We start from the raw sequence: 72,089 nt of genomic DNA on the forward strand, positions 1-72,089 counted from the left end.
TTCTAAACGTTTTTCCTGAGGACGTCTCTGGTATGACACCCGAGCGAGAGGTGGAGTTTTTGATTGAGCTTATGCCAGGTACGGTACCGATCTCGAAAGCACCGTACCGATTAGCACCGACAGAGATGGCAGAACTTAAGAAGCAGATTCAGGAACTTCTTGACAAGGAGTTCATTCGCCCGAGTTTTTCACCATGGGGCGCGCCAGTCTTGTTTGTGAAGAAGAAGGATGGCTCGATGAGGCTATGCATTGATTACCGAGAATTGAACAGGGTTACAGTGAAGAACAAATACCCCCTTCCGAGGATTGAAGATTTATTTGATCAGCTTCAGGGAGCTTCAGTATTTTCAAAGATTGATCTGCGTTCTGGTTATCACCAGTTGAGGGTGAAAGATGCCGATGTTCTCAAGACTGCTTTTAGGACTCGTTACGGCCACTATGAGTTCCTTGTGATGCCTTTCGGTTTGACAAATGCGCCAGAGATCTTCATGGATCTCATGAATCGCGTATTCCAGCCGTATATTGATCAGTTCGTGATAGTATTCATAGACGACATTCTCGTCTACTCGAAGAATCAAAGGATCACAGCAGACATCTGACCGCAGTGTTGCAGACCTTACAAAAGCATAAGCTATTCGTGAAGTTCAGAAAATGCGAGTTCTGGTTAGAGAACGTGACGTTCTTAGGCCACATCGTTTCTAGCAATGGTATTGAGGTAGACCCAGCGAAAGTTGCAGCAGTCAGAGATTGGGTTGTGCCGCAGAATGCATCAGAGATCCGTAGTTTCCTTGGGCTAGCAGGATATTACCGGAAGTTTATTCAGGGATTCTCCTCTATCGCAGTTCCACTCACGTCATTGACAAAGAAGAATGTTAAATTTGTGTGGAGCGATGAGTGTCAGAAGAGCTTCGATACTTTGAAGCAAGCTCTTATCTCAGCGCCAGTTTTGGCCATGCCGTCAGGGCCCGGAGACTTTGTTTTGTATACCGGTGCTTCAAAGCTCGGTTTAGGTGCAGTGTTGATGCAGCATGGGAAGGTAATAGCATATGCTTCTCGTCAGTTGAAGACCCATGAGAAGAATTACCCTACCCACAATCTAGAGTTGGCAGCCGTAGTTTTTGCCTTGAAGATTTGGAGGCATTATTTGTACGGAGAGAAGTGCCAGATCTTTACCGACCATAAGAGCCTCACGTACTTCTTTACGCAGAAAGAGCTGAATATGCGTCAGAGGCGTTGGTTGGAGCTAGTGAAAGACTATGACTGTGACATTAGCTACCACCCGTGCAAAGCTAATGTAGTTGCGGATGCACTAAGCAGGAAAGTCGCAGTGATGGCTCATCTAGCGATTTCGAGGCCTCTTCAGTCTGAGCTGCAGAGGTTTGGTCTATAGACTTATCCTCGAGGTAGAGTTCCCCGTCTATCTACTTTGACGATTCAGTCTTCTCTTCTAGACCGTATTCGCAGTGGTCAGTGAGCAGATGAGCAGTTGGCAAAGTGGAAGCAGAGAGATGAGGCCAAGGGCAGTGTCTTGTATACAGTTAGCGACGGTATTGTGAGATACTGAGACAGAATGTGGGTTCCTAGCAGTGATTCTATTCGAGCAGATATTCTATCCGAGGCCCATATGTCGCCGTACTCTATTCATCCTTGGAGTACGAAGATGTACAAAGATCTGCAATTTTTGTATTGGTGGCCCGGAATGAAGAAGGATATCAGACGTTTTGTATCCGAGTGTCTGACTTGTGAGCTAGTGAAAGCGGAGCATCAGAGACCAGCAGGTATGGTCAAGCCTCTTCCTATTCCCGAGTGGAAGTGGGAGAATGTTACCATGGACTTCGTGACCGGTTTGCCAAAGTCAGTCAGAGGATCAAATGCTATCTGGGTGATTGTTGATCGTCTTACCAAATCAGCACACTTGTTGCCCATCAAGACGACTTTCACCATGATTCAGTATGTAGAGTTGTATATCCAAGAGATAGACAGACTTCATGGTATTCCCGTTTCTATAGTGTCTGACCGAGATCCTAGATTCACTTCTGCATTTTGGAAGAGTCTGCATTCAGCAGTGGGTACGAAGTTGTTGTTTAGCACAGCTTTCCACCCTCAGACAGATGGGCAGTCAGATAGAGTTATCCAGATTTTGGAAGATCTTCTCCGTGCTTGTGTCATCGATTTCTCAAGGAGTTGGGAGTTGAATTTGCCACTGGTAGAGTTCACCTATAACAACAGTTTTCAGTCGTCTATAGGTATGGCTCCGTATGAAGCACTGTATGGTCGTAAGTGCAGATCGCCTGTTCATTGAGATGAAGTAGGGGAAAGATCAGAATTGGATCCGAAGATCATTCAGCAGGCTGCCGATGTAGTAGTCAAGATCCGTGATAGGATGAGGACTGCTCAGAGTCGACAGAAGAGCTATGCGGATCAGAGGAGGAGAAATCTAGAGTTTGCCGTTGGCGACCATGTTTTTGTGAAGGTAGCACCTATGAAAGGTGTCATGCGGTTCGGGAAGAAACGAAAGCTCAGTCCGAGATTCATTGGACCATTTGAGATCCTCGACAGGGTTGGGACGTTAGCTTATCGTGGCCGGAGTACACAATATGTTCCACGTCTCTATGCTGAGGAAGTATATGGCGAATCCTTCACATGTCTTGAATTTTGAGCCGTTGCAGCTCACCCCGAACCTGTCTTATGAAGAGAGACCAGTGCAAATCTTAGATAGACAGGAGAAGAAGCTTCGGAACAAGCTGGTTAAGCGAGTGAAAGTCAAATGGCTTAATCATTCAAAGGAGGAAGCTACGTGGGAGTCTGAGCCAGAGATGAGGAGTCGGTATCCTGAGTTATTTGGTGAGTTTTAATTTCGAGGACGAAATTTCTTTTAAGGGGGGAGAGTTGTAGAACCTGTTAAATCAGACTACGTATATGCCATGCATAATTTCTAAAATTTAAATTAAAAATGATTTCTTTATTATTTAAGGCATTTTAAAGTTATTTAGTCTTGATTATTTATTTTAAATCGCAGGAGTATAATTTTATCTTTTCAGTTAAATAAGTGAGGCCGGACTGGAGTTGGAGTATTGAGATAAAAATTTAATAATAAGAAAATATTCCTAGAATTTATTTAAGATAAAGAATAATTTGTTTTAATGAAAAGAATGTTTAGGGATTTAATTAATTAATTAGAGATAAGTATTAAATAAGTTCTTTTATGTCCAATAATTTAATTAAAAGCCTAAATTAAATTATGTGACCAATTGAGATAAGTTAATATAGGCTTAATATATTTAATAAATTATAACTTAACATGTTAGTAATTTACTTTAAGGAATTAGCCATGCATGCAAGATAATGTCTATTCTAAATTTAATTATTGATTCACTAAAATACATAATAAGTGTGTAAAATTTTAAAGATTTAAAATTCAATAATTTAGCAATATTTCACCCTATTTATCTAGCAATTTTCGGACACCTCATAGGAGATTTGATATTTATTTGGCCACTCACCATCTTGATTCATTTTCATAATCTTTTTTTGGAGATAATTCCCTCACCATTTAATCTTCAATAATTAACAATTAAGCAATTTTCTCCCTTGTTTTATCTAGCAAATATCGGCCTTCTCACTCCCTCAATCAAATTATATCAAATCATTTCCTTATCCCTCAACTCTAGGATAGAAAAGATTTGATCTTGCCATTTAATCTCCCATCTATTTTGCAACCTTCCCATTCATTTCCTAGACATTTCCCTCACCATTCCACCTAAAATTTCAGAGCATTTTCAGAGAGAAAATCGTGAGAAGCTAGGGAGAAACAAGAGAGAAAACTAGTAAGAAAAGCAACTCCGTCTCCGCCGATTTTCGAAAATCATGTGCAGATTTTTTCGGCTCTCACTTGTTCTTCACGGTTTTGGAGCGTTTTTGTGATTGCAGGGGCTGGCTCGATTCCAAGCATTCAAGGCTGCATCTAGGCATGTACTAGGATGTGTTAGGGAGGTGCTGGTTCATCGGTTTGAGTCCCCTCGCCACAAGCAAGACGAAATGGACAACAACTCCCATAGTGCAACTTTTTGTGTTTCGATTTCCTGTTGGGTGTCTAAGGGAGAGTTCGGACCTTGGCTGCCCTAGGGGCTGTAGCCATGGTTAGAACCCCTCCTTGACATGTCTAGGACATGACCAAGATGACCTTTCATGACTTGGTTCACGTTCCCATCGGTTTTTAAAACAAAGAAGAACAGTGCCCCATCGGTTTTTCAATTTCTGATTTTTGCTGTGTGAGTTGTCTTTCGGTTTGTGTGGTTAGGTGAGTTGTGGTTGGCTTCTAGCCCTTAGCCATGACTCATACAACACCTTAGCATGTCTAGCATGGACCATGGTTAACCACATAACCATTGGATCCTTCATTTGACAGCAAAATAAGCTACACCCCCCACGGTTCAGCATGTGTTCTCGGGTGGGGCTTCGGGTTTGTCGTAGGTGTTGGCTTGGATTGTGGTTGGCCTAGGGCCCTTAGCCATGGTTCAAATCACACCTTAAGATATTGGTAAGAGGCTCTGGTCTGTGTTTCAAACCCCAATTGCCGATAGTCTCGAAAACGAAACACGAAAGCACAAGATCTGCTGCTGTATATTATTGGACAGCAGGTTTGGCTTCGGTTCAGAGGTGTCGTTTGAGTTCTCAGTTGGCTTTTAGCCCATGGCCTTGGACTGGACAGTACCTTATTGAGTTAGGAAGGTCATGTTTTTAGCCGTTTGTGATTTGGTTAAGTTTAGAGGTCGTACGAGAATTTACGGTGCAATGTGCCAAAGTGACTCTCGAAAGAGCGTTTCATGTTTTGGCCTCCATTCACCAAATTTCAAGTTTTACAATTTTTAGTAGCATTATGTCATCATGTTAGGCGTATTTTGGCCATGACTAAACGATGGTTCGATGTTGGTTCGGGTTGGTACGGAGTCATGGTTAGATACTAAGTTTGTAGGGCGTAATTGTCTCGTTTTTGGTGCGGTTATGATATGTTGGTCGAGTTGAGTTTATTTGCATATTACTCACGTTAGAATTAGATCGCAGCGAGCCTAGAAACGATCCAACTCAATTGATAAAATAAAACAGGATAATAATTATATTACGTGCATAAAAATATAAAAGTTTATTTTTGAGATATATGCGATATGTCTTGTGGCCACCTCACGCTCATGGGATTGCAGCTTATGGGATTATTACTTCACCCGGTGACTTACGACCGGTTCATGTTCATGTATGGGTACGGATATCTAGTCCAAGGGCTGTGATGATCTCTACCGCCCAGTATATTGTGGTTTAGTCTGATCAGACGAGCATGTTATGTTATGCTATGTTATGGGACACTTGCGTAGAACATTATCTCAACAGAAAATTATGATATGCTATTTTATGACAGGGTTCAATTGAGCAAGCATTTTACGTACGATTTTTCAGTTATGCACGTATTTATAATTATTCACGACACGATATTTTTACGTTACGCCAGACTTATGATATATTTTACTTGTTATTCACGATATATGCATGCTGGGTCTTTAGACTAACTAGACTTGATTGTTGTAGGTACTGATGAGGTTGGGACCGGGGGCGGGGACCAGTGAGCGAGCTTGGGTCGGCAGTAGTAGGAACCCGATGACCTCATTTCCAGCACTTACTATTTTTATTCCAAACTCAGTTTTTATTTTGTTGAATTATTTTAAGTTGTTGTTTTGAATACATTATTTACTTCCGTTGCTACTTTAAATATTAAATCTTTTTATCAGTTTATTTTACGAATGAGACATTTTATTTATTTAAAGAGAAAAATTTTAAATAATTCCGCAAATTTTCAAATACGAAATACGGGCCTCTACAACTTCTATTTATCCTGGTGAAACAAAGGGGTTTGTTTCAAGGAATGCCACATTCCTAGATAAGGAGTTTCTATTAGATAGAAAAGGTAGGATGATAGAACTCGATGAGATTCGAGAACCACCCACTACACAAGTAGTAAAATCCACACCCCAACAGCCAATCAAAGAAACACAAGCTCCTAGGAGATCCTAATGGATCCCAAAACCGCCTAATAGGTTGAGACTGCCTCATGAAGAGGGCCAATATGAGCCCATTCCTGGATGTCATCCAAGAAATTTCAAGGAAGCATTGTCTGATGCCGATTCATCTAAATGGCTTGAAGTCATGCAGTTCGAGATAGACTCCATGTATTCGAACCATCACTACAAGAATAAATGCTTATGGTGACATTCATAAACGTCATCATATTCAATATTTAGTGACATTTAAGTTTTAGTGACACCTCCAACAAATGTCGTCTATTCCAATGTCGTCTTAAACTTCCTGACACTTTTTTATGTCATTATAACACGTTAATGACAACTTCATACCAGTTACTAATTATTCATATAATGACAATTTTAAATGTCAAGAAAACTCATGCTTTAAAGACATTTATACATGCCTTGCTATTATAGCAATAATGACAAATTTATATGTCAGGTAACATAATTTATAATGACAACTAAAAGTGTCGTGTATATTATTTATAATGACAACTAAAAGTGTCGTGTATATTATTTATAGTGACAATAAAAAATGTCACTAATGATATGTTATAAGGTTAATTTAAAATGTCTCATTATGTAATCTGTAATGACACTTGCAAATGTCTTCTATACTAGTATATAAGGACATTGAAAATTGTCATTAATAGTTGTTTATAATGACTTTTTGAAATGTCTCCATATGAGCTTTACAATGACATTTTTTATGTACATGATTTAATGTTCTATTGTGACATAAAAAATGTCATATTTTATTAAATTCCATCGATTTTCAATATTTTCATGATATAATATTCAAGGATATAACAAATTAACATAAATACAAATACAAAATTTTAAAATAGAAATTAAATTGCTAATCAATAATTGTCATTAATTTTGCAATCATTAATGTATAAGACTGACAAATTTGTTATCTCGAAAAACATCTATATCACAACAAATGTACCACATGTATTTAGTTTAAGAACTAACAAACAATTAAGTCTTCTAAAGCAATACATAAGCAAACTTGTGACGCATCTTCATTATTCAACCATCTCATCTTAATAAAAATCCAATATTCTTGTCACCTACAATAAAAATTCATATATTTGTATGATTGAAATAAAATTAAAGAAACACAAAATAAAGAGATTAAAACTTAATTCCAACTAGTGAATATCATACCAAATGATAAACTGAAAAATTATTATTTATCCAAATGCACCTAGTAGAAATCTTCCTAACATGACGGACATAATAATAAATACTAGTTAACTGAAAAGTTGAATATCATACCAAATGACAAGGACAAGCTATCATTCCTCCAAGTGTATCCCCAACTTTTTGTAAAAGATCATATGGCCTAATCAAACTCTCTTCCCGTTCTAGGACAACTAGAACTTGTATTTCACACCAATTTGGTCCCAACGTCTGTCTTCCTACTTCGGTATTTGGATCCATGCTACGAACCACTCCTTTTGCCACAATTTTCGTCGAATCAAATAGACTTTTTATTGAGACAGAACATCCAATCTATGTAAAAGTGCAAAAGAGAAAGTTTTAATAAAAACAATTATAAAGTACAATCATCAACAACCATTATGATAATGAGTATGTCCAGCTAGCCAGAAAAAAAAAGCATAAAAAAACATCATTCAAATTAGTTAACTCATGACAGCAAATATACATGTAATATATATTCTCAACCAAAATATACTATCTAAATCAATAAATGGCTAACTCGAGATAATTATAAGCTCACACAAAACATAGCTTACAAAAAAGCAATGCAGTATTAAGAAAGAAGACTTGGAAGGGATCTTAGCAATAAATAAAGAAACTTGTCATCATCATACGAGATCAATGAACTAGTGGTGTTGGAATTTATTAGTCTTCTTCATATATACTATATACATATATATCCATTATCTGTAATCGAATTAATTCCTTCTTATTAAAGTAGTACTATTGACACAGATTTGTACTCTACTATGTACTGTGAGGACAATAAACAAGATGATATTGCAAGATGATATTGGAACCACCTTTTCTGATGATTTTCCCCATCTTCAAGATTTATATGGTGAATTTGATGAAGATGACACTAAAGTCTACTTGATTTTCCCCATCTTCAAGATTTATATGGTGAATTTGATGAAGATAACACTAAAGTCTACTTGTCTTCGTCACTTACAATGGAAGAAAATGAATGGAGTCCTTGCTTTTCCTTGCAATCTAGCAAGAATTCAGAAACATGTTTACTAGTGGATGAAATAAATCTGGACAAAGAATCCAGTCTTCTTCACCTATTATGGAGAGGCTGTTGAAAAAGGCGAGAGTGAGTTAGCAAATAAGTTTCTAAAGATGGCCAAGGACTTACTAGCTAATTTTGCAGGAATTGTAATTATTGGTGATGGAGAAATGGAGGATATGAACACTTGTTCTAGTTTCAGTTCATTTTTTGACAAATTTGTGAGACACCACAATGCTCTCTATGAAGCTTTAGAGAGTAGTTTCTCGGTTGATCTTGCAGAAGCAAGAACAACCATTGAAAGTCTTTTTCAATAGGCCAACTAGATGATCTAACGTATATTCTTAAACCAAAAAGCCAATACTGAATCAATAAAGTACTAACTCAATATAATAATAAAGTAATAAAACTAGAAAAAAGACTTTACCCTTGGAGATAATGGACTACTAGAGGATGTTGTGTGTTGTATATTGTTGTAATTTGAACCAAGGTTTTGGTTTGGTTGATTGCAAATCTTTGATTCTAACATTGCAATGTGTTGGCCTTGTTTTCTAATTTGCTCATCCATTTTTTCTAACTTTGTCTTTTGCTCCATCACTATTCGATTGCATGTACTAAGGCTTGGAACTTCTCCTCATAAATCAGATGGGTTAACACCATCACCAAGCATACGCACTCGGCCTGATCTATCTGGTCCAATGATTTGAGCAAATACGTCATTTTGACCAATTTGATCATCCTCATCTTCAGGAAGTTGATTTTCTAGTTCTTTCATTGCAGCCTTCACCAAAAAATCAAAATCCATAATTTATTCATAATGATTATGAAAACAAATATCTTTGAAAGTAATCTAGTTGAAGTTTATAAAACAACTTACCAATTTTTCTGCCACAATGTTGCCTGAGGGACTTCCATTAGCATGAGTGAAACAGGCATGAAATAATTCAACTCTTGATGGAGGTCGCCCTTTTTCTTTTTTCTAATATGTAATTGGTTAAAAGTTTGTAGATTCTAATGCATGTAGAATTATAAGATTAATAAGATAAATTACCAATTTTTATTGAACTTGAGCGAAAGATCTTCTTCCAATTGTCTGATTCATTATCTTTTGGTTCCGAGCAATCTTATTTTTTTCACTTCTCTCCTGATACATTAAATTCAACTTGGTACACAAGACAAATGTCTACATGAACATTTTTCTAAACATATAAAATATTGTATACCTTTGATTTTTCAGAGTTCCACTGAGCAACTAGTTTCACATATTGTTCTACAAAAGCTCTTTTATCTCTTTCTTCAAGAAGAACTTGCATTGGCAACTCAGGATCATAATACTTCTTTTTTAGTTCTGCCTTCCAGTTTCTCCATTTTGTTGCTATTGAACGTAGCGTCCAACTTTCTGTTCCAGGAGGAAGGTCGTACTTTTCCTACAAAGGCATTTAGACAATTTACCATCATAGTAAAAAATTATTTAATAATAAAATTATTCAATAACATTTTAATTACCTTTATAACACCTAGCATTGTTTTCTTACTATCCAGGGGCATTTTATGCCAATCTTCCACGTCAATCGGACAAAATTTACCATTTCTTGCCAAAGTACCCAAAAAATCAGTAAATTTATTTCTTCTTGATCCAATAGGACGTCCCATATCATCACATCGAATCTTAATACGTGGCAGCGTGCTAGGTCTACCCCAAATTTCTTTCATAAATGTAGGGCCTCTAGTTTTCTTCTCAGCGTTAAGAGATTCACTTTCGCTATCTACATCTAGATGCAAAAAAGAGAAATAAATGATTGAATAAATAAAGTGAAATGAGTTATTACATTTTTCGTATAGGTTACCTTGATCAGATTCTTCGTCCATAAAATCATTTTCAACATGTGGGTTATTGTTGAATGTGATCCTAGAAGTCAAACCTGTATGTTTTTTATATGGATAAATAAAGGATGAAGTAAGTATTATAACAAGTTATATCTAAATGTAATCATCGGAACTAAAAAACTATAATTTCATGTCTTTCTATATCTTAATTTTTAGGATGTTACCTTGTAATTCAATGTCATTTTGATTTGAAGCTTCATCTATTTGGTTTCTTGATGCACCTTGAATGCTTTGACAATATGCACAAGCATTATTTCAACAAAATATATGCAAATTGAGTTTATAATTATAAATAATATGCTACCTCTTTCTTTTGAATTTCGTGTTGTGTGATTGTCAATCAAAATCAGTGGTTGAGTATTTGTCTCATCTTGAAGTTGAAAATGAGTTTTTCCAACATTTTTATTTTTAAGAGTCATTCCTATCAAAAGCAAGTTATATAAGATAAATAAAGCATTAATAAGCATTATACCGAATTATATCAAAATTTAATCTTTTGAAATAAAAAATTCTTAAGTTTCATATATTTTTATATATCATACCTTGTACATCATTGTGTTGCTGCTTTGAAACTTTATCCTTTTTGGTTATTTAGCATATCTTGTATGTTTTGACATTCTGCACAAGCATTGACTCCACCAAAATATAAGCAAGTCAAGTTTTAATTATTAGCAACAAAGTTCTAACTTTTTTCGCTAGCTACCATGTTATTACCAATTTCTCTTGCAAGAATGACTTGAACAAAGTATACAACATTCATACAAATGCAAAAGGTCAAATAAGAGTTATACACAAGCAACAAACAGATTGTTTTTGTGTAAAATGCGATGATACCTCTTTTTTTTGAATTTCGAGTTACATGATTGGCAGATATAATACGTGGTTGTGTATCTTCCTCATCTCGAAGTTGAAAATGAGATTTTCCAAAAAATTTACTCTTACGAGTCATTCCTATCAAAAGAAAAGGTTAAAAATTACGAATGCTTTTATAATAAATAAAACATGAAGTAAGCATTATACATATCCAAACTTAATCGTTTCAAATAAAATGCTATAAGTTTCATATCTTTTTTATATTTAATACCTTGTAAATCATTGTGTTGGTGCTTTGAAACTCCATCCATTTGGTTATTCAACATACCTTGTATGTTTTGAATTTCTACACAAGTTTTGATACCACCAAAATATAAGTAAGTTGAGTTTTTAATTATAAAAAAAAATGCTAACCTTTTCCGCTATCATTCATGCTACCGAGTTCTCTTGCAAGACCAACTTGAACAAAGTACATAAAATTCAGACATAATCAAAAGGTCCAATAAGAGTAATACAAAATCAGCAAACATATCCTTGATGTATAAACTTACATGCTACCTTTTTTTGAACTTCGAGCTGCGTGATTGGCAATCATAATTCGAGATTGTGTATTTGCCTTATCTTGATATTGAAAATGAGGTTTTCCAACAGTTTTACCCTCACTAGCCATTCCTATCAAGAGCAAGAACCACAACTTGAAGATAAAAAAAGTTAGTTATATCCTTTGATATGATAAATAAAAGATCCATAGTGAAAAATAAAATTAAAATATATAATGTTATTATTATTCTAGTATCCGGCAAATCCACTCTACTAGTTTCACTTTATATCATATTAACTAAACATAAAAAATTATATATGCAAGAAAAATCTCATCATTATCTCAATCTCATCATGCATCAACGTCAATTTCAACTCCTGCAACATCATCCCGAACCCAAACGACTTCTTCATGTTCATTCTCGTCTTCAGGATTACAAATACAACTTTGAAGATATGTATCAACATCTGCCATAGGTTGCATTTTATACTTTGCTCGTGCATCGGTGGTGATAATTACATGCCAATTACAATCAACTGGATCTTCCACATAAAAAACTTGCATGGCTTGGGATGCTAATATATAAGGCTCGTTTTGACGCTTCACATTTGTAAAATTGGCCAACATAAAACCATCTTCATCCAGTTTTAGTCGTTTGCCTTTGGAGACCCAATCACATTCAAATAAAACAACTCTTCGACCTCCCTCATAATCTAACTCAATCACATTTTGCAAAATCCCATAATAATCAAGTTCACTTGATACTGGATTTTGATCTCTTATACTCGAATAACTTGAAGGGGTAGCCCGAACAATTACACCACAATTCTGAGTTTTTCTTTTGCGTTCCACTTCTTTTGTATGAAACCTAAATCCATTGGAAATGAATTTTTCATATCGTATCCCTATGAAATTTGGGCCTCTGGCAAGTGATTTCAAATTATTTGATACTGGATCATCTTGTGAAGGATTTGTATTTTCAATCTATCACTCAAGAAAAAATTGATAAATTATGTATAAAAATCATAATATTTAACCTTAATGACAATTACAAAAGAAACTTACATGTTTGGCAAACCAAGAGGCAAAAGACTCACTATGCATACGTTCAATTTGGTGTGGTGGAAGACCGGAATGTGTAAGATTCAAAATCTGACGGTGTTCACTGCAAATTAACAAAGATGATTTGATAAACATCGATGATTATATATTTAAACACAATGAAATATATAATCACATACTCTATATAAGATTGTACGTGATGACAGTTGAATAACACATATTGATGTGCCTTCTTTAATGTCTCATCATCAAACTTAGTTGCAATGGGCTTTCCAAGTGCATAACCAGAGGCCGTAAACACGTCCAATGCGAATGTTGAGCCGATAGTTGTCTCATCATTTCTTTTTGATTGATTGAATTTTGTCTCTACATAATCAGCTAAATAAAAAGAACAGAATGTCAAACATTCCTCAGCCAAATACCCCTCAGCAATGGATCCTTCTGGCCTACTTCTATTTCGAACATATGACTTCAATGTCCCCAAATACCTTGTACCAAAAACATAAATTTTGTATTATTTAGTGAAAATAATAATTTAAATAAAACAATATCAATAATATTTGTTTTTACCTTTCAATTGGATACATCCAACGATAGTAAACTGGTCCAGCAAGTTGTACTTCAGTAGCCAAATGTACAGTCAAATGAATCATTATGTCAAAAAATGAAGGAGGAAAAATCTTCTCCAACTGACAATGGATCACCGCAATATCTTTCCTTAGACGAACCACATCAGTAGGAGAAATTACTTTACAACATAGCTCTCTGAAATACCTACTCAATCTAATCAAAGGAGTCCGAACTGATTTAGACAAAGTTCTACGTAGTGCCACCGGCAACAATTGCTGCATCAAAATATGGTTGTCATGGCTTTTTAGACCAATTAATTTTGCCGGTTTCATTTGAACACACCGTGAAATGTTAGAAGCATAGCCATCTGGAACTTTAACTTTTTTCAAAACCTTGCAAAATGTGCCCTTCTCATTTTTGCCCATTGAATAACATGCTGGAGGCAGATAAACTCTAATTGGTCCTTTCTCAATAGGATGAAGTGCTGATCTTATTCCAATTTCTTGCAAATCAAGACGTGATTTAATATTATCTTTTGTTTTTCCTTCCATATTCACCAGTGTCCCACAAATTGATTCGCACACATTCTTCTCAATATGCATAAAATCAAGATTGTGGCGTACCACATTATCTTTCCAATATGGTAAATCGAAGAAAATACTCAACTTTTCCCAATTGAATGGTAGTTCTGGATTATCATCAACTGTTTTTCCAAATTTCAAATTAAAATTTTTCAACTCGTTGATCACTGTGTCTCCCGAAAGTATGGGTGATGGTCTTCCATACTCTTCTGTGCCATCAAAATTTTGAGCATCTTTGCGAAACTCATGATCACCGTTCAAAAATTTGCGGTGACCCATATAACAATATTTTCTGCCATTTTTTAACCAGCGTGAATGTGTAAATTTGTGGCACACTGGGCATGCAAATTTACCTTTGGTGCTCCATCCAGATAGGGTTGCATATCCAGGAAAATCACTTATAGTCTATAATAATGCGGCATTCAATTGAAAATTCTGCTTGGTTGATGCATCATATGTCTGCACTCCTACCTCCCACAAATCCTTCAAATCTGGAACAAGGGGCTGCAAGTAGATGTCGATGTTATTTTCAGGAGCAGATGGACCAGGTATTAGCAATGATAATATAAAGTATGGTTGTTTCATACACATCCATGGTGGAAGATTATAAGGCACTAAAATGAATGGCCACGTACTATGCGCCACACTCATATTTTTGAATGGATTAAATCCATCTGAAGCTAATCCTAGCCTTATGTTTCGGGGATCCTTTGCGAATTCAGGGTGGTTATGTTTAAACGTTTGCCAAGCTGGGGAATCAGCTGGGTGTCGCATGTAACCGTATTTCGTGCGAGATTCAGAATGCCATCTCATATGGACTGCTGTTTTGCAGGACATGAACAAACGTTGTAACCTAGGCTTTATTGGAAAATACCATAAAACCTTGTGTGCAACTTTCCTCTTGTCACCAATAGGATCATTTTCAGATGTTTCCCATCTAGGCTCGTTGCATGTTTTGCATCGAACTCTTTCTTCGTCCAACCGCCAGTATAAAGTGCAATCATTAGGACAAGCATCGATCTTTTCATAACCAAGTCCTAATTGCTTCATCAATTTCTCTGCTTCATAGTATGACTTTGGTAAATCTTTCATGGCATTTGGAAATGCTTCTCTCAACAAATCCAAAAGCATATTGAAGATTTTATTGGTAATTTTTCCAAGACATTTTAAGTGAAGCAAGCGAATGATGAATGAAAGTTTTGAGAATTTCTTGCATCCGGGATATAACTCTTTTTGTGAATCATCAATTAGTTTATAGAATTTCTCGGCCTCTCCGATTGAAATCTCTTTATCCTTTTCAAATCCTGTTGTATTGATTGTATCACCATCGTTTTGTTGGACCCCAAAAGCATCGTGAACTAATCCCTCCATATCATCTACATCATCATGAGATGAAACAGAACTAGATATTGAAGATGCACTACATGCTATCTCTCCATGAGCCACCCAGTGAGTATAACCTTTGATAAATCCATCAACCGTCAAATGATCACAAGCATCCTCTCTTGAAACACATATGCCAATCTTACATTTTGCACAAAGACACGCAATCATTCCATTTATGTTTGCATTAGAAAATGCAAAATCTAAGAAACTCTCAAGTCCTTTCATGTATTCCTTGGTTTGTCTCGGCAAAAACATCCAACTTTTATCCATCACAATTCTGGTAAAAAGATATACTTAAACTAGTTCAGCAAACAAATATATTATTTGTGTATGTGTGGAGTAAAATATCGAACAAGATATATACAATTAGTGTTTCAAAACATAACAATAATTTAATAACCAAAAAAATATGTGAACAAAAGAAAACTAGAGTGAAACCCAAAAATCCCTTATAGATAGCTATATTTTTTTATAAATTAATTTCATATATTTTTATTATTTTCAATCATTTTAAAGAAAATAAGTTAGCTTTGAGATCACCACTTGTTATAAATTAATTTCATATATTAATAATTGATATATTTTGAAATCATGTTAATCGAACATATGAAATTTGTCATCAACGTCAATAACTAGATCGACTGTTTATTGCTTAATAAATTATAGTTGATAATGAACGACAAAATTCAAATATTTATAACTATATTGTCATCTAAATGTACTTCTTTCCAGCCAATATAACACATGGACAACTATTTATATATTTTTTAATTCAATATGCTTAGTAATCCAGCTAAGTTACATATTGGTCACACCTGGAAGCTTAAGAAAATGAATTGTTTCTTATTTAATTTGTGTACCCAAAAAGAATAAAAAAGCATATGCCACATTCGAGAGCCTCTATTTATAAAGCAAGAAACAATAGTCAATATGCAAAAACAAGCCAAAACAAATAAATACTTCTCCCAAACGGACATTTATTATTTGATTTCAATTAAAAAAACATATTATAAACTTCTAAAAAAATATATATTATTATTTTATAAAAAACGAATATAATTAAGTAAAAATACCATTCACCTCAAACAAACCCTTTGTTATATATTGTCATCAATCATGGATAATATACTCCTATTGGCTAAAAATAAAAAATCTCATGAAATCAAAGAAGTCAGATAATGGTCATTATGTTTTAATAAAATCTAAAAGAGAAGGAAAGCTGACATATAGTGTTCATTCCAGATGTGGAAAAACAATTAAGCTTCAAGTATTTTTTTCTTACATATGGAGTGCGAATGTTTGAGAAAAAGGAAACATTAATCAAAGTTAAGAAGTATATATTAAAAGGGTTTACATCAGTTCAAAGAATCTGATCAACTTTTGCCTTTCAGTATTCAATTTTTTGTTCTTGGAATATCCATCTATATATATATGTACATATGTGTGTGTGTGTGTGCGTGTGTGTGTGTGACAGATCAATTGTCGACTGATGGAGTATAGGATGTATTGTCCATGTTTAAATCTTATATAATCATATTTAGAGCTTATTCTCACAACTGTGCACGTGTGTGCCAATTCCTAGACATCTCCATACTTATAAAATAAACTCTAAAAAATCTCAAAATCTCTGAAATATGAAATCTTGGAAATAAGATTATGAAGCTCATACCTCTTTGAATCTCGTGAAATGTTAGATTATGAAGCCCATACCTCAATGGCTTTAATGAAGCTGGCTTTTCTCTATTTATGAGTGTTGGTCAGATTACATGTAATAGCACTGTTACCCTGGAATCTTATCATATACACTCGATTCTGATTTAGGACACCTCAACAGATGAGTGTTGCCTAAAATCTGCCCCTCAGTTACTTAATGTTCAATGATTTCCCATAGTAAATGTGTTCCAGGTGATAGAGGTTCTTTATTATAAATACTCCAATACTTCAAAGAGTGGCAAGTGAACAGGAGAAGTTTCCTCTTTCCTTAGTTTCAAAGTAATGGTATTGTTATACGCTTACATTTTTCTACTACTGTACGTGCGTAGAATCGCGAGACTGGGTTTTCACAAAGTCTTACTTGTATCTGCATTATGGTTGTTAATTGCTTCCTAAACACATAGCATGTGGATTGTGGATGTACCTTGTTGTCACAACTCAGATCCAAACTATTTGCATCTTGGAAAGTACAGATATTGGTTACTTAACAACCAACCTTTCAACTCAGTTAGCAGAAATAGATCGGCTATAATATGATTAGACATTGGTTTTTCCGAGCATATCCTATGTTAGGTGATATGGTTAGAAGGTTCAATAGAAAAGCACATACGCAAAGTGCAACAACAATTTGAGAGTTAAGGGGTTAGGAGGCATAATGCTCTGTAAGGATTGATTTCCAAATAACTGAGTTAGGCCCAATTTATCAACATGATCATACATAACCTGCGCATTTGTTTATGGGTTTTAGTGCTGGTCAAAACACGTTGCGAGCTCCTTCATATAAACTCAGGACAAAATGCCAAGCTCAGCTAAAAAACAAAGAAGAACACAGAACAATATTTATGTTATGAATCAACTTTGTAATCACAAAAATTGCTGACTCAAATCGAACACTCCTCTATTCTCAATAAATCAATCAAGCAAATCAAATGAATCGAACACTCTTATAAAATCGAACACCTCTTCTAAAATCGAACACTCTTATAAAATCGAACTCCTCTTATAAAATCAAATGAATCGAAATCCTCTTCTATATGACTCGAACACTCTTAACAAAAAACTGTGACCAAAATCTCTTACAAAACAAGGGATTCGGAACTTACCGGAGATGAGCGGCTGGACAAATCTGAAAATGAGAAGCGGCTAGACAAATCTCAAACCGTGACACTAGAAAAAAGAAATAAGAAGGAAGGATTAGCGGCTGAACGAGGGAAAAGAAGGGCGCGAGAGATTTGGGAGAAAGAGCGGTGAGAGAGATTTGGCACAATGTATAAATTAATCCATCGTTCTTTCCTTTTTTTTCCTTTTAATTAAATTTTTTTTTTAGTTTTTTAGTGAGAGTGAGAGTGAGAGTGTGAGATTAAAAAATTGGAAATGAGTGGGAAAAATAAGAACTTTTAGTGGCATTCATTAAAAACGTCATTATAACATATCTAATTTAATATTTTTTTAATTAAAAATTTTATGTGTAACCAATGTCATGATATGTATGTAATAACGACATTATTTTAAAAATGTCACTAAGAAAATGTCAGTATAGCCATTTTTTCTTGTAGTGCATGTATGGTCCTTAATAGATCCACTTGTGAGAATTGTTCTCATAGGATGCAAATGGATTTACAAAAAGAAACTTGGAGCGAATAGGAAGGTGGTGACCTTCAAAGCTAGATTGGTAGCAAAAGGATATACTCAAAGGCAAGGTGTTGACTATGAGAAAACCTTTCTCCAGTCGCAATGTTCAAGTCTATTAGGATACTGCTAGCCATAACAGCATGGTATGACTATGAAATATGGCAGATGGATGTGAAGACATATTTCCTTAATGGGGATATTAAGGAAGAGATTTACATGTCTCAACCTAAAGGATTCGCATCAGCAGAAAATGTGCATAAGGTATGCAAACTTCAGAGATCCATTTATGGACTCAAAAAGGCATCGAGGAGCTGGAACCTCAGATTTGACAACACTATCAAAGAGTTTGATTTTTCCAAAAATCCTGAGGGACCTAGTGTATACAAAAAGGTTAGTGGGAGTGCAGTGACATTCCTAGTGCTTTATGTTGATGACATACTACTCATTGAGAATGATGTAGGGATGTTGCAGTCAACTAAAGTAAGGTTAGCTAGTAAGTTCTCCATGAAGGATATGGGTGTAGCATCATATGTATTAGGAATACAGATCTATAGGGATAGATCAAAGAGGATGCTAGGGCTCACCCAATCCACATATATCGATACCATACTGAGGAGATTCTCTATGGAGGACTCCATGAGAGGATATCTCTCTATGTCTCATGGTGTGAATCTATCCAAGTCTATGTGCCCTAAGACTGATGAAGAGATAGAAACCATGAGCTGCATTCCAAATACGTCTGCCATAGGCAGTATTATATATGGTATGATATCTACTCGACCTGATATTGCATATGCACTGAGTGTTGCAAGCCGATATAAGTCGAATCCCGATCTACTGCATTGGAAAGCAGTAAAGGACATTCTCAAGTACTTGAGAAGAACTAAGAATTTGTTCTTGGTATACGGGAGCGGGGAACTAAAATTGGAAGGCTACACTGATTCTAGCTTCCAATCAAACGTGGATTATTCGAAATCGACATCTGGATTTGTATTCAAGCTCAATGTTGGTGCTGTCTCTTGGAAGAGTTCCAAGCAAGATACCACAGTGTATTCAAACACTGAGGCCGAATACATAGCTGCGTCGACTACAGCAAAGGAAGGTGTTTGGATGAGGAATTACATCCAAGAGTTGGTTGTCATTCCTCAAACAGTTGATCCAGTCCCGATCTACTGTGACAACTCCGGTGTCGTAGCGCAAGCGAAGGAACCGAGGTCTCATCAGCGATCCAAACATATACTGAGGAAGTTCCACATAATCCGGGAGATTGTGGGAAGATGAGACGTTTCGGTAGAGAGAGTCGCCTCCGCAGATAACGTTGTTGATCCACTGACGAAGTCCCTGCCAGGACCATTGTTTGAGAAGCATCGCAAGCAATGGGCCTAAGATCTATAGCTAGTTGGCTACAGGGCAAGTGGGAGATTTTAAGAGTAGGTGCCCAGCAAGCCAACTTGTGGCTCGGGCTTTATTGACTCTAATGTAAAACAATCTTTATTTTAATAATATTTTACTATTTCATTCGATTATGGCATTATACTTTATCTGTATACCCATGCAAGATGCATAGATAAAGTCCTTGAACATACAATAGGTACCATGAGGTCTGCGTCGCAACGTAAGATCATGAAACTTATGAGGAAGTGTACCGTATATTCTAAACAGGTTCCTAGTCGAATCAGCCGCCTAAAACAAGGATAAAGGTTGCTCGAGCTTGAGACTAGCATCTGTGGTGTAAACGCCATGTTTCATTGGCAAGGGCATGGAGATGTCCATTCACACAGATGGGTGATCATATGATGATGCACTGAACAACCCTCACTCGAACTGTCCAAGTGGTTCTCACTTATCGAGTGGAATAGTCCATAGTTATTGTTGTACACCATTAGTCCTTTGACCCGGGACAATGTAGGGGCTATACATACTAGCATGCACTTTGATCCGTTTACCGACTCCATCGAGGGTCATTAGGTGGCGAGGTTGGGTGTAGTTTCGAAATACGTAGGAGCAAATGCATTGTAGTCGGGGATTCAATGTTCGCCTACGGGTGAAGATATCCTATGTGATCTGATGAGTTAATAGTGCAAGGAGTCTCTGGCCAGAGCAAGAAATGTGCTTTAGGGAAAGGTGTTTTCCTAGTTGCACATATCATGCCACTATTAGTACTCAAAGATAAATCGCATCGTTATCGAATTCATATGCAACTCTCGATATACCAATGGTTGCAGATACGATCGAGATATATGTATTGACGGGACCATACTGTACGCTAACCATAACTAAAGGTTCTTGCAGGCTTTATCTGTGATACCTAGGGCATCATGGGGCGATGCTACTAGACGCTCTTACCATTATCCGATGGGTGCAATCAGAAATGAGTTCTGACATTCTTGATCAAAGAGTTGATGAAAAGAATGGGGTTAACTAGGGTAAACCCGAATAAGAATAAATGTTATTCTGATTCACATGGAGATGTGAACTCACGGCTAGCTATATCCCTGAACCATTGAGGGTCACACAAGTATCGGATTCGGTGTTCCTGTTGAGATAGTCAAATTTCAAGGAGTAGTAATTTGGCGATTATTGTTTGATGGAGATCAAACAGGAAGCTTATAAAGGAGTTTATGAGTTGATCTCATAGGATGGAAGAAGTGGAAGTTATCATGATTGCTAAATAAGGAAGGAGAGTGGAACTGCCAGTTTTGTGAAGGAGTTCACTAAAACTGGCAGCTGCCAAATATGGTAAGTTCTAAATTTGGTAAATGAAAATTTTGATCTTCGAATTTTCAATTTTCATTATATGAACAAGATTTGTATTATTGGTACATAGACCCTCTCGGATCGTCGATGGAGGTTATAGTGAGTTCGGAATCGTTTATTTAGTAAACTGAGAATTTACTAATTAAATGATTGTGCTAGTAGTGGTGACTACTAACAATGCACAAAATCCCATAAATATACTAGAGGAGTCTAGAATTAAATTAACTAATGAATTAGTTTATAAATTAAATAATAGTTATTTAATTTATACATATACAAGTATATATTTTATATAGTGATATAAAATATGTGTATATGATATTATTATAACATGTATTATTAAAGGTTAATAAATACATTATATATTAAATATATGGGAGTTTAAATATAATGAAATCATTAGAGTCCTTGTGGGAGAGGGCTCCTAATTAGATTAGGAGTCTCACTCTATAAATACACCACTAGGACTCATGATTACAACCCTAACTTTTGCACACAAAAAAAACTCTCTCCATTCCTCAGAGAATCCCACGGCCATCATCAAAATATGGGAAGGAAATTTTGTCCAAATAAGCAAATTAGATTTGCTTAATTATTGATTAAGAATAAATAATTATTGGGCTAATTATTGATTGAGAATCAATAAGAAAAATTCACAAAAAACCTCCCACCTTTTGGAAGCAAACTCACGGCCATCTTGAGAATTTTTTTTGAAAAATAATTCGGCCACTTTCTTCCATGTCGCACCGTCTCTGAATTTTGGAAATTTGGAGGCTACAGTCTCAACGCACAAATCGTTTGTGATTTCTAGTGCAATCCAAGCGATGAACAAAGTTTCTGATCGTGGACCTAATTAGGCGATCAAATTTGAAGAGCTGTTCGTAGAGATTTACAAAAGGGCTATATCCGCCTATACATCGGAATAGTTTGGAGTCCAGCGTTAAGAACGCAAAGGTATAATCCTAAACGCCCTATGAATGTTTCTAAATACACGACGTCCAAGAACAAAATTTTTAAACTTCCGCTGCGTCTTGGGTGCGAGAATACGATGTTCCAACAGCTTTCTTGCCTAGCCACCTAATCCACGAGCCAGCCCTTTAACAAACCCCTCATGCACCCTCTCAGGACCCTAAGGACTTAACCTAGCCCAGCCCCTGAGCCCTAGACTGAGCCCCTGGACACCTGCACTTACCCACGCTCAAGCTGCGTGATTCTCGGGTGGGAGTCCTAGCATGGCTAGGACTCCTTCCCCAGCCCTTACCCTGAGTCCTAGCTTGGCTAAGACTCTCCCTCTGACTCATAACCGACACTGGCCGAGCCCTGGCCCAGGCCAAGACCAAGCCATCCCCTTAAACAAGAAAGCCGAACCCAAACTCCATGACAGCAACTATCGATCCAACTTGATTTTGTTGTGGTTTCCGTGAGTATGGTGTGACCCTAGGACTCTAGAGCGTGCATAAACTTTACTTGAACAATACCTAACATCATGGCAGCCCCTTAACGTGAATAGCACAAGTTTTTGGATCAAAATTCATGGATTAGATACATGTATGTGCAATAATCCGAAAATAAACAAAGCAACTTCATGATTTTCATGCCCACAATTTTTAAAACGATATTATGATGTGATAGATGAGAAAAGGAGATGTATGGCGTGTCTTTGCGTTTTAAACGCATGAATAATCGTTGACGATGAAGAACGGGCAAGAACCTTGGCTTTGAAACCCCTTGAACCTCACGAAAATCCTTCCCCAATTGTGATGTGTGTGTGTGTGTGCCATAACTTGAGAGTTTGATATTGTATGGAGTGTGTGGCCGTGAGAATGAATATGAGTTGGGGAGGGTTTTCATAATTTATATACTAATTAATCCCTTAAACAAGCTTAGGCCCATTAAGAATGCAATTAGGCCCATTAGTGCTTGGTTAGGATTTAATTAAAACATTAAAATAGTTTTTGTTAAAGTAAGTTGTGAATTCATTAGCCGGGTTGCCAAAAAGTTTGTAATTTTTTTGAAAAACCAACACCGATAAAAATTACGTCCCGGCGTATAATTTTACCTCAAAACCCCTTATTTTAAAAAATAATAAAAAGCATCACCTATATTTAAATAATTAAAAACAATGATTTAATAAAAACATTTTCTATTTTTCAGCCCTCGGTCTCCCTTCCTCGATCGCAATTCGAATATCCTTTAAAAATACATTTTAATGCAACCATGTAGAAAAATATATTTTAAAAATGAAAATATACACCAAATAATTAATTTATACAATTAAAACATTTAATTAAAACACACAAAGAATTTAATAATTGCATGCATGTGGTTCGCGTGGACCTCTAAATTTTCAGAGCGTTACACTAGTGGTGCCGAGGACTTAGTAGGCGGAGTTAGATGTGCGCATGCGAACCCGAGGACCTTGTATTTTTCCGCAAATATATGATTTTATGGGAAACCGTTTAAGAAACTTTTAAAATGTTTGACGTTGTTATTGTGTTGAGGGTTTTGACAGATTTTAGTATGCTTGTTGTTTTATTCTCTAAATGGCAATTGTTTAGATGAGTTGTTCTTTTCATAATTTTAACTGCAGTTAATTTATTTGACAGTGAGATGATTTTATAGAATACATGATTCAAATTTTTTGGAATTTGTAGGCATGGTTTCGACTATTGCATTTAAAAAAAGATTTTTCAGTGGAATTTTAAAATTAGCAGACGTTACAATTACCAACTGAACCAGTTGCTGAAATCGATCCAACTTATGCTGAATACAGATGGAAGAAATCACACACACCAGAATTGGTGATAGATAATTCATCTAATCCGGTAAGAACTCGGAATCAAATTATTAATCTATTTATTCATTTGGCTTTTGTTTCCCAACTAGAACCAAATAAAACTGATGAAACTCTTGCTGAACCTAAATGGATATATTCTATGAAAGAACAGCTAAATCAGTTTACCCATAACAATGTCTGGAACTTAGTCCAAGACCAATCTCTAAAACCATTATAGGTACAAAGTGGTTCTACAGGAACAAACTGAACGAAGAAGGTTCAGTTGTGTGCAACAAAGCGAGGCTTGTAGCACAAGGATATAGGCAAGAAAAGGGATAGAATATGACGAGACATATGCACCAGTTGCACGACTAGAAGCAATCAGAATATTCATTGCTTATGCCTCATTAAAAAACTTTAAGGTATACCAAATTGATGTCAAGAATGCATTTCTAAATGGTCAGTTGCAGGAAGAAGTATATGTTGAACAACCACCAGGTTTTATGAATCACTCTCTTCCTGATCATTTTTATCATTTGAACAAAGATCTATATGGTCTTAAACACACTCCAAGAGCTTGGTATGAAACACTTTCAAAATTTCTAACTGATCATGATTTTACTGTTGGATCAGTTGATAAGACTCTATTCAAATTTTCAAAGAGTGATCATATTTTACTTGTGCAAATATATGTTGATGATATTATTTTTGGGTCAATTAACCCCAAATTATGTGAGAAATTTTCCAAGTTAATGTAGGAAAATTTTTAGATGAGTATGATGGGTGAACTGCACGTTCTTTCTCGGTCTGCAAGTGAAGCAACTGGAAACTAGTACTTTTATCAGTCAGACCAAATACACGAAGGAACTGCTTAAGAAATTTGGCATGGAGACATGTTCTGCTGCAAGTACTCTCATTAGTTAATCGATTAAATTAGATAAAGATGAAGGGAGAATATCAGTTGAGACAGCAATCTACAGAGGTTTAATAGGTTCTTTGTTATACTTAACTGCTAGTTGTCCTGATATTGTATTTTTTGTTTGCATGTGTGCTAGATTTCAAGCAAATACTAAGAAATCGCATTTTTCAGCTGCAAAACGCATATTGAAATATCTTAAAAGCACACAAAATGTGAGATTATAGTATGCTAAGGACTCATCTTTTAATTTAGTTGGCTATTCAGATATAGATTATGCAGAATGTAAGCTTGATCGTAAAAGAACCAGTGGATCATGTAAGTCCCTAGGAGACAAACTGATTTCATGGTTCAGAAAGAAGCAAGCATTCATAGAAACTTCCACAACTGAAGCAGAATATCTAGCTGCTGGAAGCCGTTGAGTTCAACTGCTCTGAATTCAGCAACAACTGAAAGATTATGGAGTAATTGAAGAAGAATCACCAATCTTTTGTGACAATACAAGCACAATTGTGATTACCTATAATCCAGTTCTTCACTCCAGAACCAAACACATTGACGTCAGACATCATTTCATCAGAGATCATGCTCTAAAGAAGGCAATCAGGCTGGAGTATATTTCAATTGAACAACAGGCAGCTGACATCTTCACCAAGCCATTACTCGGGACTAAGTTTTTTTACTTCGTAATATTTTTGGTTTAATTGATTTGTCTTATTATTAGTTGCATTGTTATGTCAGCTTGAGGTGTCAGTTAATAGTTGTTTAACTGTCACTAATTATCTTTTAAGTTAGTATCAGTTAGTATGCAGAAAGGAAATAGCAATGAATCGGAATAGCACTTTTATTGATAATATTTTTCTATTATTACACGATTAAGTTCTCTTTCAACGACTTCTAGCCAAAGGGACATCCAACTAGACATCTCATTGCAAGCAATTCTGTCATAGCCTTCTAATGTAGCAATTCTTTCCAGCAACATCTGCTCCTTCATAACCATCAAGTAGTAAAGACCTTCAGCAGTTACAAGGTCAAAAGTGTGAATGACATCGAGACGCTTCTTATATTTGATCTCAGTTGCCTTTTGTTTTTCAGTAGCAACTAATCTATCTTGCTGGATGGTCCATGTGGATATGACTCTTTCAAAGACATAATCTTCAATGTCTCTTTTCCAACTCTCCATGCGTGGTAGTCTTGCTGCAGGATTAGGTTTTTTGGAACTGCTTGGTCTATCCATCTGTGCTTAATTGTTATTATTTGAATCTAATGAAGTTGATCTTATTTATAAACAGACTCTAACTGAAGAAACAAAAGAAGACGAAGAGACATCAGTCAACAGAATTCAATTAATTTATCCAGATTGAGATTCTCTTACTCTCTCTTACTTACACGCATTTATTTAGGGGGAACATAGATTAGTTAACTGATAAGGCATTCGTCAGTTGGTCTTCAACTGAATTGATTCAGTTCTCAACTGATCACTAAGTTATTGACCTAACTTATCTTATCATATAAGTTAACTGATTAATCGATATGTATTCCACATTAAATGATGAGACTGTTAAAATTATGCATTTAATTATGTTTTTCATTGAATAGTAACCAATCACGTGGCCCCATGTAATACAAATGTTCTTCATTCATGATTGCACACGATGTACACATGTTTTTTTAATCAATTCATTTTGGACTAACACGTGTCCAAAAATTCGAACAGTCACCAACATAAGAAATGGACCCGATTCATTTCAATTTCTTTACAAGCATTTTACTCTCAGAGCAAATCAAATACATAGAGCTTTTCTTCCTCACATATATTCAAACATTCATCAATGGAAAACCAAGTTCCTGCATACATTCTTAATGCAATGGCTATTGACTTTGACTCAATCCTATCTATCAAGGATGAAGCTGTCAAGGATGTCTTTCTCAAGCTTGAAGCGGCTGGACTGAAGAAATTTATGGGATTATAAACTCAAAAAATTTATCCCAAAGAGATTCAGGATCTTTATGCAAATAGCTTCATCTCTGCTGACGGCAAAATCACAACAACTGTCAACAGTCAGTTGCTGATCATTGAAGAAGACTCCTTCAACAATCTCTTCCAAATGTCTTCTAATGGCTTAACTCACTTCTCTGAAGTGAAGACTTCTAATGTTGAGGAGATGCAGAAGCTGTTATCTACTGATGGACGGAAAATCAAAGTTCCTGATCCAAAGAAAGAACTGAAGCTAGAGATTCAATTACCGACTGATATTGTGGCCAAGGGTTTACTTGCCAAGGCAGGCTCGTTTGCTACCCTAACCCTTGAAAAGTTTCAAGTAATGACTGCTATCATGGCTGGACGGATAATGAAGTGGTCAACTATCATTTTCAATATCTTCAAGAACATGATTCAGTCCTCCAAACAGTCCAAAGGTTTTGCTGTGCCACTCATCTACCTTTTGAAGAACAAAGGTTTGGTGGGTGACTCTTCTGAGAAGTCATCCAAATTAAAATTCTTCACTACCAAGAGTGTTCAGCCCCCAAAGACAAAACTGGACATCTCCCTTGAGTGGTTTTTTAAAATAAAGAAGGAGATTGGGACACAGACAGCTCCCAAAACTTTAAAGAAGACAAAAGACTTGGCTAAGTCAAAGAAAACAATCAAAAATAAATTGATTGTAGATGAAACTGAATCGGAGAAAACCCCTTCTTCAAAAAATTTTGAAAAGCCAAGAACTCAGAAAACCAAACCAGGAGCTGTTTTGAAAACTATCCCAGCTGAAAGATTGAGGCAAACTAGAGCTGAACATCCTATCAGTGACATACCAATCTGAAAGGGGATCGGTTACGGTGACCGGAAGCGCAACGGAAGTTAAAAATTTTGATTTTTCATGAAGAAATTTTCGGCCACCTCATGATATTGTGTAGCAAATACAATAAAATACCAAAAATCATACATAGGGTGTTTTAGAATTTACCTATCAATCTCAAGAGATTGATGAATGGCACCAACCAAGTTGTAAACAACTTGGCTCTTCAAGGATGACAAGTCTACAAGCTCTCCTTCCTTCAAAGATTAGGCCCACCACTTGCTAGGTAAATCCCTCTTAATTTGCACTAGAGAATTAAGAGGATTTTTCAAAGAGAAGTAAGTGTTTTCAACAATTGAAGAACACAAAAAAATGAGAGAAAAAGTTGAAAAATTTTCGGCCAAGTAGTATGTTGAATGAGGGATGATGAGTTGTCTTGGTAGTGCAAAAATTTGATCCAAAAAAGTTGCATGCCATGCAATATTTTAATCAAAAGTATTCACACCCCTTCACCTCCCAAGCATGCAAAACCTAGTGGGCTTGTAACATTTACAAAGCCCATGGACTATTTAAATTTGTCTCAAACATATTTGAGCCCATTTATAATTTACTTGATTTTACTCAAGCCTACTAGTTAAATAATTATTTCCAATTGGGCTCTACAAGGCCCAATGGTGTTTAATTAATTTAATTATTTGGACTCTACTAGGCCCACTAGTGTTAAATTAATTCAACACTTGAATTAATTTAATTTAGTCCATAATAATGTTTATGAAAATCACAATTTTCAAGTATATTATTCACTTGGCCTATTTTTAATTTAGGAACACATTCATAAATTAAAAATTACATTTCTCTCATCGAAGTCATACATCTATTTTTCTCTACGCTTATAAACTCATTTATAAGCCGTTCAACACATTGAACTATTTTTACTTCTCAACGGGATCTAGAAAGCTAGTACTTGTGTGGCCCTCAATGGTTCATTGATACAACTAACCGTGGGTTCACATCTCCATGTGATTCGGACTAAACATGTCCTTATATGAGCATACCCCAATTGCTCCATTCTTACTTATCAACTCCTTGATAACAAGAACGTCAGAACTTAAGTCTGATAGTACCCAACCAATCATGTTAAACGCCTAGCAGCATCGCTTACATGATTCCCTAGGTATCAAATGATAGTGCCTGCAAGAACCATTCAATTATGGTTAGCGTACAGTACGGTCCCTTCAACTCATATATCCCGACCGATTCGACAACCATTGGTTTATCGAGAGTTGTCAATGAATCGATACTATGTGTCATGTCGTAGTTGCATCGATGGTGTAATCTATGAAACCCTTTTCATAATTACCACCATACTCTGATCAGAGATTTCAAACTACATATACATGAAAAACACATAGGATATCCATACCCGTAGGTAAGCGGTGAATCCCCGACTACAATGCATCGACTCCTATATGTTTCGACAGAACACCCAACCTTGCCACCTGATGACCCCATGAGAGTCAGTAAACAAGTCAAAGTGTAATTCTAGCACATAGAGTCTCAATGTTGTCCCGGGTCATAAGGACTAATGGTGCACAACCATAAACTAGGACTTTTCCACTCGATAAGTGAGAACCACTTAGAAAGTCCTTAATGGAGGGTTGTTCAGTGCACTCTACCAGGAGCACCTATCTGCATGCTCGGACATCACAATGTCCCCTACCAATGAAACATGGTACTCACATCGCAGATACTAGTCTCGAACTCGAGCGGCCTATATCCTTCTTAGTGGCGGCTGAATCGACTAGGAACTGTTTAGAATATACAGTATTACAAATATGAGTTTCATGATACTCATCATATGAGCATCTCATATTCTTTCTACTATTTGTATATTCAAGGGCTTTATCTATGCAACTAGCATGGGTATACAGATAAAGAAGTGTCAAAAAAATAAATTCAAATATTATTAAAATAAAGACTGTTTATACATAGAGTTTAATCATGAACCCTCGGCCAACACTTGGCTCGACGGGCACCTACTCTAACACAATCAGGGCAGTTCCAGTTGCATCATCAACTGAAAGTCAGTTACCGCCTCCAACTACTCCATCAAATAATATTATCACTGAATCTGGTGATAAACAAAAATAAGCTGGAGTGAAAGCACCAGTAATCACTATCACCGGCCCAACTACACTACCTTTTTCCAAACCCAAGGGAGTGGTGATACGTGAAAAGGTGGATGCAACAATGTCAGGACTGAGTATTTCTCATGTCCTTACTGACCCAAAAGGTAAGGGCAAGATGATAGAAGAGCCCCGACCAACCAACCCAATTCAGACTCATATCGACTTAATATGGGAAGAGGTAAATGAGTTTTCTGAATCGAAGTTGAAAACTTATAATGAATGGGTCAGATTTCTGACCGAAGTGTTTGCCAAGCGATTACAAAAGACATCAATTTTGAATAAATTCATCGCATTGGAAACTATAGTCCTAAGGGTAGTCAAAGCTACACTATTGCTCAAGCATTGGAGATGAGGACGTACTTATTTGATCTGATGCCTGCCAAGAAGCTAGCGGAAGTCATCGCTCAGCTACGCAAGAACTATGATCCTACCAGTCCAACTGCCTTCAATGAAAAAACTGTTTATGACCAGTTGGACACGGATCTATTATCAATGCAAATGAAGATTAAAGATTGGGAAATGGGTCAACAGTTAGCTATTCCAACAAATTATCAAAGTTCATCCTCGGAGAGGAGGCTGAACCATCAATTCAACAGCCAGAGCCATCCCAGGAAGCAGTTGCTGAACTAACTGAGCAAGTAATTGTTCCTTCTTCAAAAGACGCTCAACAGTCATCTTCTACTCTTCAATCTCCTCGCGTAGGTCTTCAACTCTACGCCGATTGCTGAGTTATCACTGGCAAATATCGATGAAGTAATACAATCAGTTGCCGCTGATATCCAGCTGAATGTTTTAACTAGAGAATCAGTTGAAGACCCGAGAAAATCTAAACAATCAGCCTCAGAGTCTATTTTACAAGAAATTTAAGAACTAGTTCAGTCACCTGCCACGACTGAACAAGTAGTTCAAGCTGAAACTGAAGTGGCTCAGTTGCACTCGGAACCAACTGAAGAAGTGCCAACTGAAGAGCCGACTAAAGTATCAGCTGATAAACCAACTGAAGAGCCTACCAGTTCAACTGTTGTTCAGACTTCCACTCCTCCTCCAGAACTTCAACAGGAGGTAGTTGCAAAAATTGTTCCAGAAATGGTTGCCGTTGTGACTGAATCAACTGATAAGGCCTTGGTAATCTTTAGTGAATAGGACAAGGAGCAAGAACCAGAATTCTCTGAAGATATATCTCCTCAGATACCAATGGCTACTAATTCCATGATAGAGACATTCAGTACAACCTTCTCCGTTTGATTTCATCTATTTCTGATATCAACTCAACCCAACTGCTACACACATTGAAGATTGATTCTATGAAGGAGAATACAATGAAGAAACTACATTAGGTTACAAAGGATATCACTTCCTTATTTCTCCAACTAGATCAATTAAAGAAAGACCAAGTGACGGTTCAAGCACATTTCCAGACTCAAGACATGTTCAAAAATCGCATTGAATTTTTGGAAACAGTAGTGACAAAGAGAATGGATCTAATGCAAGAACAAATAATGAATGCAATATCCAATGTCACCTCGGAAGTCCGTGCATTATCCAGCAGGGTTGGTGAGTTGGACAAAAGGGGGAAGAGGTAGAAGAACAACAGAAGCTATCTAAAAAGAGACCTAGTCAACCGACTGACCAAGGACCAGCTGATAAAAGAACAAATCAGCTCAGTTAGAAGAAAATCTTTATATTCAGTTGAGAAATTTGGCAGATTTTTAGTCAGTAGAAGATTCTTTTATTCTTTCATTCGTTGTACGAATCTGTACATTGAAAGAGTTGTCAATAAAAGATTATTTTATCTACGAAGAGTTCAGTTTGATCAATTCATATATTCTAAGTTTTGTCAAAGACCTAAAAGGGAAAAATTGTTGGAAACTTAATTTCGGAGTTTGACAAATTGAGTGTGTGACAAGAAGACTAAAAATAACTTAACTAAAAATTTGTAAACTATTAGTTGCCCGAACTGAAGATAAGTGCGTATATAATCAAAGGCAACTGAACTAAGCTAACTGAACTATGTAGTCAACTGGATGATCAGTTTAAACTGATCAATTACACTACAGTCATTTGAAAGCAATCAGTTAATCCTCTAGGCTATGTCAACTAATAAATCAATTTTGACACTTCGTCAGTTAAGGAACGTAGCTTTCAACTGACAATTGTACAAGAGCAGACTGAAACGTATAGTGTGAACTCCGTATTTCAGAAAATCTACAGTGTACAATTGTCAGAAGAATGTTGACGTGGCTATACAACGGATATAAAGATTCAAAATGCATTCACTGCTATCGTTGAAAGAAAAGCCTATAAATGGCCAAGATCAGCTGAAGAAAAATAAATCAAGCTACGAAAGTGTTCAAGTTATCAAGCAGAACTCTGTGCATATTCTTTCAAGTTTAAAAGCTCTCAAAAGCTCATGCTTAGTATACACATTCATAGCTTTCAGATTATACTTTGAGCTTAAAAGAACAAACACTCATTGTTGTATTATTCGATCTTGTAGAAATCAGTTGTGCTAATAAGTTACATATCAGTTGAGTACTGATAAATTGTATTGAAACTAAAAGTTTCAGTTTTGGCAATGTTAAGTCCAAACTGAAGAGATTTTCTACAAATCTTTTTATAGATCAAAGTCTTTTAGTAAATATCCTATCTTCGAGATAGAAGGGATGACATAGGAGTGCTTGAAATCTCCGAACATCCACAAATCTTGAGTCCCTTAATTTCAATTTTATTCTATCTGTCATTCAGTTTATTTCCGCACTTTCATTAGATAACTGATTGACATCGACAACAAGATTCTTGAATTCAGTTTATCACTAAACGGACTCATTATTCGAAAAGGTTGTGAAAATTGTCAAGTGTTTATTCAACCCTCCCTTTCTAAACACTTATTCAGTCTCAACCGATCCTAATAGCATTATTTCACTAACACATTAAATTTTTCAAGCCCAATATTTATTCATCCTACAGTACCCTTGATTATCAATCCTTACAAAATTATAACCGATATCTCAAGATTCTAAATATCACTTCAAGCCTAAATCATCGAAAGTTCCTATGACTTAAACTATTCAATTCTCACTTATTGTTAAACAAGTCCCCAAATTTCTTAATCATTGCAAGATGAATTCCTAATTTCCTCGAAAATTATCCCATTTGCCCTAAATTTCGAAAATTCCACAATTACCCATGAAATTCCCAACTCCATTTTATATGTATTCTGTAACATAAAGTTCACTCATCTTAAGCTTATTAGTCCATGATCAATTCTCAGAACCAATCTTACATTTCCATCAATATCTAAAATCCTAAATTACATATTTTCATACTTCTAAAGATCGTCGTAGTCTTCGAATCATTATTTCTTATATGAAATCCTCAAAATTTATCTCAACTAGTAACCACGAATCATCAATATTTTCTTAGAAAATCTACATGCCCCAAAAGAATTCCTAATTTTTGAGAGTAACTTATGATCCATAAGTAGAACATCAGTACTACTAACCAAAAAAATAGTCAAATAATTTTCAACATCTCCTAATGCCCAATAATCGAATTCCTAGACATGTCCAATTCCAAACGTAACCAACATGCAATCCAATCTAGTTTTTAAAACATATAATCTTCAAATCGTAAAAACAGCTAGACATGTTACTAAAATCGCTGAAAACATGTATCGCGTAAACATGCAGGTGATAGCATTATATCATTTAAAACATTTAAAATCATACAAGCTTACAAACTTGAGGCTTGAAGACTGAGCTGCAGAAGCTGGTTGTGGTACAACCCTACACAGGAACCTTACTCTGATACCAACTAAAATATCTACTACTTAAAGATGATACTAATTTTTTTTTACAAGATCATTTTCGAAAATTCATAAATTATGCATGCATGCAAGACTGCTGAAAATTTCAAATTTAAAAAATAATAGTAATCATCTACCGGATGAAAATGCTGCAATTTTAAAAAAAATAAGCACGAGTAAAAATCCTTGCAACCAATAACATAATAAAATGAATGAGTAAAAAATATTCTTCTCCACTCTTATCTCATAAACGTGATGTGCAGAAGATATAAGGCCCTCGTGTTCACGTGCGCACATCCAACTCCGCCTACTCAGTCTTCTGCACATCCAATCTCTTGATCAATTTGTTCACTTGCATAATTCACACCTAGTGAGTCTAAAGACTCAATACACATGTAAAATTAATAGCAAATACATATACATAACATGTAACGGTGAAAAATACAATACTAAAAATACATCTCATGAACTTGAAAAGAAACATTGAATCTAAACATTTCAATTCATGGCATAGCGTGTCAAAACATCTCATCATATCATCATATATTTATACATTTACTTTAAACAAATTCAGTTCGTTAATTGTGACTTTCGTATCAGCTCTATTTGATGGATCCATCTACATATAACCATAGTACCCGGCGGCGGGGAGATCAGCGACAGTATTTTCCATTCACTGAGCCTTGGCCTTAAAGCTCATCATATTCATATATCGTCAGTCACAACAAACTCTCATCCTTCAAAAACATCATTATTTTCATCACTCATAAAAACATGCATATACGTAATTTTTCTTAAACCAAGAATGCCACGTATTTTTCATATTTACCAAAAAAGGTCATATACGTTATACATAAACATTTAAAACATGATAAATTTTTTATCAAAGCAATGCAAGGACTAAAAACTCGACATGAGTGTCAAATGACCATTTTGCCCCTGGAAACCCTAAATGACCATTTACCCCTGGACCTCAAAATTTCGACCCGAATCCCACCAAACTCATTAAAATACCTAAAAACATATTAATACATATTTCTTAGACGTAAAATCGAGCCCGTTTCAAAACTCATACAATTTGTTTTAAAATTTGGACCGGGATTTCGGTTTTAACCCGAATCAACCTGAAACTTAACCAAATTTCTCCCAACTCAAACCATGACTCAAACATACCTGATCAGCCTCTAAAATACTTATTTTAGACCACTTATGACCCTCAAACAATAATCGAAATTTGCTGAAATTTTTCTGCATGCATACACCGAAGCTCTAGTTGCACCCACGACCCTGTATTCGATCCTAGACCAAAAACCATAGTGTCCAGCCCTTAACCAACCCTCCTAAGACCATGATCAAGCCGAGGACTCACTTCTGGACCAACCAAACCCACGCATACTGCCCATGCAATTAGTCACACGCGAGTTACCTGAAAACAAGCAACACCTGCTCCTTCTCATTTCATGTGCCTCGACCCCCACTTAACCCGAGACCAGCCATGTAAGGACCTCCCCTAGGCCTCGGTTTGGACCCTCCTGGACCGCACCATGACTTGGTTTAGTCCCCCTTGGCCGTGCCTCCCCTTTTCTTGCACTAGAGCAACCAAAACCCTAGCCGCTCAAGTTGAAACGATCGGCCCTCTCTACTTTCATGGACAACTCGAGACTCCAGCCCCTAGACAACTTCAATCCCTTCGTGTACCGCCCTTACAATCCTTAACCTAGCAGCCCCTTGCACAAGGACATGAAAAATGTGAGTTGTACACAAGATATATGCATGTTCATGTCAAAACCTTTGCAAAAATGATGCTATATGATAGACCAACAAAATTTCATGCAAAAACATATACAACAACATATAAATGGTGTAAATGATGAAAAAAAGAGATACATGGCATGCCTTTGCGTTTATACGCTCAAAAACCTTACCCGCATAGAACGTTCACTGGAGAGGCGGGGGAGGAGTTTTCTTTGAAAAACCGTAAAGAACTCGAGATGGCTGCTGCATATTTTTTCAAAAAAAAAGCTGTTGTTGCTGCTGCTGCTGCTGGAAATAGAGGGGGCAACCACCAAGTTTTAGAATAGGTGTTTAGTTTATTAGGTTTAAGCCATAAAATAATAAACTAATGTGCTCTTAATTAAAAATTAAAGGGATTAAAATGGTTTTAAGCCCATTAAGCAATAAAATAAACCCGTTAAGCCCAATAACACTGCCAAAAAATATTTCGTTTAGGTACGTATTTGAAAATATTGTCCGAGCCCTCAAAAGGTCCCTGACTCGCTAAAATTTGCGTACCGGTTTAAAATATGATCGGATGAATAAAATACCCAATCAAGACCCAACTTCAAAAATCATTTAATAAAACATTTTTCCTTAATTATCTCTGGTCTACGTTTCTCGTTCGAGCGCGAAATACAACTTAAAAGCCACTTTAACAAACCAAGAATTAAAACACATATTCATGCAATAAACATGCATTTAATGCATTAAAATAATTTAATAAAATACATACATAAGAAATTCGATAACTTGCATGCATGTGGTTCACGTGGACCTTCAAATTTTCGATAACTTGCATACATGAAATTACCAAACTTTGCAATTTGGTCCCTGAATTTTTAAAAATTCCAGATTTCAGCTTAGAACTTTCGGTCGTCTCAAATTCAGTCCTTGGACTTCTTAAAATTACAGATTAGCCCTGAAATTCTCGACCTTGAGCAATTTAACCCCCACCCTTAAACTTTAGTTTTTTTTTGCATTTTAACCACTCAAATTCTCGATTTATGCCATGCAATCCTCATGAGTAGCAGCCTGTCTATCGGTACTAGGTGCGCGTTTAGGAGACATTATCTTAACGTATTCCAAAATCTAAAGTAACCAACATTTAATTAAATCTAAGCGTCTAACCATTTAGCTTATAGGAACCATTTTTCGATCAATTTGAACATAAATTCCAATTAACTTCAAAATGTATTTAAACATGTAACTTAAGCATATAAATCATGTAAGCATGCAGGTGTCATCATTAAAATCATTTCAAGCATTTAAACTTACAGACTTGAGGCTTGACAATTGAGCTTTTTAGACAGGAAGTGGCACAACCCTTTATAAGAACATTGCTCTGATACCAATTGAAACATCTCTAACTCGTTTTTCTTTAAAATGTACTAGAATTTTTTTTCTTTTAAAAACCAAAAGGCCGAACCATACTTATAAATATATATATACTTGACACCATTAAAATAAACTCAACATTTATTTTACTCAAAAATCCCAAAAGTGCAGTGAAAATCATAAAATTGCAAACATAACATCAAATCTAAAGTTATCGTTTTTCAAAAGTAGCATAAACGTAAAAATACTATCAAAAACCTATCTTACTTCAAAAAGTCATGAAAATCTTTAAAGTGATGTAAAATCATCATAGTGCGGAAACCTAGCAATGCATAGGTCCTTGGGTTAGTGCACCATCCGCCCAGCCAGTTCAGTCATTCAACCCTCATGTCTCAACATCAAAATCCTCACATGCATCATTCACATCTAATGAGTCTATTGACTCAGCAAACCTTAACCATAATAACAAGCAATACGTAAATATCCAAATGAAACATGAAAATACTTTTAATAAAAATAGCTTTTCATGAATATGCATAAACTTAAACATTTTCTTTCAGCATATACTTTTTCTTTCATCATAAATTTTATTTCATCACATACATATACTATTCTCCTTAGATGAATTCATATAATTAATTGTAACTTCCATATCAGATGTTGCTCGACTGATCAATCTTACGTATTACCATGGTACCAGGTGGTGGGAACATCAGCTACACTCTCACCCGTCAAATGAGCCTTGGCCTTACATGTCATCATGTCATTTCGTATTAGTCTTCGTGTTCGTATTAGTCACAATCAAATCACCTCCTTCAACACATTTTATCGTATCGGTCACTTATAAAAATTCACGCGTACAACATTTTCTTGAAACCAAACATGCAACTTATTATTTAACATTTTATAATTTTCATCAGAAAATTCCATAACCTTTCAAAATATACATTTTAACATTCGTTACTGCATTCAAGACATTGCCAGGGCTCCTAAAATTTTAAGTGTAAAATGACCGTTTTGCCCCTGAAACCTGAACTTTCCAATTTTGCCCTTGGACCATAAAACGACGACCATAATTCATCCAGACTTACCATAACACCTTAAAATACACCCATAAAAATTAATTAGACGTAAACTTAAGCCCTTTGACTAATTTCGTAATTCGTTTTAAAACTTGAACTGAATTCTTGGTTTTATCCCAAATGAACCAAACTCTACCAAACTTTAACCATAGCTTAATCACATCTAACCGTACCCTATGAAACCCAAATCAAGCCATTTATAACCCTCGTAAAAGCTTAGAAAGCTGCTCGAAATTTCTGGCCTATTCGAACGAAATCCTAGCTTCAACCAACCATGTGAGACCTTCGACTCTAGCCCATAACCACGAGATTCGACCCTACTTGACCCTACTCGGGACCCTAACCAAGCCCCTTAGGACCCATTTTGACCAGCCTCTACAGCCCATGCACGTGAACGTGCACCGCCCGCTCAAGACCCTCACGTGCATGGCTAGATTGAGTCCTAGTCGTGCGCCTCCCCACCTTGACAATGTTTACTTTTTCTTTGGCGGCATGACGTAACTTGGATAACACCCACACTCGATAGCAATCATCTCCACAACAACGCCTCACACAACAGCAACGTTCCAACAATGTAGCTACCACAAAGTCAAAATAATCTATCGATCACTAGTTCCTCTACAAAATGCAATATACTAACACCCAAATCCAACAATCACCAAGAGACAACCTCACTGAATCAATTTATCAAACACCTTGTGGGTAGAAATCAAGAAACTCAATCCCATCAAATAAAGCATGAAATTCGAGATTCACAACACCTAAAACAGTCACCTTGTTATAGAGGACCGAAATTTGCTGCAATTCGCCCAAGATCGAGTCGTTGGAGAGCCTTCATTGAAAGCCTTAAGTCAAAGAAAGTTTGACATGTGAGATATAAAGATGAACTAGGTTGGAAAATGAGTTTTGTTGAGTAATATAGTGTTTCACAGGGTAGATATGTGGAGTAGGAACGATTTTGTTGTTGGTGTAGGAGGGGGAAGCCACGCCTCTTTGTCTTAGGGTAGAATGAGTTTTTCGGGTCCCCTATTTTTATTCTTATAACCCGACTTAGCGCCGCGGCGTGGAATACGTAGCGCCTACGCGCTTGATGTTTTGCAAATATAGCGCTGTGGCGCTAATAAAGGGGCGCCTAGGCGCTAGTTCTTGCGAATTTAAGAGAAATTGAGCTCATTTCCACACTTTTCTTCAACCTTTACATGCATAATAAAACATGTATCAATGTCTCATCTTCGCATGCATAATACAATAACATGAAAACGAAAAAGCAATTATACTACTTAAAATGAAGAAAATAACTAAAGCATTAAAAGATACTGACATGATCGATTAGGGGGATCATCGTTGAGCTACAATAGCTCGGTTCTTGAAATATTGAACACCGATGAATTAAATAGAGAGTGGTTTTCAAACCAAGTAGAAAGCACTCAAAATAATCCTTCGTAGAAACCGATTAAACAATTTATAAAATATTTAAAATATATGCAAGTTGAATGAGTAAAAATATTTTGGTTGAAAATTTTATCAAATACTTGGTATACAATATTTTGGTAGTTGAAGAACTCATAAAATGCTTCAACAATGCATCTTTAAAAAAATTGGAAATGATAAGTAAATGCAATAAATAAATATACACAAATTTGTTTATGGATGTTCGGAGATTAACAACTCCTATGTCACCCCTTCTTCCCCTTGGAAAGGATCCACTAGAAGACTTTGATTTATACAACACCTTGTAAAAATCAATTTCAACTTAGGCACTTATCTCTTGCCTAATTAAAACTCCTAGCACACTCTCGATTTTAGGTCGCAACCTCACAATCCGCATAATGTTTGATGTCTCCTATGACAAGACTACAAACACAATTTTTAATATTTTTGTGTGAAGACCCACTCAACTAATCTTTGAAGTTCAACTCTCTTGTATATGTGTGAGTGATTGTGTGTGAGGAAATTTATCCTTTACAGTGTATATCTCAAACGTATCCTTACACAAGGGCTTGTGCTCTCAAATATCAGATTTCATCATGCTAGATGCCCATGCTTTGAATCCCTTTCAAAATCTCTTGTTTGATCTTCAAGATGTATTTATAGGCCCCAAAAATAATATATAAGTTAGATACAAGAATATGACCATAAGTTTCTGTAATGTTTCTGAAATTGCAATGGTTAAATTCGCCTTCCTGGACATTTTTTCGAGCTTAAACTAGTCAGCTGGTCAACTCTGGTCAACTGGTTCAGTTTCAGCTGGTCCGATTCAGTTCTGATCTGGGTCAGTTCAACTGATCTGATTCACTTCACCTGGTTTGGCTCAGTTCAGCTGGTTCAGTTCAGTTTCAGCTGGTCTGGTTCAGTTTCAGCTTGTGTGCTAAAATCAGCCTAGCTGATTTCAGTTTGTGCAGAACCAGTAGCTTCATCGTCATTTATTAGCATCTTAAGCATCGATTCAAACTTTGACTTCTGAATATAATTTTTAGATCATCATCTTATATTTCAAACACATACTAAATCTCTTCATTCTAATAACCGATCTGAAAGATATGATCAAAATACTGTAACTGCTCATACTCAACTAATTGCTTCAGCGATCAGTTAGATTTTGATAACATCCAATTTTGCCCAACTAATGTGAAATACGACGTGTTCCAAATTGAGTTTTCTGATCAGTCAAGTTGGCGGATTGTCATTATAAACCATCCAGCCGAGAGATATCATCAAAACACCGAAGTTCGCCAGAAGTTTATTTTGGCTAAATTCAGTTTAAGTTTCTTTCTTGTATTTGCAACTTCACGCATGAGTAAATATGTTAGAAATACAATAACAAGTTTTTTTAACATCAAAATCAAGATTGCAAACATTAAATATTCCTACAGATACTAATAGGGTTGCCTCCCAACAAGCGCTTGGTTTAACGTCGTCAGCCCGACTGTCACCAGTTTGTCTCATTTTGGTTCGCCTAATGAAATTGTAAGGTATAGAAATTCAAGCGACGTAACCTAACTGCATGTAAATCTAGGGTATTATTAAAAAATGCTTAATTAAATATTTTTAATGCATTTAATGCATATTTATGACATGATTTTATGATAATATGTCATGGTTTATTCGATTGCATGAGATAAACCTTTTTAGCAGTATTCGATGCTCGAACGAGGAAAGGAGACCTGAGACAGTTTAAGGAAAATGTTTTTATTGAAAAATATTTTCAATTATTTAACATATGATGTCTGTGATAGGTGATTTTCAAAAGGGGCTCTTTATTGTATTTTTACACGTCGAGCCATATTTTAAACAGGTAGTCGATTTTTAGCAAAACAGATGACTTTTTTCGAGGGTTTGGGTAATATTTTTGAAAATATACCAAAACGAAATATTTTACATGTGTGTTATTGGCCCTAATGGGCTTGTTTTAGTTAATTTTTGGGCCTAGTCAACTACACTTTATTATTTCGAAACCTAGGCCCAATATTCATCCACTTTTCTTATCAAAACTCACACCCAAACCTTAACCTCCCTTCCACTCCTCTCGGCCGCACCTCACCCAAGAAATCACGACAACCTTTGATAGTTTTTACTAGGATCTTTCAAAGAAATGTTATCCCATCCCTCCGATGTTCGTCCCTCGTACTGTTTACGTCATTTTTTGAGTGTATACATGCAAAGGCACACCCTCGACCTTTATTTTTGCATCTTTCACATCATAGTATACATTTTAATTGATCTTGTATGCCACGAATTGGATCTACTAATATGAAACGATTTACACGAGCTTTTCATGAAAATAATTGTTTTATGTACATGTATCTAACGGTTTTTGTGTACTCTTGTAAGGGGGCTTCCTGGATCGATATGTGAGGGTCATTTACATTAGGTTTATCATGGATTTAGGTGGAATTATCATATCTGGATCATGTTCTTGTAGGTGGCTGATCGGATCCCTTAATTTGGCTCGGTTTTGGCTCGATAGGGTTATAGGGAGGGAGCATTGGTGTAGGGGTCATTCCAAGCCTTGGATCAGATCCTGGTGGGTTTGAGACATGGCCCATAGTGGCCCATGCACAGCTGGTTGTGGTTGAGGGTCCGGCCGAGGGAGCTAGAATGATAGGGGGAGTCACGGTTTGGTTTGTTCGAGTGAACCATGCACGTCCACGTGCATGGGCTGGGGACCATTGCTAGGTCAGTCCAGGAGGGTCTAGTGGTGGGCTAAGAAGGTCTGGTTTGGGTCTGGTCCGAGCTGGTTCGAGGTAGGGTCGAGTTATAGGCTTGAACATGTAGTTAGGGTTTCGGTTGCCCTGAGCAGAAAATTCCAACAACTTCCAGGTGCATTTTGAGGGTTTTAAAAGTTTTGGTCTAGGTGGTTTAAGTTTTGGTATGGCGTTATTAAGTCGTGGTTTAAGTTTGGGAAAGTTTGGTTCCGTTTCGATTTGATTCGGGTTAAAATCGGGACTCCGATCCATGTTTTAAAACGAATTATAGAAATTATTTCATGGGCTCGAGTTTATGTCTAAGAAATGATTAGAAGTATGTTTTAAGGTGTTTTAATAAGTTTGGATGGCTTGGGGTCGAAATATTAAGGTCTAGGGGTAAAATGGTCAATTAGGGTCCCATGGGAAAAATGGTCATTTTGCAGCTGAATCTAATTAGCGGTTCTGTCAGTGCCCTGATAACTGAAAATACATGTTTAAAATGTTTATTTCATTTGAATATAGAATTTTTACGAAAATGCTGAAAATATGTTGCATACTTGGTTTCCAGACAATATACGTATATTCATGAATTTTATAAGTGATTAATATGATGACATGTTTGAAGGAGGTGACTTGGTTGTGACTAATACGAACACAAACACGAAATATGAAATGACAAGACTCAGTTGACGCTGAGAGTGTCGCTGATGTCCTCATCGCTTGGTACCATGTTTATACATAGATGGATCCTTCGACCAACAGCTGATACGAAAGTCACAACTACCGATTTGAATTCAAAAAAAAAACGAATGCATTTACGATGACATGATTTGAATATGTTTATGTCTATGTTATGGTTATGTTTAAGTTGATGCTTATTAATATCATAAAATTTATTTAATTACATTATTTTTCACTGTTGCATGATATGGTTATGTATATGTACTTCGTTATAATGGTTCAAATGTATTGAGTCTTTAGACTCACTAGTTGTGATTGATGCAGGTGATCATGTTGATGAGGAGACTGGAGGTACTGAGGACTGAGTGAACTGAGCTGCTGGTGCACTAGAAGTCCGAGGACCTTGAATTTCTTCCTCATATTATGATTTTCTATGAGGACCATGGTTAAAAAAGTATTTAAAAACGTTCGTAATTTTATTTCATTGAGGATTAGTAGGTTTTCAGTAATTTGTTGATGGTTGATTTTAAACTGTAAAAGGTTTCTGTTAGTCACATTTTCTAGATTTGAACTGCCGTAATTTCTCCACGGGAGTTGGTTTTATTTCAATGCATGTTACGAGTTGTATGTATATAAGTTTGTTTGTATTTTCAGCCAAGGCTTGTTATATTTTTTAAAAAAACAGTAGTATTTTAGAAATAGACGTTTCAGAAATGTTGTCAACATTGCTCACTTCGATCCAATAGTAATGCTTAAACTGATATCCATTCACCTTAAAGGTTCTTCCATCACTGCACTTAAGCTCGATGGCTCCATGAGGATACACTGTCTCCACCAAAATGGCCTCGAGCAATGTGATTTCACCTTACCATGGAACAACTTGAGAAAATAATTGAATAATAATACTTGTTGTCTCGGTTTGAGTTTCCTTCCTACGATGAGTTTGTCGTGCCACTTTTTGGTTTGTTCCTTATAGATCTTTGCATTTTCATATTCTTCATTGCGAAACTCCTCCATCTCAGTCAGCTGAAACTTTCTCATATCTCCCGAAGCTTGCAAATCAAAGTATAATTTTTTCACCGCAAAAAATGCTCGGTGCTCTAACTCTAGTGGCAAGTGACATGCTTTCTCAAAATCAGCCTATAGGGAGATATCAAAATAGTTGTTTTGATTGCAGTCTGATAAGCCCACAATGCATCATCCAACTTAATATTCCAATCCTTCCGGTTACTGTTGACTGTCTTCTCCAAGATTTTTTTGATCTCATGGTTGGATATTTCCGCTTGTTTGTTCGATTGTGGATGGTATGCTAATGCCAATTTATGCTTCACACTGTATTTAGCCAAAAGTGAGTTGAAAATTTTATTGAAAAAGTACGTACCTTCATCATTTATAATGGCTCTCGGTGTTCCAAACTTGGTGAAGATATTCTTATGCACAAACTTAGCTACAACACGAGCATCATTAGTACTGGTGGCAATTGCTTCCACCCATTTTTAAACATAATCAACAGCTAATAAAATAAAATAATGTCCAAAGTAAAGGGAAAACGGTCTCATGAAGTCAATTCCCCAAACATCAAAGAGTTCTACTTCCAAAATATTTGTTAGTGGTAATTCGTGACGTCTAGAAATGTTCCCTACTCTTCACATGATTTCACTAAGGTGTAACTGTCTTTGAATAAACTTGACCAATAAAAACCAGATTGCAATACCTTAACAGATGTTCTTAACGCTCCGAAGTGACCTCCATAGGATGAAGAATGACTATGGTTCAGAATTTCATGTGCTTCGATACCATCCACACATCGTCGGATCACTTGATCAGCACATCGCTTATACACAAATGGCCATCCCACACGAAAAACTTGATATCATGGAAAAAAAACTTTCCTGATAATGATTTAAATCTGGAGGAAGTGTACCACAAGACAAAAAATTAGCGATATCAGCAAACCAAAGTAGTACAGAATTTACCTCGAAGAGCTGTTCGTCTAGAAATGCTTCTTTTATGGCTCCCTCATCTTTCTTATCTTCAAGTTCAAGTCTTGACAATTGGTCTGCCAGTTGATTCTCATTCCCCTTCTTATCTTTGACTTCGAAGTCAAATTCTTGCAGTAGCAAAATCCACTTTCTCATACTTGGTTTTTCATCCTTCTTGGCAAATAGGTAGCGAATGGCTGAATGATCAATGAAAACAACTACCTTGGCGTCGATCAGATAGGGCCTGAACTTGTCAAATGCAAATACTACTGCAAGCATCTCTTTTTCAATAGTAGTATAGTTCTGTTATGTGGCATCCATGGTGCGACTTGTGTAGTAGAATGCCCTAAACATCTTTTCTCTTCTTTGGCCCAGAACAACTCCAATTGCATAGTCACTTGCATCACACATTAACTCAAAGGGCTCCTTCTAGTCTGGCATTATCATAATTGGTGTTGTCATCAATGCTTTTTTGATCTTCTCGAATGCCTATAGACAGTCATTATCAAAGATAAATGTAGACTCTTTTTCAAGCAAATTACATAACGGTTTAGTTATTTTAGAAATATTTTTAATAAATTTACGATAAAACCCCGCATGTCCTAGGAAACTCCTTATTCCTTTGATGTTCTTTGGTGGAAGATTTTCAATTGCGAACATTTTGGCTCTGTCTACCTTTAATCCCCTAGAAGACACTTTATATCCAAGAACAATACCCTCTTGGACCATAAAATGACATTTCTCCCAAGTAAGAACTAAGTTCTTTTCTTGACATTTCTACAAAACAAGAGAAAGGTTATGTAAACAATGATCGAATGAAGAGTCAAATACCGAGAAGTCATCCCTGAAGACTTCCATGATTTCCTCCACCATGTCTGCAAATATGGACATCATGCACCTCTGAAAGTAGCAGGCGCATTGCATAGCCCACAAGGCATCTTCCTAAAAGAAATTGTGCCATAGAGACACGTGAATGTAGTCTTTTCCTGGTCTTCTGGTGCATGTCTGCTACAAAACAAAACTACACTACTACTGAAAAAAAAATGCTTGCAGTAGTATTTGTATTTGAGAATTTGAGGCCCTATCTGATCGGTAGAAAGATAGTTTTTTTCACTGACTATGCAGCCATTCGCTATCTATTTGCCAATAAGGATGCAAAACCATGCTTGATAAGGTGAATTTTGCTACTACAAGAATTTGACTTTGAGGTCAAACATAAGAAGGGAGTGAGATCAAGTGGGAGACCACTTGTCGAGGCTTGAACTTGAAGATAAGAAAGACGAGGAAGCCATAAAAGAAGCATTTCCAGATGAACAGCTCTTCGAGGTAAATTTTGTACTCCTTTGGTTTGCTGATATCACTAATTTTATGTCTTGCGTTACTTTTCCTCCAGATTTAAACCATCATCAGAAAAAGAAGTTTTTCCATGATATCAAGTTTTTCCTGTGGGATGAAAATTTGTGTATAAGCGATGTGTTGATCAAGTGATTAGACAATGTGTGGATGGTGTCAAGCTCAAGAAATTATGACCGTATTCATTCTTTACCTATGGGGGTCACTTCGGAGGGTCAAGAACAGTTGTTGTAGCGTATTTTTCCGCTCGCAAGCGCACGATTGTCAAGTTTTAATAAATGAGAGTACAGTATTGTTCTCACGATGAGTGTTTAAATAAAAGTATATCAGTGCTTGTAATTAAAATAGTAGCGACTTTATCTAGAATGATAAATAACAGGTTTGGTTTACTTAAAACGAATTAACTGAAAATAGCTAATAATATAATCACCGAATTGAGCAAATATCAATGAGAGAAAATATCTAGATGAGTGATTTCACTTAGTTTCCACGATAACTATTTCGGATTGAATTTATGTTCATGAATTCCAGTCATTTAATGGCCAAGAACACTTAATTGTTTTATTTCCCCTTTCCCAAGTGACGAATAATTGTATCATTGAAACTTCGATTCAAACATTCCTAATAAAAATATAAGTTTAAATGATATATGCAATTATTGATCTTACTTAGGCTTTGCTAAAGTTATACGCCTTCAGAACTATATAAACATTCAACGATGTGTCTCTAATGATCTATAGTCCTAGTATTTCTCCCGAGTTGTAGAATTAATCAGATAACAATCAATTTATAGCCAGTAAATTGAAATCAATAAGAACTAGAAAGCACAATTACACAAAGGGAATTAAATCATATAAACAATTGAGTCAAAATTATCGTGTCAACAAAGCTATAGCATCCTCTAGAATGGAAAAGTTAGTTCGTAATGAAATCTAAACAAAAACAACGCATGTTTGAAAGTTTAGACTTCTCAACACAAGAAACAAAAAAGGCGAAAGATTAGATAGCAAATCAAAAATGGCGTCTCTGTCCCCAGATTTGTTGTTCTTCGTTGTTGCAATCAATCCTTGCGCTCCAATTTGTCTCAAACGTGTGCTCTACGTCTTCTCTCATGTATTTCCTCCCAAAAAAGGCTCTCCTCCATGAACCATATTATTCTTTTTATACTTCATCAGAGCCCATGAGTTGATAACCCAATTCTGATTCTCGCAGTCATTAGCATCGAGGTGTTGTTTGGGCAGCACCTAGGCGCCCGTTGGTTCGAGTATAAGCGCCGTGGCGCTAATCCCTCGGAATTCAGGCGCCGCAGCGCCTGTTCTTCAGTCCTTAGGCACTTGTTCTGGTCCTTGAAGAGTTAGCGTTGCGGCTCTTGTTCACCAACATTTCAACATCCAAAAATGCCCCTAATCACCATCAATCATCCAGTAGTCGTTTATATCTTGCATGACACGAAAACAACAAATACCAAGCGTAATTCTGACCGAAGCTAATATAATTCAAATGGATTCTCATATAAAAGGAGTGCAATTCTTGCACTTATCAAACCCCCCAAACTTGAACTTTTGCTAATCCCTAGCAAAATAAAAATAAGAACTCAATCAAAAAGTAATGTTAACGACTATAAGTCATGGATATGCAAGAAGTGACCTTAGTCTCCAACTTATCAATTTTCACGTGATTCACAATTACTCAAGAGTCACGTGCGTGTGTGATATGCTCAATGTTCGTTCATCCAATCGAATGCTCAAATAGATTCACAACACCCACTCGCCTTATAAACTCAAGAAATCTTCAGCTCATTTCAACCCATACTTCATTAAAATGCAAATCCACTTAGACAGAATCACAAAGGAATTTATTGGTGATTATTTGGCGCATAAGATATTCAATACAAGTATGCGAAAAATGATGTCACACAATGAGATGATTAAATGCAAATGATTAAAGTCCATACTTTCTAACCATGTTTCTCAAGTATCCATAAGGTTGACTTGAACAAATTTTCTCCACTGGTATATTGGATGATTGTGACAAGGTTAATAGGTCTCGTAGGCTTATAACGTTAAGCTATGACTCAAGGCTACAATGAAGGGAATGAAAGTAAAAATTTGTGAGAAATATTTGAATTGCATCATATTCACTCTCATTTCATTCACCATCCACTTATTGTTTTCTCATCATTAACATCCTCATTTTCCCAATTTTTTCTCTCTTCACCACTTTTGATTCATTCTTTTCATTGTTTTTCTTCCTTTTGTTTCTTTTTCAACTCCTTTATATACATTTGTTTTTATTTTTCTTTACAAGGAGTGGTTAAATCATTTCAACATCAATGAACTTATTTCTCTAAAAGTTAGGTTGGATAGTAAGTGTATAAGTTTCATTTGGTAGTTGTGGGATATAAAACAGATACAAGTGGGGGCTAATTGTATGTCATTGACACACTCCACTTGATTTTTAGTATACTCAAAATGGGACACTAGAGATATTTTATTTTCATTTTGTAGGCTCGAAAGGTTCAAACGGTTCCAAAGATTGCCTAGATTATTCCTATGTCACATATTATCCGTATTTCGCCTCGAAAAATATTCAAGAAAGTTCTAGATTACCCTCAATCCATTAGTCATCTCATACAAATCAATCACCTGCACTATTCAACCAAAATGATATCTGAGGTAGGTACACAAAAAATTTCAAGCATCTCACACAACTTGAGACTCAATGGGCTAACAATCGATAAAAAAAATGTTGAAAACAAGCCCAAAGATAGTGAAAAATATTTTCCTAGATCATCTCCGTGTTTATAAAATTGTCAGTCAATGTCTTACGAGAATCACTAAAAATCAAGATCTCCATTATCTATTTAGCATCACAAGTATGTAAATTGTCTCTAAGCATCGATAGCATCAACAAACATGACAGTGCGAAAACAAATTGTGACTCCCAAGTTATCATGAACATGTGTATGCCTCAGAACCACAACTTCATTCTCATCATCGGCCACCCAATGACTTATCCATGACTCTTTTCTAACGACTCTTGCATGCAATAATTAAAATGACAACTATTTTTATAACAACACGACTCGACTAGACTCCCTACGAAATTAAAACACTTTAACTATTGTGCAGGAAATAACTAATCATGCAGTCATAAAAAATAATAATAACTCAAACCAGCGAAGCAACGTTCACAACCCCCCAAACTTAAGTATGTGTATTGTCCTCAATGTACACTAATAAACCAAGAAAAACATGGGATCACGTACCTCGTACAGCTAGCATCAGGACTCACTATCCTCGCCTGACATCTCAACCTCCTCATCCTCATCATACACGTCATCATCCTCAATGGGTCGATGTGAAAACATGGGCGGGGGCGGGAATGGCTTGTCGGAGGCACTGGTCGCAGGGAAGCGCCGTGCAAGCACACAAGTAAAATCGTGCATGTAATCCATGTGCCCGCGAGTGATTCGCCACTATCTCCTCATCATACGCTCTAATTCATTGAGACGCTCGTGTGAGGTCTATACCCTCCCTGTACCTGCCTGTCGTATGTGTGGTGCCCGTGGGCGGGTTGTGGTTGTGCTCCACTCCCTGAAGCCTCGTCTAGTAACTTTTCTCCTTCTCTTATCCCTCGAGAGCTCCCAAACCAGTAAGATATCTCCTTTTTTGTGCAACACCAGCTCACTATCGTCCCATGTAACCCCCTCTAGGTGGCAGAGATCCGTGATGGTCGAAGAACGTGGCATGCCAACTGTGGAGGTGCCCAAATCAGCGTGCAAGATCGAACTCACGATCACCCGGCCTGCATCCACTGTCTCTCCGATGATGATACAGTAAACCAACGCTATCTTATTCTTCGTCACATCCGAAACATGCCCCGATGGCATCAACCTCAAGGCTACAAAATGATACCAGTTATATGCTTCCCTTATCATGGATATCGTCGGGAATGTGATCGGGGCTCGTTGTTTATTGAGCTTCCAAACGTTGCCCGACTCACGAAGTGTAGTAACGGTCGTCTCGTAGGGGTAGGTCTCTCTCATAAACATCGTGTACTCGTCGGTGTCATCGTCAGACATCGAGTACAACAAGTTGATCGTCTTACTATCGAAGGCAACCTTTCACCTCCTGATCATCACAGCATCTGCAGGCGGCTTCAGAAACTCATCCCAATTCAAATGCCGAGCAAGAACCAATGTGTCACAACCCGAGATGCTCTGATCCATCTCTCTTTCCCGCTACATATTTTTTCTTGCAATTTTGTATAATTCTCTGCGGCAATAGCATCTCAAAACCGTCGTCTATAAAAACCAGCAGCAGAAGACTCACAATCCCCAGATTGACCATGCTTACTCTTCTTCTTTGGCGGCATGACTCACTCGAATAACAACCTCGCACGATAACAATTGTCCCTACAACAACGTCTCGCAACAACGATGTACCAACAATATAGTCACAACAATAAAAAAGTAACATGCAATATTCCAATCCAACAATCCTCAAGAACAAACTCACTTAGAAAATTTATCGAGCAACTTATGTGCACAAACTCGAGAACTTTATTCCTTCAAATTTGAACATGAAATTCGAGATTCACAACACCAAACACGATTACCTTGTTATAGGACCGAAATTGGCTGGCAAACCGATCGTTTTGAAAACTATCGTTGAAATTCTTAAGCCCAAGGAAGCCTTGCAATTGAGATATGGAGATGAATTTGTCTTGAGAGTGATTTGTGTTGTGTATTGTGTTGGTTCAAATTAGGAATTTGTGGAGGAGGGGTGATTTTCGTTGGTGGAGAGGAAGAGAATGTCACGGCGCTACTGTTAGGTTTGAGGGGGAATGAAATTTTGAAAGGTGTTTTTTTATAGCACGAACTAGCGCCGCGGCGCAAACTCTTTGGCACTTGAGCGCCGCGGCACTCGTTGGTTAGCGCCTAGGCACTGAGTCTTTAAGTACTTGTTTCTGCGGCGCTCGATAAATGACGCTGCGGTGCTTGTTCTTTTGGAATATTGGCGTTGCAGTGCTGATTTATGGGCGCCCCTAGACGCTAATCCTTTGCATGAACGGGCGCTGCAGTGTTTAATAATTGGCGCCTAGGCACTAGTACTTCCAAAATTTTGTTCACTTAAGATCCTTTCCTTGCTTTTTCAACCCTTACCTATATAATAAAGCACGTATCAATGTCTAATTTTCACATGCATAATTTAATAAAATAAAAATGCTAAAGAAATTATACTACTGAAAATAAAGAAAATAACAAAAGCATTAAAATATACTGATTGGGTTGCCTCCCAATAAGCGATTGGTTTAACGTCTTCAGCCTGACTGCCTCTAGCATGTTCAAGGTGGGTCATGTAATCTCTTGGATGCCTTGATTGCAACCCTTTGATCTTCAACCTTGATGGTCAACCTTCCTTGATTCACGTCAATGACGGCTCCAGCAGTAGCCAATAATGGTCGTCCTATAATGACACGAACATTCTGACTGTGCTCCATATCAAGCACCACGAAATCTGCTGGAAGCCTCGGTTTATCGATCTGAATTTCAATATCTTCTACAAAACCCAATGGTACCTTGACCGATTTATTTGCCAGCTTCAAGATTAGTTCCGTGTGCTTCATCCTGCTCAGTACAAGTTTCTCGTAGAGAGAACTTGGCATTATATTTACGCTCGATACTGAATCACAATTAGCTTTTCCCACTATTTGGTCCCCTATTGCGTATAGTACAACGAATTCTCCGGAGTCTTGCAGCTTCTGTGGAAGAATTATTTGTATCCTCTCATCACCTCATTCGGTAAATGTCACTTCCTCCTGATCTGCAGACTAAATGTTAGTGTGTAGGTTCTTGAGATCTTCAAGAATTTTTTTCTTTTGAAATTCAGCATTCAATTGTATAAATCTCTAGGGGTGGGGAAGTATAAAAAGATCAATGCACTGATCTAAATCATAACTCTTATCTTTCTTACCTCAGATTCCTTTGCTTGGTGTTGGCTTATCTTCCCGGATGGATGTGGGATCAACCTTTTCCTCTTCTCCTTCAACCATTCCAATCTCTCCATGTTGTATGAAAATGGCGTTCACTTCTCTCAGATTTGGGTCTGCAGTCTTTGGTACTGGGCCTGACGGTTGAGACATGAGTTGCCTCGTTATCTGCCCAACTTGTGACTCCACGATTTTCAAGGAAGCACCAATATTTGTCAGGTGTGTCTCTAGGTTGTCAAGCCTAGAATCAGTCCTATCTATCCTCCTACCAGATTCAGCAACAAATGTACCAACTAAATCCTCAAATGATGGCTTCCCTTCCCCATTTGATGTATTGGACACCGTTGGAGGATTCAACACATTCTTATTATTTGCATATGAAAACTTTCATGGTTTCTTAAACAAGGATGATAAGTATTAGGGAGAGGGTTACCTCAATATCCTCCATAGCCATCAAAATTCTTGTTGTTGATGTATTGAGCTTCTTCATGAAGATGTGATTCTTCAACAACAATCGGTGCACCTTCACCCTCTGTTGTGCTCACCCTATTCATAGCTGCATCTGCATAGTCAATGCTGAAAATTGGGCAGTGAGTGATGTAATAGGATCCACAGTATAAACTCCAGCTGTCCTCTTTACTTCCGACCTCTCAGACAACCATTGGTAGCTATTAATAGTCATCTGTTAAAGCAAATCATACGCTTGACCAAGCGATTTGGCAAAGATCGTGCCACCAGCCGCAGCATCCAGAGTTCATCGTGTTTGCACATTTTGACCATTTTAGAATAATTCAATTTGTACCCAGTCTTCAAAACCATTATTCTGGCACCTCCTCAACAACTCCTTACACCTTTCCCACGCTCCATACAACTGCTCAAAGTCAGTCTACGGAAAAGTGCTGATCTCAATCTTCAACTATGCAAACTTCGCAGGGGGAAAATACTTAGCAAGGAACTTCGTTGCCAACTCCTGCCATGTCGTTATACTCCCCAAGGGAAGCGACTGGAGCCATCCTCTTGTCTGAACCCTAAGAGAAAATGGAAACAAACGCAATCTAATAATATCATCAGGTACATTATTAATCTTTACTGTGTCTATGAACTTGAGGATCTGAAGTGGCGGTTCCCACAAATTGATTCTGTTGAACCATATTTATCATTGCAGGCTTCAGCTCAAAATTGTTTGCATTTGTAGTCCCCCCGAGCAATGCCAGAATAATGTGCGTTGATTACCGGTCTGAAATGATCTCTGATGGGTATAGTTTTTGGTGGGTTACGTCTGGCGTCCTCTCTATTTTCGACCATGGCTTGGATCTCTTCTCTTCTCGCTTTTCTAAGTCTCCGTATGGTTCTTTCGATCTCAGGATCAAAGGTAAGCGAGTGAGGACTTTGCGATCTTTGCATGCACTGTCTAAAAAAAATGAACAAACTAGTGATTATAAAATTAAAAAAAACAAATCTAAATTAAAATCTAGACTAATTGGTAACAATAACGATATAAATTTAAACTTGACACTCCCCGGCAATGGTGCCAAAAATTTGTTGCGTATTTTTCCGATCGCAAGCGCACGGTTGTCAAGTTTTAATATATGAGAGTAAAGTATCGTTCCCACAAAGAGTTTATAAATAAAAGTATATCAGTGCATGTAATTAAAATAATCGCAAATTTATCTAGAATGATCAATAACATGTTTGTTTACTTAAACGAATTAACTAAAAATAGATAATAATCTAATCACTGAATCGAGAAAAATCAATTAGAGAAAATATCTAGAGGAGTGATTTCACTTAGTTTTCACGATAACTATTTTCGGTTGCATTTATATTCATGAATTTCAGTCATTTAATGGTCAAGAACACTTAATTGTTTTATTCCTCATTTCTCATGTGACGAATAAATTGTATCATTCAAACTTCGATTCAAACATTTAATAAAATTTAAGATTAAATGATATATGCAAACGATGATCTTACCTAGGCCTCGCTAAAGTTATACGCCTTTCGAACGATATAAACATTCAAAGATGTGTCTCTAATGATCTATAATCCTAGTCCCTCTCCCGAATTATAGAATTAATCAGATAACAATCAACTTATGGCCAGTAAATTGAAAGCAATAAGAACTAGAAAACACAATTAAACCAAAAAGAATTCTATCATATAAACTAGTGAGACAAAATTATCGTGTCAACAAAGCTACATCGTCCTCTAGAATGGAAAATTTAGTTCATAAAAAAATCTAAACAAAAACAACGCATGTTTTAAAGTTTAGACATCTCAACTCAGGAAATACAAAAGGTGAAAGATTAGAAGCAAATCAGAAGTGACGTCTATGTCCCAAGATTCGTCATTCTTCATCGTTGCGATCAATCCTTGCGCTTCAATTCGTCTCCAACGTGTGCCCTGTGTCTTCTCTCACGTCTTTCCTCCCAAAAACGCTCTCTTTCCTGAACCATATTCTTCTTTTTATACTTTCGTCCGAGCCCATGAGTTAAAAGCCCAATTCTGATTCTTGCAGTCATTAGCGCCGCGGAGCTGCTTGGGCAACGCCTAGGCGCCATTGGTTCGAGATGAAGCACTGTAGTGATGATGGTGTAGCACCTAGGCGCTGATCTCTCCGCATTCAGGAGGCTCGGCGCCTGATCTTCAGCGGTTAGGGGCTTGTTCTAGTCTTTGAAGACTTATCGAGGTGCCGCTTGAACCTTGGCACTGTGGCTCTTGTTCACCAACATTTCAACATCCAAAAATGCCTCTAATCACCATCAATCATCCAATAGTCATCTCCTTCATGACATTAAAACAACAAATACCAAGCGTAATTCTGTCGAAACTAATATAATTCAAATTGACTCTCATATAAAAGGAGTGCAATTCTTGCACTTATCAGCTGCTAATGTATTGCAATCGGGTTTTTCTTGGCCAATTTATTTAAAGAGAGCTACACCTTAGTTAAATCATGTGATAGATGTCAAACAGTAGGGAAAATTTCTAGACTTCACGAATTGCCACTAACAAATATTTTGGAAGTGGAACTCTTTGATGTTTGGGGAATTGACTTCATGGGACTGTTTCTTCCTTCTTTTGGCCAATCTTATATTTTATTAGCTGTTTATTATGTCTCAAATTGGGTGGAAGCAATTGCCACCAGTACTAATGATGCTCGTGTTGTAGCTATGTTTGTGCATAAGAATATCTTCACCAGGTTTGGAACACCGAGAGCCATTATAAGTGATGAAGGTACGTAAGTTTGCTATAAAATTTTCAACTCACTTTTGGCTAAATACAGAATGAAGCATAAAGTGGCATTAGCATATCATCCACAATCGAACAAACAAGCGGAAATATCCAACCAAGAGATCAAACAAATCTTGGAAAATACAGTCAACACTAACCGGAAATATTGGTCTATTAGTGTGATGATGCATTGTGGGCTTATCAGACTTCATTAAAAACACCTATTTGGATATCTCCCTATAGGCTGATTTTGAGAAAGCGTGTCACTTGCCATTAGAGTTAGAGCACCGAGCATTTTTGGTGGTGAAAAAATTATACTTTGATTTGCAAGCTTCAGGAGATATGAGAAAGTTGCAGCTGACTGAGATGGAGGAGTTTTGCAATGAAGCATATGAAAATGCAAAGATCTATAAGGAACAAACCAAAAAGTGGCATGACAAACTCATCATACGAAGGAAACTCAAACCGAGACAACAATTATTATTATTCAATTATTGTCTCAAGTTTTTTCATGGTAAGCTGAAATCACATTGCTCGAGGCCATTTTGGTGGAGACAGTGTATTCTCATGGAGCCATCGAGCTTAAGTGCAATTATGGAAGAACCTTTAAGGTGAATGGACAGCGGGTTAAGCATTACAATGAGACTGAATTGAGGAATGTTGAAACATTTCATTAAGCGAACCAAACTGAGACGAACTGGTGATAGTCGGACTGACGACGTTAAACCAAGTGCATGTTGGGAGGCAACCCAATTAATATATTTTAATGCTTTAGTTATTTTTCCATTTTAAGTAGTATAATTGCTTTTGCATTTTTATGTTATTTTGTTATGCATGTGAAGATGAGATATTGATACGTTTTTTATTATGTAGATAAAGGTTGAAAATAGGTGTTGAAATGAGCTCAATTGCTCGTAAATTCAGAAGAACTAGCGCCTAGGTGCTACATATTCCGCGCGGCGGCCTACATAGGGTTATAAGAAAAAAATTGGGGACCGAAAAACTCATTCTACCATAACACAAAGAGGCGCCGCCTCCTACACCATCAACAAAGTTTTTCCTCCTACACATATATACCTTGTGAAACACTATATACTCAACACAACTCGTTCTCGAGCCTAGTTCATCTTTATATCTCACATGTCAAGCTTTCTTCGACTTATGTGTTTCCACGAGGGTTCTCCAACGACTCGATCCTGGGCGAATTGCGGCAAATTTTGGTCTTCTATAACAAGGTGACTGTTTTAGATCATGTGAATCTCGAATTTCATGCTTTAATTTTATGGGATTGAGATGCTTGATTTTTTCCCACAAGGTGTCTGGTAAATTGATTCAGTGAGGTTGTCTCTTGATTATTGTTGGATTGGGGTGCTAGTATATTGCATTTTGTAGAGGAACTAGCGATCGATAGATTATTTTTACATTGTGGTATCTACATTGTTGGAATGTTGCTGTTATATAAGGCGGCGTTGTGGAGATGATTGCTATGGAGTGTGAGTGTTATCCAAGTTAAGTCATGCCGCCAAAGAAAAAAATAAACATGGTCAAGATGGGGATGGTGAGTCGTCTTATGCTAGTTTCAATAGACGACGTTTCTAGGATGCTAAAGCCACTGAGAACTATAATAAACTGCAAGAAAAGAGAATGCAGTGGGAGAGAGGGATGGATCATAGCAGCCCAAATTGCGTTACATTAATTCTAACGCGGGAGTTGCATTGGACAAATTTGTGAATTCGCCTGCGGATGCAATGATGCCCCTTGTTAGGGAATTCTATGCCAATTTAAAGGTGAAACATGAGGATTATCATGTAAAGATCTGAGGGCAGATGGTTGCATTCGACAGTCGAACAAATAACTAGTTTTACTCGATGACCGACTATAACACTGGCGAGTACACGACGTTCATGCGAGAGGTGTAACCATATGAAAATTTTATTGCTACACTTTGTGAGCCAAACACAGTTTGGAAGCTCCACAATCAACGAGCCCCAGTAAAATTTCCGACTACGTCTTTGAAGAGGGGGCATATAATTGGTACCATTTTGTAGCCTCAAGGTTGATGCCATCTGGGCATGTGTTGGATGTAACTAAGATTAAGGTGCCTTTGGTATATTGTATCATCAGCGGAAAGACAGTTGACGTAGGTCGAGTTATTATGTATTCGATCTTGAAGACTGCCTGGGGCACTTCCACTATTAGTATGCCTCATTCTTCGATCATTACGGACCTCTGTCACGTAGTGGGTGACACATGGGATGACAGTGAGCAGGTGTTGCGGACAAAAGGAGATTTTTTACTGGTTGGGGCCCTAGCGAGAGATAATAGATGACGACAAAGTGCTAGTGGTTCAGTTGAAGCTTCAGGGAGTGGAGCACAGCCGCAGCATGTGCCACAGGCACCATAGGTACCACGGGCAGGTACTGAGAGGCCACAGTCCGAGCATGAGCGTCTCGTTGATTTGGAGAGCATGATGAGGAGACAGTTGCCGATTAATCGCGAGCACGTGGACTATGTAAATGACTTTACCCGTGTGCTTGCACAGCGTTTTCCTGCGTCCAGCACCTCCGACGAGCCATTTCCACCTCCGCCAACTTTTTCACACCAATCTATCAAAGATGATGATGAGCATGATTCTGATGGGGATGATGATTTGGATGATGAGGAGGTTGAGTTGTTAGACGACGACAGCGAGTCCTAATGCTCACTGCACGAGGTAAATTATCCCATGTTTTTCTTGGTACATTAGGGACAATGCACGTACTTAAGTTTGGGGGGTGTGAATTTGTTTGTTTGTTTGTGTTGATGTTGATTTTGTACTAGTTTGAGTTGAATTTGACTAGTTTGTTATGAGGACTGCATGATTAGTTATCTCCTGCATAGTAGTTTTTTTTTTTTTATTTCTTAGGGAATCTAGTCGAGTCGTTTTTTGAGTTTTATGTCTAATAGCTATAAAAAAATCGAGTCAGGTTGTAGAATATACTAGTATTCGGCCTATGATAAGAAATGATTTCGAATTAAAATAATTCGATATATATAAATATAAATATATATGTATATATATATTATATATGATTTCTCTGATTTCACATTTTTATACACGGTGCCATGATTGTTGATCCCATCGTTTTTAGGAAACAATCCCTTAGTTGGGACACTAAACATTAGCGAGAATCACATGAACCTAAGTAAGAGGTTTGTGTATATAGAGACGACTTAGGCATTATTTCGAACTGCTTTGGGCCTATTTCCATTGATTATCATTTGCAGCCCTTTATGCCTAATTGAAAAATGAAGTGTGTAGTTGAGTGCTTATTGCATGAAACCATTTACTTGTTGAGTTGCATGATCATTTTGTATATGTTGATTGTGGATTAATAGTTGCCTAGAACTTAACCTCACACTCCTCGAGGCAAAATACAGGCGAAGTGTGACATGGAATGATTTAGGCAATTCTTAGAAAACAGTTTGTGCCTTTCAAGCCTACCTAATGCATCATAAATATCCCTAGTGTCTCATTTTGAGCTTACTAAAAATCAAGTGGAGTGTGTCAATTACATACAATTAGCCCCCACTTGTATCTGTTCTATATCCCACAATAACTACCAAATGAAGCTTATACATTTACTATCCAACCTAATTAACTTTGAGATAAATAAGTTCATTGGTGTTTAAATGATTGAATACTACTTGAAAAAAATTGTGTATAAAGGAGTTGAAAAAGAAACAAAAGAATAAAAATAATGAAAACAACGAACCAAGATGGGGTGAAGAAAAATATGAGAAAATGAGGATGTGAATGATGAAAAACAATAAGTGGATGGTGAATGAAATGAGAGTGAAAATGATGAAATTCAAAGATTTCTCTCAAATTTTGATTTTCATAACCTTTAGTGTAGCCGTGAGCCAAAGCGTAACGTTATAAGCCTGCAAGACCTAATAAACTTGTCACAATTACTTAATATACTAGAGGAGAGGAGTTGTGTGAATTAAGCATATGGAGGCTTGAGAAACACAGTTAGCAATTGCAAATAATGATTAGTAGATCTACACATTTTGCATGAGTTTGAATTACCCCTTGGAATAATTTTCTCAATTGTCCTTTTGACCTAACATGAACCAAGGAAGTCCTTTGTGATCTGTAAGTGTATATATTAAACTTAGGGGAAAGTGCTTGAAGCTAAAGTTAAAAGGGATCTTGAGTTAGTGAAGCGAACAAATTTTGTGAATGAATCTTATCGATTGAGTGGGTAGGCAAGAATGGCACGAGACACACATACACATGAATGCAAGAGTTATTATGCATATGTTTGACTGAAAAGTTTATTATCTGAGGCCAATGTTACTTGTTGATTCCACAAAAAGATTGTGGGGCTCTTATCTCCTAATCGTTATTACAATGTAATTTGATTATGGTTAATTAATTACAGCGGAAAACGAGTTAAAATTTTCTTTACAATGAGCCCAAAATATCTAATTTGAATACTAAAAATAGTATTTCATCTCATTTCATAAAACATGCCCACACATAATTAAAACCAATCACAGACAAACAACTCATATCATCGGGACATGCCCCGATATATAGATACATATATACACTGGGAAAAAAAACCTAAAACCTCAGCTCAAACTGTGACTCCCTCCAGAAGCACCCTCTCCGGTCTCCTGATATCTTGGAGTACCTGTCATTGTCCACACACAAAGACAACAACAGCCCCATCTGAGTTGAGCAAAGCTCAGTCTGAAACAATCACAATATATACCACAAGTACCTAAACAATGATATATGATATGCAATGCATGTATGTCGTGGAGGTATCAGGTCAAATGCCCATCCACTGAGCACATGTCAGAATCAAACGAATCGCTATCAAATCAATGCTCGAGCTGGCACACCGCCCTCAATCAGGGATACTCGTATGATAACGTCGACAAAGCGCCATCAAATCTCAAATCTCAATCAATCATAAGGGCCAATAATGACTATGCTTTAAGAGCCACATAATGCCAAGCATAGCATTGTGTTCACAAACCCCAGGATCAAATCCAATCATAATAGGTATCCAAGGATCATAGCTCAACGTGCATGTCATGTATGCCACATCAACTCAACAAATAAGGCATATAGACATATATTCTCAGTCACATCAATCAAACATATATCATATGATACAGATATCTGTCGTAAGTTACTCGATCGCAACATACCTCAATTCTTCGTTCCAGTCAATGTAGCTTGAAGATATCAGTATAAAAAATTTATATACATCAATAACATATTCATTTCAATCAATAACATCATTCAAAATCAACAATATAAGTTTCAAATATCTTTTGAAACTTTGAAAATTCATATCAAATTGAAATCAGAACATAATTCAATTCCGACTTCAAAACTTAGTTTCTTGTCGATTATTCTACCACATATATGAACCTCGACTTCAAATACATGTTATTCCAGCACTTCAATTAATAAATGTGCTGAAACTAGAAGAAACTTACCTCAAAAGAAAGCTCCCGACGTGATATATAATTTGTTTCAAGTTTGGACAATGTTTCGAGGTAGATTCATACGATAGAACTTGAATTCCCTCTTTTTCCCTCGAACCTACGGCAAAGAGATATGAAATATGAAATCACAATTCATTCTCAACTTCCAAATATTGTGCAACAGATGTATCGGCGCTGGGGCGGTCAAGTTTGGGCGCCCTAGCACGCCTGCTACTGCCGAACACGTTTTGGCTTGGTCAGGCGCTGGGGGGCACAAACTGTTGCGCCCTAGCACGATTTTTCTGTCCAAAAAGTTATTTTAAGTTTTGAATTAGTAAAAGTGGTCAGCATGAAAGTTGTAGCTCTATGTCTTATCTTTCAATTGGCACTGACCTCACTCAATTTTGATATCGTACGCGAGCGTTATGCTCATTCTCCCAAAATGTGTCAGTGCTGGAACTGCAATGCACACATTACATTTCGGGATGATTTTGCCCCTATTTTCAAAAGAATTTGGACAAAACTCAGAACATGAAAGTTTTAGTACTATGTATTAGCTTTCGACTGAAATTGGCATCAATTCATGGGGATTAATACTTAAATAATTATGCTAAAAATCGTAACATGTGTCACTTTTCTGTCGCGGTTCAGCATACTTTTCAAACACAAATCAATTTCTAATACAATCTTTCATCATCACCACCTATTTTCTCACTTTCATTGTCATGATATACATCATATACGTAATCACATGATAATTTCATGAATTATAAATAATCAACATAGGATTTACGATAATACGATACACGGTCCTTACAAAGAGTCTTCTTTAACTTTACTTTGCGATTATTTTGTTGAATAGAGTACTATTTTGCTCGAGACTAGCAAAATTTCAAGTTTGGGGTTTTCAGAAGTGCGAGAATTGGACTTAAATTATATAAGAATCAATTTGAATTATGTTAGTTTCAGACAAAATTATGTTTGGCATTTGTTGTTTTTGAAACGACCTCGACTTTTTTTTTAAATAAATCATAAACTCGAAAATACTAAAAAAATATAACTTAAAATTTTCATGAATCATACTAATTTAACATTTAAAATCTCAAGTGTATAAATATATCCCTAATTCATCAACTAACCAAAAATCTTACGTCGGCCTTTAAAAAGTTCAACTGACATAAAATAAAGCATAAAAATCCCTAATAAAATCATTAGCAAAAATCTTTAAATCTTTTATCTATCAAGCTACTGTGGAAAATAAAGGTCCTTCGGGAGTGTACTGCAGCCTCGATCCACTCAATCGTCAGCGTCTCCCATAATATCATCATATCATGCATCATACAAACCTAGTGAGTCTAATGACTCAGGACATTCTGAACATGAATAGCAAATAATACGTATACAATCACAACCATTTAAAAATCATACTTTTATTTAAAATAGCTTTTGAGCATAAATAAACCATTTAAAATCATTTGAAACATAAATAAATATTTTAAAATAGCTTTAAGCATAAATAAATCATCTAAAATAAACTTTAAGCATAAATAAGTCATTTTAAAAATAGCTTTTAATCATATATCATAAAATCATTTTAATCGTAAAACTTTCAATCTTTTATCATTTTGGGTGAAGTTTGATCCTCGAAAGTGACTAGCTTTTATTCTTTAGTCGACTGATCTGTCTTCAGCTCTACATGGCACATGGGGGTAGGCACTAGGCTCCACCGTGGAAATACGATCGCCAGGCTCCCTCGGAGGTCTTCTCCAATAGATGGGCTCCCTCTGATGCCTTTTCCCAAAAATGAGCTCTCTCTGGGGCCTTCTCCCATAAATGGCTCCCTCTGGGGTCTTTTCCCTAACTACATCCCCACAAAATCATATATCATTTGTCACAGTCAATTCACATCCCTCAAAATATTTTTATTTTTCTTTTGAAATCATAAAATAGCATAGCTTTCCAAAAATTGCATTTTAAACAGTAAAAATTGCACAGTTTTACCATAAATCATAAAATATCATATCTTCATAAAAATCATCATTAAAGTCATAAAATATCACTTAACATGCATTATGATCATTCGGGATGCTGTCAAGCTTTTATTTTCTCAAGCGTAAAATGACTATTTTGCCCCTAGACGTAATATTTCTCGATTTTATCTTTTTCTTACTTTTAATGACATGGGCTTAACCCAATAATTATTTAAGCTTAAATCTAATTTATCATAATTTTATAATGCTTAAATCTAGGCTTTCTAATTAATTCTTTAATTAACTATTCATTAGGCGTTTAATGTCCGAATAAATTCAAAACTAAATATTTTATTCCCAAACTTTATACATAAGACATTTTATTACCTAAGCTAGCCTTGTGAGCCATGAACCACACTCGTGGACCCATGGTTCCAATTTTTATTCTTATTAATTCGAAATATGACCCTTATGTGAACAACCCGAGCCATATCCCAATTTACTCGAGCCATGGTCGAGCCACCTCGAGCCAAACCCGAGCCAACCAACCTAGGCAACCTCCTGACTAACCCTGACCCTTGGACCTAGACTCTAACTCACGCACAAGCCCAGCAACCGAGCACCAGATCTGCGAACAAGCTGCTAACTCGCGCCTAAGACTCCTAGCCCACTAAGACTCTTCCAGTCGAGCCACCACCGAGCCCACCTGACCCTAACCAACCCTGGACCATGCCCAGACCAAACCAAGCCCAGCCCAGACCATTGAACCCAAGCAGTGAACCACTTGAAGCAAGTACAAACTGCGCGCACACACTAGCTGCTTCCATAACATTTGCTCGAGCCAGCAGCGAACCCAGCCGTACAAACCCCTGGCCCAGTACTTGACCCTCTTCCTTAGACCCTATAGGACCAACTATGAGCCACCCAGCCCTAGCAGCGAGCCCCCATGGCCGCTGCTGCCCTCATAAGTCGCGCGAGGAGTCCTTGCTCTAAGGGACTCCTCCTAGGCTGCAACCAAGGAGTCCTAGCCATGCTAGGACTCTTCCTAGCCCTGAAACATGACCCTAGCCAAGCCCCAACCAGCCCTGGCCGAGCCCCAACTGACCATGCGCCCTAGCCAACCCCATGACTCAAGTGCAACCCCAAACAAACCCTCGATCCTCTCCTCTTGTTTCCCTCGGTTTTCCAGCTTGTTTCCCCTTCAAAAGTTTCATTTTTTAACCATATTTAATCATGTATTGGCAACGTACTCATTGTAAATCATAACATTTTTCATATTTGTGTAAAAACATCATATTTTGAAAATCAACGTTCAACCGTAAAATATTCAAACACCTATTTTTTCATGCATAAACAATTAAATCATGCATATTATGATTTTTATGATGTTCAAAAGGGTTTATAAAATGTGTCTCTGCGTTTATAACCCTCGAATAGACGATCATTGGCGAGGGTGCGAAGATGGACGACCGAATGACGAAGAATCCTAGCCTTTCCTCCCTTCCTTTTTTTTGAAAATATGGTGTGTGTGTGTGTGTGTGGGTGTTTATTTTTCGGCTGAATCAAGGTTGAATTTTGGTGTTTTGATAGCCTATGATTCCTATTTATAAATTAATCAACATGTTATTGAGCTTTGGTTTTGGGCCTTTATGTTTAGAAGAAATTGGTCCTACTTAAAATAATTAAATTGGGCAAAATAAATCTTATTTAATTAAAACTTAAAAGTTTATAAAATTAGTTTCCCAAAAATATTATTTTTGATATTTTAAAAACTTCTTGTTTGCCCAAAACCGGCTTCCCCGGGAAAAATCGAGCTCAACTCGTAAAATAATTCGAACTCTAACATTTTTAGAAAATTAAATCATTTTTAATCATATTAGGAAGCTTTGAAAACATTTAACGAAAAATAATTATTCTAGTCTTGGTCGTCCCCGGTCTCTTTTCCCCTGCCTATTAACGAATATTCGGGTAAAATCCATCAATTTCATGAAATCATGTCATATGATCATTTAATCATGCAATCATGTCTTTAATCATTTAATAAATATCATGCAAGCATTTAAAATCAATTAAATAAAACAATTAAGAAATTAAAAATAATTTTCATGCATGTGGTTTACGTAGGTTTGGTTTTTCAAACGTTACAGTTTTTGTGTCATGCAGGAGATGAACAACTATTGGATGATTTATGGTGATTAGAGGTGTTTTTTATTGTGAAATGTTAATGGACTAGCGCCGCAGGTCCAAGGCAGAAGCGCCACAGCGCGCCAAGGCTTCACAAGAGAGAAAGATGCGCCGCAGTGCTACTTTAACAGCATCGAAAAGCCAGGGTTTCTGAAGCATGTAGCTCCTAGGCACTACTTATTTAGAGCCGTGACACTAATGCATGCGCAGAAAATACTTTGGGCTTTATTTTACGGACTTGGACGAAGGATAAAAGGAAAAACAAAAAGAAGAAGAAATCGAAGATAGGAAGCCGTTTTTTGGGAGCAGAATCTGGTGAGAAACGAGGAGCACACATTGGAGAAGTATTTGGAACGCAATGATTGATCTCAAATACGAAGAACGACAACTATGGGGACAGAGACGCCACTTCAGATTTTTTTATCTAGTTCTTCCGCCTTTTAAATTCATGTGTTGAGATGTCTAAATCTTCAAACATGTTGTGTTTTAGTTTAGATTTTGTTATGAACTAACTTTTAAGTTCTAGAGGATGATGTAGCTTCGTTGACACAATAATTTTGACATATGTTGTTTATATGATTGTGAAACGTCTACTATATAAAATACTACTAGAAATTTTTATTTTTATTTTTTGTAAGCTCATTTTCGAAAATTTTATCTTTATCCACGCATGCAATAGTATATGAAAATTTCACATTTTAAAATAAAAGTAATCAACTAACAGATAAAAATACTGCAGTTTAAAAATAGATAATTTTTCAACCCTCGACGTACGTTTTAAACTAAAACAAATACGAAAGGTGTTAAGTTCCTGATAACCATCAACATAATAAAAATAATTAGTATGAAAATATCCATCCAGTCCTAAATCAAAACATAATGTGTGGAAAATACAGTCCCTCGGGTTCGAGTGCGCACAACCAACTTTGTCTACTCAGTCTTCAGCACCTCCAATCTCCTGATCAATATGCTCACATACATCATTCACACCTAGTGAGTCTAAAAACTCAACACACCTGTAACGTTATAATGAGTACATATACATAACATACAACAGTGAAAAGTACTGTAATCAACATACATTTCATTATCTTAAAAGTGTAAACGTAAACGTAATAAGACATAACGTGTCAAAAAATGTCTCAAAATATCATCATATACGTGTTCATTTTCTCTAACTGAATTCAGTTCATTAGTTGTGACTTTCGTAGCAGCTCTATCGTATCAGCTCTATTCGATGAATCCATCAACGTATAACTGTGGTACCCGGCGACGGGGACATCAGCGACAGTATTACCCATCCACTGAACATTTGCTTTACATATCATCGTATACATATTCGTATTAGTCACAACCAACTCTCATCCATGTCATCAAATTCATCACTTATAAAAATCATTCATATATGTTAATTTTTCTTAAAATCAAGCATGCAACTTATTTTTCATAATTACATAAAATTCATATTCGTGATTACGTGAATATTTAAAACTTGACAAATCGTGTTTAGGGCACTGCCTGGACTGCTAAATCAACCCGGGTGTAAAATGACCATTTTGCCCCTAGAAACCCTAATTAACTTTCTTACCTCTAGACCTCAAAATTTCGACCCGAAGCCTACCAAACTCCTTAAAACACTTCAAGATCATTTTGCCCCTAGAAACCCTAATTGACTATCTTACCCCTGGACCTCAAAATTTCGACCCGAAGCCTACAAAACTCCTTAAAACACCTCAAAAATAACAATAAGCATTTCTTAGATGTAAACAGGAGCTCGTTTCAAAACTTATACGATTCGTTTTAAAACTTGGGCCGGGGTCCTAGTTTTAACCCGAATCAACTCGAAACCTAATCAAATTTTTCCCAACTTAACTCATGACTTAATAATACTTAACCATACTCTTAACACCCATTTCACACCATTTAGAACCCTCGAAAATCCCCTGATCCTTACTGAAATTTTCTGACCTAAGAATGGCCGAAACCCTAGTGCACATTGGCTCTAAATATTCGACCCTAGCTCAACTCTAGACTGGACCAGCCCCAAACTAGACCACCCTAGGACCATGACCAAGTCGTGGGCCCCTTCCTGGACTGACCAAACTACGCCCTTAGCCCCCATGCACACAGACGTGCGCAACAACCCGATTGCCCCTATCATCGAACCAACCGAGCCTACCTTCCACCTAACTCCTTCGATCAGAATATGGACCACGACCAGCTGCTCGTGGCCCTCTCCCAGCCCTGTAACAGACCCAAGAGGGTCGGTTTCCTGGCTATAATCGAGCCATGCACGGCTGCACACCCCAAATCCCTTGATCTAACCATACCCGAACCAACCAAACACAAAGTACCGATCGGCCCTCAATATTTCTCACCCTCAGCCAACTCCAGCCCCTTGACACCTATTTCATTGACTTGAACAACCCTCTAACCACCAGCCCTAGCAGTCCCTTGCAACATAATCAAGAAAAACGTGAGTTATGAGTCAAAAGATGCATATTTCATGTCAAAAATTTGCACAAATGATAATATATGATAGACCAACGAATTATTCATGCAAATACATATACATCAGCATATAAATGGTGTAAATGATGAGAAAAATAGATATATGGCATGCCTTAACGTTTAAACGTTCAAAAACTTGAAGGCCTTTGCGAAGAACGCACACCGAAGAGGCGGGGGAAGATTTACTTTGAAATCTAAGAGGGCCAATGGTTTTGCCTGAAAATATGAGAGGGGGCTGTTGTTGAAAGGGGAGGGGATGGCTGCTAGGTTTATAATAGGTTTAGGGTTTGCTTAATGATGAGTTTAAATCAAAATATAACACATTAATGGGCCCTTAATTAAAATTTAAAGGGTTAAAAGGGTTTTGGGCCCATTAAGCACTAAAATAAAGCCATCAAGCTCAATAACACTCCCGAAAAATATTTCGTTTAGGTATATTTTTGAAAATAATGCCCGAACCCTCAAAAAGTCCCCCAACTTGCTAAATTTTAGTACCGGTAAAACAAATATGACCCGGTGAGTAAAAATACCCAACTAAGCCCACGGTTTGAAAATCACACTTAAAAACACCTCATATCAAATAAAAAAATTACTTATTCAATAAAAATATTTTTCCTGATTATCCCCGATCTCCGTTACTCGTTTGAGTGCAAAGTGCAACTTAAATGCATGAAACTTTAACAAACAATGAAATAAACACCTAACCTTACAATAATCATGTATTGAATGCATAAAAACCATTAAACGCATATTTTAAATATAACTCTATTTTGCATGCAGCCAGGTTACGTAGTTGGAATTTCCTAGACATTACAGATTGAATTCCTGTTAGTTTAATTGTGTTTTCTACTTCTTATTGATTTCAATTTACTGGCCATAAATTGACTGTTATCTTATTAATTCTACAACTTGGGAGAGAGACTAGAATAATTGATCATTAGAGACACATCGTTTAATATTTATACTGTTAGGAAGGCGTATAACTTTAGCGGAGCTTAGGTAAGATCATCGTTTGCCAAATACAGCGTGGCAACACCTAAAATATCCCAAACTCACAATCCGTTATATATGTTATTTATCTGTGGTCATGGGAAAAATGGCTTCTTGTCTGGCGACGCACTTTGTCCAGCGTCTGATGATCCGAAATTTCAGATCTAGAATTTGGAGAATTGCATGGTTATGTATTGGTTAATAAACTACATGACATCTATCGCAGTTCCAAGGATATCTGGGAAGCAACAATAGATACATATTCCTCCAAAGATAACACCTCCGAATTGTTTGCAATCGAATTTCGTTTGCACGATCTCCGCCAAGGGAAGTCCTCGGTCACCGATTTCTTTAACTCCCTTACCCATCTGGGGCAAAAATTAGACCTCTTTGACGTGTGTGAGTGGGAGTGTCCAGCAGATGGCAACCGATTTCGTGGTATTGTCGAGCAGCGATGGATATTCAATTTTTTGTCGGGCCTCAACTCATCACTCGATGACGTATGAGGATAATTCTTGGTACTAAGCCTTTACCAAGCCTTCGTGGTGTTTTTTCTACAGTACATCATGAAGACAGCCGTTGGAAGATTATGTTGACACCGTCAGATAATCTTTCCTCCATTGATACATCTGTCTTGGCTGCCCAACATCGCTTCTCTTCTCCAAGCGATGACTCTGGTGGTGGTATACGTATGATCTCTAACTTACCCCCGACACTGGCCAATTCAACCAAGGCCGTCTATGATGTCCCAAATGTCGCAAACCTACACATACGCTGGACACGTGCTGGAAAATTCATGGGAAACCTGGTGATAGGAAGCCAGCGCGAGAGAGACGTGAAAACACAGTTGCTATTGATCCTCCACCTTCAGATCAGCAACCATTCACTTAGGAACAGCTTAATACTCTCCAGAATTTATTTGGGCAGCCTCTTGTCACACCCACTCCATTTCTCAGTGGCACCGGTAATGTGGATTATTCAGGTATTGCCTCCTTTACATCTTCACAGCACGATCTGTCATCCTATTGGATAATCGATTCGGGTGCATCCGGCCATGTGATCGGGTGCCTCAGCTACTTTCATAACTTTCGACAGTGCAACGCCCTTAACACAATACGAATAGCCAATGATCTCTATCCACCATGACTGGTTGTGGCTCCATTCAATTAACTAAGGATATTTTTCTTCATTCAGTCTTATTTGTGCCTGAACTTGCTTGTAATCTACTGTCTGTTATTAAACTGAATCATGAACTTGACTGCTCGAATAAGTTTTTGGATAATTCATGTGTTTTACAGGATGTGGCATTGGTGAAGACGATTGACAGTGCTGAACTTTTTGCGGGATTGTAAATTCTCAAGACAGATGCTCCCTTGGACAAACTTTCTGCCCCACTATCAGTACCTCACTCTGTTTCTGCTTTAAGTTCGAATAAGATAAGGGATATTTTATTATGGCATTACTGGTTAGGTCATCCAAATCCATTGTATCTTCAGAAGATGTTTCCTGATTTATTTCGTAATAAAATGTTTATTCCTTTTCATTGTGATGTTTGTCAGTTTTCCAAACATAATCATGCAACTTTTAGACCAATTGTTTTAAATCATCTTCGACTTTCTCCCTTGTCTATAGTGATATTTTGGGACCATCAAATACCCTCAACCTTAACGGGACTCTCTGTTTTATGTTATTTATCGATGATCAGACACGTCTATCTTTGGTCTTTCTCATGAAAAATAAATCAGAAAGTGCTCGGATCTTTAAAAATTTCCATTCAATGATCAAAACACAATGTTCTTCTCATATTCATGTGCTACGCACTGATAGGACTCATGATTATTTCAACTCTATGTTGGAGATTTATCTGCAATCACATGGGATTATTCAACAAAGCTCATGTGTGGACACTCCACAACAAAATGGGGTCTCTGAGTGGAAAAATCGTCATCTTCTTGAGGTTGCTTGTGCATTACTCTTGACCTCAAATGTTCCCCGATACCATTGGGGTGATGCAATACTAACTACCACTTACCTGATAAATAGAATGTCCTCAAGGATACTGTAGTTAAAATTCCCATCGACCTTTTGAAAGAAACATGAAAGTTAGGGTGTAAGCCTGCAGACACTCCAATGGATTTGAACATCAAAAATGTTGACAAAGGGGAGTGTCCCTTAGTTAACAAAAGAAGATTTCAAAGACCAATGGGAAAACTAATATATACGGCACATACACGACAAGATAATGGATTTGTGGTAAGTGTTATCAATCAATTCATGAACAACCCGACCGAGGAACATATGGTTGCTACATATATTGTGTTGAGGTACATCAAAAGGTCTCCTGATAAAGGAATTCTATTCAGCAAGACTGCAGACCAAAGAATTAAGGTGTACAATGATGTTGATTGGGATGGATCCCCTATAGACCGATGTTACACATTAGGGTATTGTACATTTGTAGGGGGAAACCTAGTGACATAACGAAATAAAAAGCAATCTATTGTTGCCCGCAGCAGTGCGGAAGCTTAATTTCGAGCATTGTCCCATGGTATATGTGAGGAGATGTGGTTTAGAAGATTGCTACTTGAGTTAAAAGTGAAAGAAAATTCCCCAGTTGAATTGTTGTGTGATAATCAAGAAACTATCAGCATATCAAAGAATCTAGTACACCATGATCGGACAAAACATGTTGAGGTAGACCGTCACTTCATTAGTGATAAGATTGAGGATGGGATTATTATTGTCACCTATGTTCCTACTCAACTACATGTGGCAGACATACTGACAAAGGTTAAGTTCCACCCAACATTTGTTTAATTGCGCTCCAAGCTGGGAATGATAAATCTATACGATCAACCTTGAGGGGGAGTGCTGATCTTGATCTTATCTTTTTTACTTAGTGGGATAGGAACTTATCTATCTTTTCACTTTATCTTTATTTGTATCTTTGTATTTTAAATTCCTAGAACTAGGTTCTCTTATCTCCTTAGTTGTTTATTTAATATTTGTAGACTCAATATTTCATAATAAGAAATATACAGTGTTTCACCAATTCTCCCTATATTCTAACTTCATTATGTTTCTCTAATTATTGAGCAAATCCTTTTTTTTTTTTTTTGGATTTCCATTATTCTACAGTTGTCTTCGATGTTATGTTGAAATATACCGTTGAGCATCAATGTTTTATCCTAAATACCTATAATATTTCCCTTCCGATATATAGTATATAACATTTTTATTTAAAAAAGTGCGAAGCTTAGAGTGAATCATGGTGTGCTGATTTGATGGTGTTTATAGGTTTCAGTGCCTAAAGGTTAGTTCCTAAAATTTTGAAAATACTATGTTTGTGCAACTTCAAGGCTGTAATTTGGTACCCTGGACTAATGAAAAGGTCTGGCTTGGACTTTTTCTTTTACTAAATAATCAGCATGTTGTATCTTTGCTAGGATCGATTAGGGGGATCATCGTTGAGCTACAATAGCTCGGTTCTTGAAATATTGCACATCGACGAATTAAATCGAGTTTGGTGTTCAAACCAAGAGGAAGATACTCGAAATAATCTTTCGTAGAAACCGATTAAATAT

General features: G+C 36.8%; 3 protein-coding genes and 1 long non-coding RNA gene across 4 annotated transcripts; all 4 read right to left on the reverse strand.

Annotated features, from left to right (window-relative positions):
* Nucleotides 1-7,391: 7,391 nt before the first annotated feature.
* LOC142531994 (uncharacterized) lies at nucleotides 7,392-9,301 on the reverse strand. The gene is made up of 3 exons (XR_012816440.1): nucleotides 9,187-9,301; nucleotides 8,741-9,094; nucleotides 7,392-7,595 (listed from the first exon to the last, which is right to left on the reverse strand). It is a non-coding gene; the product is annotated as an uncharacterized LOC142531994 (long non-coding RNA).
* A 63-nt stretch (nucleotides 9,302-9,364) lies between these two features.
* LOC142531984 (uncharacterized) lies at nucleotides 9,365-18,201 on the reverse strand. The gene is made up of 8 exons (XM_075638281.1): nucleotides 17,970-18,201; nucleotides 15,228-15,430; nucleotides 11,572-11,685; nucleotides 11,428-11,472; nucleotides 11,285-11,359; nucleotides 9,820-10,085; nucleotides 9,537-9,740; nucleotides 9,365-9,457 (listed from the first exon to the last, which is right to left on the reverse strand). The coding sequence occupies exons 2-8, from the start codon at nucleotides 15,421-15,423 to the stop codon at nucleotides 9,371-9,373; spliced, it is 987 nt and encodes a 328-aa protein (XP_075494396.1). The 5' UTR covers nucleotides 15,424-15,430; nucleotides 17,970-18,201; the 3' UTR covers nucleotides 9,365-9,370.
* On the reverse strand, nucleotides 11,871-14,055 carry LOC142531977 (uncharacterized). The gene is made up of 4 exons (XM_075638272.1): nucleotides 13,187-14,055; nucleotides 12,796-13,104; nucleotides 12,620-12,719; nucleotides 11,871-12,538 (listed from the first exon to the last, which is right to left on the reverse strand). Exons 1-4 carry the CDS (start codon nucleotides 14,044-14,046, stop codon nucleotides 11,906-11,908), a joined length of 1,902 nt encoding a protein of 633 aa, XP_075494387.1. The 5' UTR covers nucleotides 14,047-14,055; the 3' UTR covers nucleotides 11,871-11,905.
* Nucleotides 18,202-51,481: 33,280 nt separating the features above from the next.
* On the reverse strand, nucleotides 51,482-52,203 carry LOC142537689 (uncharacterized). Its single transcript, XM_075643182.1, has 2 exons — nucleotides 52,111-52,203; nucleotides 51,482-51,898 (listed from the first exon to the last, which is right to left on the reverse strand). Exons 1-2 carry the CDS (start codon nucleotides 52,201-52,203, stop codon nucleotides 51,482-51,484), a joined length of 510 nt encoding a protein of 169 aa, XP_075499297.1.
* Between the last annotated feature and the right edge of the window lie 19,886 nt (nucleotides 52,204-72,089).

This window comes from Primulina tabacum, chromosome 2 (genome assembly GCF_025594145.1).
Source record: "Primulina tabacum isolate GXHZ01 chromosome 2, ASM2559414v2, whole genome shotgun sequence".
Taxonomy (NCBI): domain Eukaryota; kingdom Viridiplantae; phylum Streptophyta; class Magnoliopsida; order Lamiales; family Gesneriaceae; genus Primulina; species Primulina tabacum.

Coding starts and splice junctions, on each gene's coding strand:
- LOC142531977 (XM_075638272.1), bottom strand. CDS start 14,046: ATGGGTCACCGCAAATTTTTGAACGGTGATCATGAGTTTCGCAAAGAT. Junction 12,720..12,795: donor CACGTACAATCTTATATAGA/GTATGTGATTAT, acceptor GTTAATTTGCAG/TGAACACCGTCAGATTTTGA. Junction 12,539..12,619: donor CCTCTTGGTTTGCCAAACAT/GTAAGTTTCTTT, acceptor CTTGAGTGATAG/ATTGAAAATACAAATCCTTC.
- LOC142531984 (XM_075638281.1), bottom strand. CDS start 15,423: ATGGATAAAAGTTGGATGTTTTTGCCGAGACAAACCAAGGAATACATG. Junction 11,686..15,227: donor GGTTGATGGATTTATCAAAG/GTTATACTCACT, acceptor TGCTCTTGATAG/GAATGGCTAGTGAGGGTAAA. Junction 9,741..9,819: donor CAATGCTAGGTGTTATAAAG/GTAATTAAAATG, acceptor ATGCCTTTGTAG/GAAAAGTACGACCTTCCTCC.
- LOC142537689 (XM_075643182.1), bottom strand. CDS start 52,203: ATGGAGAGATTGGAATGGTTGAAGGAGAAGAGGAAAAGGTTGATCCCA. Junction 51,899..52,110: donor ACCAAGCAAAGGAATCTGAG/GTAAGAAAGATA, acceptor ATTCTTCCACAG/AAGCTGCAAGACTCCGGAGA.